Genomic DNA, 65123 nt, shown 5'->3' with positions numbered 1-65123 from the left:
TTTTCATTACTCTTGTTTTCATTGTTACTATGTTCTTACTGTGCTCTGCTGGTTAAATGTGCTTTCAAATGCTAGCTCTTGATCGTCATAACAAGCCTGTGAACTGGGTAGAGTGGGCATATTCCCATTTTATAGGTGAGGAAAGTAACCTCAACCAACACACTATTAAACTGCAGAGAAGAGACTGGAACCCCAGGCTTCTGATTTGCGTATTAGTACACGCACATTCTCCCACTGGGATGACTTCTCAATCCAGTGAATGAGGCATTAGTCCTGGTCATCAACTCACCAAGGTTAATTAATCAGACTTGTGGTCACAGGCTGGGGGAAAGGCCGATGTCTTATTTCCCATCACCGCAATCAGGAACTAGACGGGAGGTCAGCCACGCCTGGTGCCGACAGCTCTCCGGCATGGCTACTGTCTGCCACCCCCCGCCCTTCCGCCCTTACCCCACCCCAGCTTCTCAGGAAAACAACTTCCTGAGGATTAGTCCAGCAGTTAGCTTTTTCATGCAGCGAATGAATTAATATGATTTGAAAGCAGAAGCACAGCAGGTAGAAACCGCTTAGTCTCACTTGAGTTCCCTTCGCAGAGAAGGGGAAGAAGGTAGGGGCACCGTGGGAGAATTATGGTCCTGGGTGAGCGTGTCACGCCTGGTGGGAGCACCTGGCTCTTCATCCTTGGCAACGTAGGAGTCAGTTTCTTGATTATTTACCAAGGAGCTAAAACAGTTGTAGGGAATCTTTTTTTTTTTTTTTTTCTGATCAAGGAATCCACTAAGGACAAGGGCAAGGCAGGGGGAAGGTATGTGAGGGCCACACACATACAAAAAGCCACTCAATTGACTGTGTTTAAGAAGGTGAAATAGAAAACATTCCATTCATACATACATTTTTAATTTTTGATAAGACATTGATACCTTATAAATAAAGAGTCAGGCACATGATCATCTTTCCAATGAATAAAATAAATGATGGAGAATATGCGTTTCGGTTGTTGTATCATAGCCAATGGATGAGAGAGCTGGAAGAGATTTCCACGAGAACTAGAAGGAGGGGTTCTCATGGAAAGAGAGAGACAGGGAGACAGACAGTCAGACAGACCCATGGAGAGTAGCGGAGAGGGGCTCTCCTATGAGGATCCACATGTCCTGTGAAGGACTGGCCCGATGTTGACTTGGCTCCTGGGGCCTCAACACAGGTCACCTTCGCGGTATTGTCTGGGGTGGGGAGGGGTGGATACAGCACCCGTTTCAAATGATTTGCAACACTCTGAGGCACAGCTTTTACTTTAAAATTCAATTTCTTAATTTAATTTTTAATAGGTAACACATTCACATGATTTAAAAACTGAAAAAGGCACAAGGGTTTACAATGAAGAGTACACTGAAAACTATAAAACTTTGCTGAGGGAAAGTACAAAAGACTTTAGCAACTGGAGAGAGATACGTTGTTCACGGATCAGAATACTCGGGGTTGTTGAGATGTCAGTTTTCCCCAAATTGATTTATAGATTCAATGCAATTCCAGTCAAAATCTCAGAAGGCGATTTTTGGTGAAAATTGAGAAGCTGATTTTAAAGTTCATACGGAAGTGCAAAAGCCCTAGAATAGCCCCAAATAACTTACAAAGGAAGAAAAAAGTTTGAGGATTCACGCTCCCTGACTTCAAGATGTATTATAAAGCTACAGAAATCAAAATAGTGTTGTACTGCAGAAAGATAAACAAATCAATCAATGGAACAGACTCCGGAAATAAACCTACCCATATATGGATAACGGATTTTCAGCAAAGGTGCAGAGAGAATTCCCTGGAGAAAAGATAGTCTTTTCAACAAATGATGCTAGAACAATTGACATCCATATGCAAAAGAAAAAAGAACTTTGATCCACACTTTGTATCATATACAAAAGCTAACTCAAAATAGATAATAGATCTAAATGTAAAAACATGGGGGCAAATCTTCGTGACCTTGGTAAGCATAGATTTCTTAGATGAAACACCAAAAGGATGACCCATAAAAGAAAAAATTGATAAATTGGACTTCATTCTTTAAAAATTTAAAACTTCTGCTTATCAAAGAGACCATTAAGAGGATAAAAAGACACACCACAAACTGGGAGAAAATATTTGCAAATCACATAATTGATAAAGGGCTTGTATCCAGAATATATAAAAAACTCTAAAAACACAATACCAAGAAAACAAACAACCTAACTAAGAATTGGGAAAAAGATTTTAATAGACACATCAGATGGCAAATAAGCACATGAAAATATGCTCAATATCATTGGTCATTAGGAAAATGCAAATTAAAACCGTGATAAGAAATCACAACACTCCCCACCAGAATGGCTAAAATTAAAAAGATTGACCTGCCAAGTTTTGGTGAGGATGTGGAGCAACTGGAACTCTCATACGTTGCTGGTGGAAAAGTGAAATGATACAATCAAGTTTGGAAAACAGTTTGGCAGTTCCTTAAAATGTTAAACGTACACCTACTGTATAACCCGGGCATTCCTCTCTTAGGTATTTACTCAAGAGAAATGAAAGTGTGTGTCCACACAAAGGCTTATTCATAGCAGCTCTATCCATATTAGCTCAAAATTGGAAACAACCCAAATAGTCCATGAATAGGTGAATGGATAAACCAGTTTGTTAACTGGTATATTCATGCAATGGAATGCTACTGAGCAAAAAGGAATGAAATATTGATCATGTTGATTAAAAGAAGATAGACCAAGAACAAAAAAAGTACATACCATATGATTCCATTTATATAAAATTCTAGAAATGCAAATGAACCCATGGTGACAGAAAGCAGATCAATGTCTGCATGGGGACTGGTAGGTGTGGGAAGGGTGCAGGGAGGGAAGGAGTGCCAAGAGGAACAAGGAAACTTTTAGGGGTGATTGTATGTTCATCTTCCTAATTGTGGTGGTCGAGTCAAGAGGTATGTATAAAACAACAGTTTTCTAATTGTACCTTTTAAATATGTGCAGTTTATTGTATGTCAGTTATAACTTGATAAACCTGTTAAAATTTTCCATTTCTTAACTAAAAGTTTAAAAGTTAATACAAAAAAAAGGTCATACAGTCCCAGAATTTAAAAGCTAAAATGTACAAAAAGGTTTAGAATGAAAAGTTCCCAGCTGCCCAGTTTCCACCACCCGTCCCCATACCACAGACAAGAGGAATCATTTGCGTTGCTATAGACTTTGCAGAAGTTAATGTTGACTGTCTGGGAAATAGCCTAGTCAATAGTAATTAACAAGGTAAACAACAGTTTACCTACCCTTAGAGAGTCAGTTAATCTCTAGGAGACCCTGCTAGTCAATGTCCAGCATTGAAAGAACACATTGTAATCCTTTTGCCTATTTCCAAATTTCAGATACTTTTTCTTATGTTATCTATCTGTTCACATCCTTTGCCCGTTTTTTTTTCTTTGTGATTCTGAGAGCTCTTTACATACTAAGAGAGGTTAGCTCTTTCTCCATGATGTGAATTGCAAATATTTTTTTTCCGGTTTGTAGTTTTTACTGAACTTTTTTTTTTTTTTGGTAAAGCAGAATTTTTTTCATGAAGGACAATTTATCAATCTTTTATATTATGACTTCCGGATTTTAAGTCATAGTTAAACCAGCCTTTGCCATTCCAAGGTCCTAGGAATTTTATCCTGCTTTCTTCTAGAACTTTCATGGTTTCATTTGTACCTTCAGATGATTGATCCATTTAGAATTCGTTCTGGTGTGTGGTATAAATTGTGGGATGTAGTGTTTCTACTTTTCTTTTAAAACGTTAACACATTCTTTTAAAATTGATGTCATAACAGTTTATAACATTGTGAAATTTCAGTTATACATTATTATTTGTCAGTCACCGTATATATGCACCCCTTTACCCCTTAAACCCACCCTCAAACTCCCTTTCCCTCTGGTAACCACTAATCTGTTCTCTTTGTCCATGTATTTTTTTATCTTCCACGTTATGAGTGAGATCGTACAGTATTTGTCTTTGTCTGGCTTATCTCACTTAACAAAATACCCTCATGTTCCATCCATGTTGTTGCAAATGGGACAATTTTGTCTTTTTTATGGCTGAGTAGTATTCCATTGTATATATACCACATCTTTATACATTCATCAACTGCTGAGCACATGGGTTGCTTCCACATCTTGGCTATTGTGAATAAAGCTGCAATGAACATAGGGGTGCATAAGTCTCTTTGAATTTTTGATTTCAAGTTCTTTGGATAAATATCCAGTAGTGGAATAGCTGGGTCATACAGTATTTCCATTTTTAATATTTGGAGAAATCTCTATGCTGTTTTGCATAGTGGCTGCACCAGTTTGCATTCCCACCAGCAGTATATGAGGGTTCTCTTTTCTCCACATCCTCTCCAACATTTGTTGTTTTTTGTCTTGATAATTATAGACATTCTAACGGGTGTAGGGTGATATCTCATTGTAGTTTTGATTTGCATTTCCCTGCAAATGATTATTAGTGATTTTGAACATCTTTTCATGTGTCTGTTGGCCATCTGTATATCTTCTTTGGAAAAAAGTCTGTTCATATCCTCTGCCCATTTGTTGATCAGGTTGTCTGTTTTTTTATTGTTGAGTTGTATCAGTTCTTTATATATTTTGGAAATTAACCCCTTGTTGGATATATGATTTGCAAATATTTTCTCCCAGTCAGTGGGTTGTCTTTTCGTTTTGTGCCTGGTGTTCTTTGCCTTGCAGGAGCTCTTTAGTTTGACGGAGTCCCACTTGTTAATTTTTTTCTTTTGTTTCCCTTGCCCAAGTAGACATGGCATTTGAAAAGATCCTTCTAAGACCCATGTGAAAGAGTGTATTGCCTGTATTTTCTTCTAGGTTTCTTATGATTTCACGTCTTACCTTCAAGTCTTTAATCCATTTTGAATTAATTTTTTTTTTAAAGATTGACACCTGAGCTAACAACTGTTGCCAATCTTCTTCTTCTCTTTTTTTTTTTTTCTGCTTTATCTCCCCAAACTCCCCTGGTACATAGTTGTATATCTTAGTTGCAGGTCCTTCTAGTTGTGGCATGTGGGACACCACCTCAACGTGGCCTGATGAGTGGTGCCATGTCCGCACCCAGGATCCAAACTGGCGAAACCCTGGGCTGCCGCAGTGGAACACGCGAACTTAACCACTCGGCCACAGGGCTGGCCCCTTTTTTGAGTGAATTTTTGTGTATGGCGAAAGATAATGGTCTACCTTCATCCTTTTGCATGTGGCTGTCCAGTTTTCCCAACACTATTTATTGAAGAGACTTTCCTTTCCCCATTGTATATTCTTAGCTCCTTTGTCGAAGATTAGCTGTCTGAAGATGTGTGGTTTTATTTCTGGGCTTTCAATTCTGTTCCACTGATCTGTGTGTCTGTTTTGGTACCAGTACCATGCTATTTTGATTACTATAGCTTTGTAGTATATGTTGAAGGCAGGGATTGTGATGCCTCCAGCTTTATTCTTTTTTCTCAGGATTGCTTTAGCTATTCTCTTGTTACCCCATATGAATTTTAGGATTCTTTGTTCTATTTCCATGAAGAATGTCATTGAGATTCTGATTGGGATTGCACAGAATCTGAAGATTGCTTTACATAGCATAGGCATTTTAACTATGTTTATTTTTCCCATCCATGTGCATGAAATATCTTTTCATTTCTTTATATCATCATTGATTTCTTTCAATAATGTCTTATAGTTTCCATTGTATAGGTCTTTCACCTCCTTGGTTAAATTTGTTCCTAGATATTTTATTCTTTTTACATTAGCACTTATTTTTGAAATAAAGCTTAGTTTTCTCCCAGTGTTCTAAAAGTATTAGCATTGTGTATGAAACAATGACTAATTTTTAAAAGTTTACTTTGGAACTTAGGGGCATGGGGTGGGACATTTATCACTATTGCTTAAATGTCACTTTGAGAAGCAAAAGCTGCTTACTCTACAGTATGTAAAAGTTACCTTTGAAGCCAACATTTATTTTATTACTCATTGTGTTTCCTGCCAAATCAAAATTTGGTAGATGGGTGGGGGCAATTTCCAGTAGGTTGCCAAAGAAGACGGTTTACAGTGGAGAATGAAAAACACAAAACAACAAAAGTAAATAATACAAAACATAGAAAAAAATTCCTTTATGCATGCATTGCTCTTCAACAGCTCTTATCGAAACTTTGATTGAACCATAGATGAGAGAGAAGAATCGTTCTCTAACTAGAAGCCATCGCTTCTCGGTATTTACCTTGAGGCAGAGAAGTCTTTCCTTTCTATGTCCCGGTTCAAATCTGACTTAGCTTTACCATGTGGCAGTATTAGAGGGTAGCATTTCAGAAACAGCATGGCACCCTGGCCTCAAGGCAACGATAATCAAATCCAGACAGTACGGTTAACTTGTCTTCTTTCACCCAGACAATCATCCATTCTACTAATGGGTTTTGATCTACTGGGTACCAGACACTGTCCCTGCCAGTATTCCACTCAGAGGAAGACTACAGAAAGTGTCTGACAGAGGGAAGACTAGGGAGGTGAGGGGGCGCAGAGGAAGGGCAGCTCAGCGTGCAGAAGATGGGGGAGAATTCTGGAGAAGTTGATGCCTAAAAAGAGTTACGATGAATGGGCATGAATTAGCCAGAAAAGAAGAGGAAGAAGAGTACCCCAGACAGGAACAACATTGGCAAAGACATTGACACATGACGTGTTCCGGGAACTATAAATTCTAGCAACCAGAATGTAGGGGTATGGAAGGAAGCTGTGAGAGACCAGGCTGGAGAGGTAAGCAAGGGCTGGACAGTGGAGGATTGTAAACTGACTTTTCCCTGGAAGGCAATGGGTAACCATTACGAGGTCTCCCTGAGGAACCTGCAATTTTCTGGAAAAGTCAGGCCTGTCCCATGGCCTTGCTAGGAAAGGCAGGAGGTCCAGATTTATGCTGTGTGAAAAGAGCCTCCTTGGGAGGCCACAGGAGAAGCAGAGAGATCTTGCTGAGTGTCCAAGGAGAGAAGTCCTTTTGGGTGGAGGTTGGAGGGAGGCACCCTGCCATGAGATGGGGCCCCCAAACTCAGGCGAGAGGAGGGAGGGTCAGGAGTGCTGAGACAAATGTCACTTGTATCTTTTTTTCCCTAAAAACCTAAAAACAAAGCAGCTGCATTCAGTGGCCTCTCAGGAAGGCCAGTCATTTCCTGAGGAGATATCAGGCTGGCCCAGGCATTGTTCCCAGTTTCCAGCAATGGCCGCCATTACCTGATCAGTGCCACAGCCAGTCTCTCTGCAGCACCCGGAGAAGTTACCAGAGTGGTCTCTCTGCTTTTCACAGCGCGGGTTTCTCATCTGTGGCACGTGGAAAGCATCTTCTGCCCCAGGGGCATGGCCCGAATGCAGAACTAACTGTGTGAAGACGTCTCTCTCAGGATGCATCAGGGGTGGGCCCGAGAGGGCAAGATGTGGCTCAGAGTCCTGCTGACACTTCTGCTCTGTGAGTTTTTATTCCCTTCTCACATTAGTTAAACTTTAGGAGAATTGAAACTAATTAAATCAACATATTCTGTCTTTTCCAGGTTCAAGCCTTGAGGGTCAAGAAAACTGTGAGTTGCGAAGTTTTTACCTAGTTTCATTGTCTTTCTGTGATTCTTGAAACTCATGTAAGATCGCTTGGGTTTAATGTTTATAACAGTTGAGAAAAATATTCCATTTGAGAGCTAAATTTTATTTCTTTCTGGCATTTTTAGGAGGTTTTAGAACAAAACGCTTGTACTGAACCAAGATCTAATTAGCTTGTTCTAGAAGTAGCATACATTTTCTAGATCCTAGTGAACTGCTATCTGTTAGGATTGGGCAAGTGATAAAAAAGTGAATGATTCCATAATTTGTTTTTTGTTGTTCTACCATAAATTTCTCGATTTCGTATTCAACCCCATCCTCAATCGTTTTTTTTTTTTTAAAGATTTTATTTTTTCCTTTTTCTCCCCAAAGCCCCCCGGTACATAGTTGTGTATTCTTCGTTGTGGGTTCTTCTAGTTGTGGCATGTGGGACGCTGCCTCAGCGTGGTCTGATGAGCAGTGCCATGTCCGCGCCCAGGATTCGAACCAACGAAACACTGGGCCGCCTGCAGCGGAGCGCGCGAACTTAACCACTCGGCCACGGGGCCAGCCCCCTCAATCGTTTTTATTCACAAATGAGATATGATCAATTTGTTAGATTCACGAGAACAGAACTCAGTTTAAATTGTGGTGATGACTTTCTCCTAAATGATCCAAAATAGATGTTGGATTTCACTTCCCATCCACCCACGAGGCTGTGGTTACACCCGCAGTACTTGGGGCTTGTGCACAGGAAGGGGCTTCTCCCTATCTTTGATGTCTGGTTTGTCATCCAATTTAGAGCTAATTTTGAATCTTAAGATAAGTGGGCTTTGTTTTGCTTCACCTGGAGCCACGTCAAGGAGGGGGCTCGGCTGAGTCTGGGAGCTGAATGGAATGGGAGCCCACAGAACAGGATCCCTGTGTCAGAGGTCACTTCAGTAGGGAAAGCATGGGGGTGACTGGGTTGCAGACAGTTGTACAGCTCTTTGGAGATGAGGTACATGGGCAATGCTGGTTTGTTGAGCCAAAGCTTAGAGCAATGGTTCCTGATGGGGCGGGCTAGTGTGGCTACTAGCAAAGCCGGTCTGTGGGTCTCCTGCTCGACAGTCCATGTGCTTCGGTGGTCATTTGACCCCCAGGGTAACCCACGGAGGCAGGATATCCATTATCTTCATAATCATCCTAATTGATCAATGATGTTTCTGCACCTCAGAGAAATAACCAACTTGTCCATATGAGAGAGAGTTAGCAGGGCATCGGTACCAGAACCTCCGCTGTCCGAAACCCGACAGTCTGTCTGGAGCCATAGGCCTGACTCAAATCTTTAAAGCCACTTTTACTTTGCCTCTTCGAGCCTTTTTGTCAGTCTGTAAAACGGGGATGATAAGAGAATCGATCACAGAGTCAGTGTGAAGATGAGACTGGATAAAAGGAGGTGACTTACCTGCCCTGTATGCAGTGGTTAATACTATCTGGTCCTAGCCTACCTTTACAGTCAGGGCTCCTGCATCCCACATCCCTGTCCACGAACCCCTTGCTCTTGTCCAGACGGCGCCCTGCCAACACCCGTGCTTCTGGGCTTCTGCGTCTCTTGCTCTGGACATCCTGTTTCCCAGGACCTCCATTCTCTCCCATCTCCTTCCCCACCTCCCTTCCCAGGGTTCCTAGGGAAAGTCCTTCAGACCTTCAGGGGTGACCTCAGGACAGCAGGACTTAGAGCAGGGAGGCTCTCCCACTGCTTCCTCAGGCCTCCATCTTGTTTTACACTTGAGGAGACTGAGGCTGAGAGTCCATAAGGTACTCGTGCCTGGTCAACACTGGTTGTTAGCAGAGTGGAGGCCAGGACCCAGGCCTCCCATTCCTTAGGCCACCCAAGACCACGCTGATGCGTTTGACATGCATGACCTGCCAGCTTCCTCCACGTTGCCTGCTTTCGGTGGCTGAGGTCCTTGGTCATCCTTGGCCCTTTCCCTCCTTTGATCGCAGGCCCCCAACCCCCTCAGCCGGCCTGCCTCAGGAGATGACCTCAGCTCCATCCTCACCTAGAAAACAGTGCTGTCTGGGGGGAACTCCCTCAGCTTCCCGCCCTGCCCTGGCTGCAGGCTTATCTGCCTCCCCACCCATCCTCCCAGCTTCCCTCCCGCTTTCAGAGGAGACGTCTACCCCGTGGCCAACCAGGGCCAGCCTGTCCACCTGGGCTCTGAGCCCATCCCTCACTTCGCCTCCGGGGCGTCTCAGTCTATCATTTATTCAGCTCCCCACTCCACTTTCAGTATCTCTTCCTCCTCCTTCTGGCTCTTTTCCCTCAGTCTATAAACACGATTAGTAGCTCTTATTTTTTTAGGAGAAAGAAAAAGCACAAACAACCCCCTCCCCTCCATTTATCTTGTGTCCTCCTATCTACCCATTTCCTTCCTCAAACTTCTCCCAAGTCTAGTTTATAAGCGCCGTCTCTGCTTCCTCACCTCTCAGTCACCCCTCACTCAGCAATCTGGCCTTGGCCTCCACCCCTCCCTGCCATTGGAATCCTTTCACCAAGGGGTCACCAAAGACCTCCTGATGCCAGCCGTCGCGAAGCCTCCCAGCCCTCAGCTCTCTGGGCCCTTGTGCTGCCTCGGCAGGAAGCCTCCTCCTGACCTCCTAGACCTCTTCCCAGTGTTCTCCGGTCTCTCCGCAAACCCTCCTCCTTCTCCCACAGGGGCGTCTTGGACTCTGGACTTTGACGGGGTCTGACCTCCATCCCCTGGTCTCTGCAGGCTCCGTGATCTTCTCCTCTCTGGAGCTCAACCCCATCTCTATGCCTCCACATGCCCGCTGCCCATCCCCTCCCCTCGGTCCAGTGGAGCCCTGGGCTGTCCTCTGAGCATTATGCAGGGCCAATGGGTGACATCTCCTAGTTGTCCGCCAGGCCACTCAAAGCCAGCTGCACCACCATGGCTTTGAGTCCGCACTGATCTTTTTCTGGAGTTCTCTACTTCAGTTGGCGGCACCCATAGCCTCCTGGGCATGCAATCCAGGAACTTTACCTTCCACTCTTTGCCTCAATCTCCATATCCAGTCAAACAAGTCTTTTTTTTTATTGTAATAAAATACACGTAATATAAAATTTTATTATGAATGGCATTTAGTACATAGTACATAATAAATTCATAGTTGTGAAAATATCACCACTGTCTAGTTCCAGAACATTTTTTTTTTTCCTTTTTCTCCCCAAAGCCCCCCGGTACATAGTTGTATATTCTTCATTGGGGGTCCTTCTAGTTGTGGCATGTGGGACGCTGCCTCAGCGTGGTCTGATGAGCAGTGCCATGTCCGCGCCCAGGATTCGAACCAACGAAACACTGGGCCGCCTGCAGTGGAGTGTGCGAACTTAACCACTCGGCCACGGGGCCAGGCCCTAGTTCCAGAACATTTTGATCACTCCAAAAAATAAATCCTTTTGTGTCCACTAAATATTTCTCGAGTCCACTCCTTCCTTTATTCCCACTGTGCTGGCCTCATCAGCTTCCACCTGAACCCTTGTCCAAGCTGTTGCAGGCCTCTGGTCTCTCCCTCCAGCCCACAGTGATCTTTCTAAAACTCCAGTGTCGTCCTATCACCGCCCCTTGAAGACCCTCCGGACAGGGCCCAGCTTGTCAGCACAGTGGGCAAGGCCCTCTGGCCTGGTACCTTTTGCCTGGCCCACCTGGCCCTCTGGCCCCACACTTTGGTTTCTGTCACTGCCTGGGCCCAGAAGCATTGGTTTCTCACGCCCCTGGGCCCTGGTACGTGCTGTTCTCCTGCCAGAGCACCCCGCCACCTGTTCTTGGCCCGGTCCAAAGCTCGGTTCAGAGGTGACTTCCTTCAGATTTTTCTTGGCCTCTCCTAGGCCACCCTTCCTCTTGGTGCTTACATCAGCATACTCTAGTTATCTGAGTCCCCACCAGCCCACACAGTCTAGGACAACAGAGATGATTTCTTGCTCACCAAGTAAGCCCAGCACAGGTGCTTGATAAATGTCTCATTGAAAGAGGCTCAACTGAACCTGGGCATGCTTGAGATTCAGACGAGACGGGTCAGCACACTCTATGCTGAGCATCAAAACTCAGCAGGGATTCCATGCTTCTTGGCTGCCTGTAACTCTTCCTGACAATGGCAGGTCCTCCCCCACACCCCTTTCTTTCTGAGTCATTTCCAGGTTGAGTGCCAAGTGACCATCTGAATCATGATGCCTCATCTTCCCGGGGAGCACCAGCATCCGCTGACTGGTGGCTTGAGGTAGAGGGAAGCAGGCCCCTTCGTTTTAGGGTTTGAGGATTTGGCACTGTGGTCCCCGGGTGCCACATCTGTGCTGTAGTGACTTTGTGACTTTGGATCCTCCTCCAGCAGGCTTCGTCTCTCCAGGTTGAAAAGATTTGACCTTTTTTTTTAAGTTAGCTTTTTTTTTTTTCTTAAGATTGGCACCTGAGCTAAAAACTGTTGCTAATCCGCTTCCTTTTTTTTTTTTCTGCTTTTTCTCCCCAAAGCCCCCCAGTACATAGTTGTATATTTTTAGTTGTGGGTCCTTCTAGTTGTGGCATGTGGGATGCCGCCTCAGCATGGCCTGATGAGTGGTGCTATGTCCACGCCCAGATTTCGAACCAGCAAAACCTGGGGCCGTCCAAGAGGAGCGCATGAACTTAACCATTCGGCCACGGGGCTGGCCCCAGATTTGACCTTTTTAGGCTGTTCCACAACCCTGTCCTTCCTTCGCAACAGTTCTGCACCTTTTGGGTTCCATAAGGAAAGCTGTGGATTCTTTCTCCAGAAAAACGTACACGTGCATGTAATTGGAGGTGGTTCATAGGCCCCATAACACCCACCTGTGAACCTTTGGGGCCCCAGGTAGCCCAGGTTGTGAACACTCTATTGCGTAAATAGTGAGACCTACACACAGTAATCCAGTTTGGCTGTTCCCAGCAATTTTTTCACAAACAGGATAATGTTTTCCATATTATCTTAATAATCAGGTAGAGATTTTTGAGGACTGATTGCTTGATTGATTTGGGTTACCCTAAAATTTAGTGGCTTAAGAAAACAATTTATTATCTCACACAGTTTCTGGTGGTCAGGAGTCTGGGAGCGGCTTCGTTGGATAGTTCTGGCTCAGGTCTGTTGGGAGATTGCAGATAAAATGTGGGTCAGGATTACGGTTATCTGTAGGCTAGTCTGAGGCTGGGGGTCTGCTTTCAAGCTCATTCATGTGGCTGTTCCTCACCACGTAGACCTCTCTAGCTCACGACCTAGTCCCTGGCTTTGCTCAGAGTAAGTGATCTCAGAACAGGAAAGAGTGACCAAGACGAGGGTTGCAATGTCTTTTATAATCGAATCTTAGAAATGACATACTAGCACTTCTGCAGTATTGTTAGTCACAAGACCAACCCTGGTACGGTGATGAAGAGCCACACGTAGGTGTGAATACTAGAAGGCAAAGCTGATCGGCGGCCATCTCAAAAGCTGGCTACCACAACGATGGTGGTGGAGGTGGTGGAGGCGGTGGGAAAAGCTATGCTGCTGTTTTAGTCGCATCAAGTCAGCGAGGTTTTGGGTTAAGTTGAAGAGCTGGGATTCATATCTTGATCAATTTTCTAAGATGCTTTCCCTTTTTCAGTCCTGCCCTCCTTTCTTCTCCCTTATCTGTTCCAGCTGGCCATGGGAATCCTACCTATGAATTGGTTGAGTTAATTCATTAAGCAGGTGTGTTTTAGAGTTGCTTAGAGAAATAAGATGGCAGAAGTACCCCATGCTAGTGGATATATCCTCTCTAAAAACCACCACCTGATGCTTTCGCCACGTTTGCTTAAAATTGCTAAAAAGCAATACAGCTCCTTAAAAAGGAAATGAACTGGTCAGTAGGAGACCCAGGCAGGGACGGTGCTGAGGCTGGAAGGGCTGGAGTAGGGAAGAATTGTGAAATGCAGACTGAACTCCAGGCGGGCAGAAACTGTGCCTGTCTCACTCTTCTCTGAACCTCCAGTCCTGGGTGAAATGTCTGGCACAGAGAAGACCCCTTAAATGTCTGCTGAATGAATGGTGCTAAGGAAGAGGGAAGGGACTGTCAACCAGGGACAGGCACTGGGCAGTGCATACTCTGTGACTTCAATGCTTTCCGCCATCTTGGTTCGGTTATTGTTCAAGATTAGAATACCAGGGAGGGCAGGTATTTGTGTTGCCATTTTATAGGAGAAGTGGTAGCCCAGAGGAGTTAAATAACCCCCCACCTCCCCTAGCCATTACTGACGGCTGAGGGGTCAGGAGTTTGGCCCCGGGCGTGCCTCACTTGCCTTCTTCCAGACCCAGCTCTGTGTCTCAGCCTGGGGTATAACCACCATGGGTGTGCATTTCATTCAGGATGATGACAGTAAAGCAGCCCAATACAGCGGGATGACCAACACTGGGAGTCCAGAGAAGTCGCAGTACTTAACCTAGAAAATTAAAAAATGGTTTTCTTTGAAAAAATTCACTAGCAATATGGAGTCAAGATAGAGCTTTAGAGACTTCAAGACTCGAGTTAGTTTTATACCTGTGACTGACAGAATTTTGCTAACATTTCGTCTGTGCTAGAAATTGCTCCAATTCCTCAAACTCAGGTTCCCATTTACACTTACCATTATTATGTCCATTGTATGGATAAGCAAACTGAGGCTCAGAGAAGCTCAGTGACTTGCCAAAAGCCACACAGTTTGTGAGCAGAGGCGGGATTTGGTCCAGGCAGTCTGGCTTTGCACTCATCTTGGGCTCTCTGTTGTCTCCCAATAGAATCACTGTACTAAAAGCACGGCTTGAAATGAAGGAGGAGGAACTGAAGGGGCAGCAAGACCTGCCTGTCCCTACCTGGGAATGAGCCGTATGAATCGTTGGGAAACTAATTATGGTCCAAAGAAACTTCTGTTCTGAGAGCTCACCCAGCGGGCTCCTCAGGCCGGGAGCTAATCGAGTACAGAGAAAGACAGAAAAGGGAGTTCTAAAGATTAATGCTGCGGGAAACAACTCAGATTTAAACAGCCCCCTTGTTTCATCTTGTGGAGTGATCAGATGCCATTTTTTGTTAAATTAATTCCTCAGAAGAAAGTAATAGGTGTGGACTATTGTATTCATTTTAACACCTGAGATACGTCACAGAAAAATTAAATTCTAAATTGTTAAAAAAAAAATGCTTAACTTTACTAAAAGAGGGGGAAAGAAAGATAATGTTCGCCAGTATCTCTAGCCAGCTAGCTAGCTATATCTTTTCTTGTTTGAAAAATGATTTGGAATCACTTGTAAAAATTATATTCTTGTTTGAGAGCCTGAGCCACCTGATTTTAAGATGGTGTACTTCACATTTTCCCCAAAATTCCTCACCTACCATCCATTCTTTCTGCCCGTATATTGATCACAAAGATGTTTGAGGTTGTTTTTATGGCAGGAATTTGGAGAGTGAATATTTCCTAGCACTGATTAAGCCCAGATCCATGTGCTTGAATAACAAACCATAGGGAAGGGAAGGCTGAGTGCTCTGAGATATATCAAGAAACGTGACTGGGATCCCAGATAGGATGCAGAAGGACCTATAGGCAGGTCCAAGAGGACCCTCAAAAGACAGACCTGCCCTGGTCTGCTCTGAAGCTTGGTCAAAAGTCCTGACTAATGAGCATAGTTCAGAACCTTCTAGCCTGAAAAATTTTCATAGCAGCGGCCCACCTCCAACCAATCAACAGACAGAGGTACTTATTAAACAGCCAGAGAGCATCCAATTTTTTTGTTTTGTTTTTAAACTTTTCCTTTTTCTCCCCAAAGCCCCCCGGTACATAGTTGTGTATTTTTAGTTGTGGGTCCTTCTAGCTGTGGCATGTGGGATGCCGCCTCAGCGTGGCCTGATGAGCAGTGCCGTGTCCGCGCCCAGGATCCAAACCCATGAAACCCTGGGCTGCCGAAGTGGAGCATGCAAACTTAACCCCTCGGCCACAGGGCCAGCCCCAAGCATCCAGTTTTAAGCAAGTCATCTTCCCATTAGCCCACCACTACAAATAAGTCTCAAAATGTGATCTCTAGGGGCTGGCCCCGTGGCCGAGTGGTTAAGTTCGCGCACTCGGCTGCAGGCGGCCCCGTGTTTCGTTGGTTCGAATCCTGGGCGCGGACATGGCACTGCTCATCAGACCACGCTGAGGCAGCGTCCCACATACCACAACTAGAAGAACCCACAACGAAGAATATACAACTATGTACCGGGGGGCTTTGGGGAGAAAAAGGAAATAATAAAAAAAAAAAAATCTTAAAAAAAAAAAAATGTGATCTCTAGTCAGATAAGCTGAATTCTGTTGATGGCCTATGGTTGCTGGATATAAGCCAATTAAATACTGGAGGACATGGGCCAGAAATGATGCATTTGGTTGGTTGATCTAGGGCCTGGTTTCTGGCAGAGATCAGATAGCTAGTTGGGCATTGTGGCTGCTCTGGGTGCTTGGCCAGAGGTTCCTTTCCCTCATCAGTAGAGTAGAACCACTGCTCTTTGTTTCTCAGTGGCAGATGGTGATGGGAACTGCAAGTGGCTGCCTCAGAAGTGGTTTCAAGTTCTCATCCATCTGGTGAGAATTCTGAGTTTATCAGATAGAAAACACCAGCTGGGGGGCTGGTTCCATAGTTGAATGGTTAAGTTTGTGCACTCGCTTCAGCTGCCCGGGGTTCGCCTGTTGGGATCCTGGACCTACCTGCTGCTCGTCAAGCTATGCTGTGGCGGCATCCCACACAGAGGAACTAGAATGACTTACAACTAGGATATACAACTATGTACTGGGGCTTTGGGGGGAAAAAAAGCACCACCTGGGCCTGTGCTAATTTGGTCGGGCCTGGGTGGGGAAGGAAAGTTCCTGGGCGTGACCATCCAATTTTAGAACAGTGGTAGCCAGAGCCAGCCCAGTGGCTCGCAGCAGTTAAGTGAGCATGTTCTGCTTTGGCAGCTCGGGGTTCACCAGTTTGGATCCCGGGTGCGGACATGGCACCGCTTGGCAAGCCATGCTGTGGCAGGTGTCCCACATATAAAGTAGAGGAAGATGGGCATGGATATTAGCTCAGGGCCAGTCTTCCTCAGCAAAAAGAGGAGGATTGGCAGCAGATGTTAGCTCAGGGCTAATCTTCCTTCAAAAAAAAAAGCCATTATTTATTAAGCAATTACTGTGTGCCAGTCACTATACTGGATGCTTTCCTGCTCCTCTCCTGTAAGTCTTGCAACAATCTACTAAGTGGGTATTATTCCCTATCTTACAGATGAGGAAGCTGAGCTTAGAGGTAATCGCCCAAGGTCACAAAGAAGGTGATGAGCCAGGACTTGAATGCTTGTCTGCCTAAATTCTATGGTTCCTCCAGGGGCTATAATGTGGCAGCTCACAAGCTGCATACATCTTATGTAAATGTTTTATTTGTCACACTCTGAAGGCCTCCACATTTCTTGGTGGGAATATGAACAGCTTAGTACCAACTGCCTCATGCTTGACCCACCATATACACTCATTACCTGCCTGGCCTCTGTAGGCATTTGGGACCCCCAAACACTACACTGCATAGGATGTGATAACACCAATACTAATGAAGGTCACCAGGATGATGTTGTTTCTGAGCTAACAGGTGTGTCTGCCCCCCTTTCCTTGGCATTTAGCTTTCACCATCAACAGCATCTACATGAAGATCCTGCCAAGGGACACGGTGCAAAATGGGGAGAACCTGACCCTGCAGTGCATCGTGGATGTCAGCACCACCTCACGAGTCAAGCCTAAGCACTCGCTGCTGTTCTATAAGGATGATGTGCTATTTTACAACGTCTCCTCCATCGAGAACACAGAGAGTTATGTTATTCCCCAAGCCCGAGTCTATGACGCAGGGATCTACAAATGCAGTGTGATTCTAAACAACAAGCAGAAAACCACTGCAGAGTCCCAAGTGTTGGTAAAAGGTGAGTCCCTGGGATTGAACGTAGCTCCAGCTGAAGATGAAGCGTAACACATGCAGTAGCAAGAATAGTAATTGAATGAGTAGTAACAATGGATCTACCTGCCTGTCCATCTCCCTTCTCATTCATCTGCCTGGCATTTTCCTAACCTGAAAATGTAGGTATTAGCCATGCTCCCAGTATGCCAGACTATTTCTCACGTCATTGCCTTTGCACGTGTTATTCTCTATCCCAGGAATACCCTTCTTCTCATCTCTTTGTGAACTACTACTTTTCCTACAGTACTTGGCTCAGTGATCTCTTCTCTGACACTTTCCCAAACAAAATTAATCCCCTCCAGAGTCTCAGTCCTTACAGCTTGTATGCTGTCTCTACGTTCAGCGGTATTTATGTAAAGGCCATAGGGCTGAGTGTTGACACCGGATTCTGCAGTCACTCTGCCTGGATTCCAATCTGAGCAAGTCCCTAACTTCTCTAAACTTTAAAATTCTCATCAGTGAAATGAAGGTAATAAAAATACCCAGCTCAGGGAGTTACTGAGAGGATTAGACATGTGTAGGGAAAGTGCTTAACATAATTTCCAACTCATAATGAGTTCCCAATAAATGGCAACTATTATTTCACTCAATGTTGCAACTAATTCCCACACATCTGTCTACTCTTCTGGCCTGTGAGATCATGAGGAAAGAGAAGGAGTTTGATCTATTTTTGTATCTTGAACAAAGCATCTGGCTCATAGTAGGCACTCAATAAATGATTGTGGAATAAATTAAATAGATGAAAAGGGCAAGTAGAAATGGATAGGGGTTGAGAAACAGGAGAAAAATCACTGTGGGAAATTTAGGTTCATAGATACAGAGTTCCATTCATTCATTCATTCATTTACTCCCTCAAGAAACCTTTCCCAAGGCTGCAAGTCAGGAAATAATGAGGGCTAGACGTGAAAATGTAGCAGGCAGATCCCAGCACTGGAGGCACTTAAAGTCTGGTGGGGAAGAAAGACATTTAAACAAATCATTACAGCCCCATAGTCATATGATACGGGTGCCTTGGGAGCACAAAGGCGGGAGGAAACAATTCTGCCTAGAGAAGTTAGGGACGGCTTCCTGGAGGAAGGCGCATTGGGTCCAGATACAGAGTTTGCTTGATGGAGAAGTGGGGCAAGGGCAGAGAATGGGAAGTAGCGTAAGAGTGAGAGAGCACAGGCTGAGACAGAGGTTAGTATCCAAGCAGAGAGCCCCGTGGTCAAATTCCCCAACCTCTTGGAGTCTTCATTTCCTGAATCTAAAATAGGGATACCGAGGTAACTACGTGTATCCTTGAATGTTGTCTTGTTTTGAGGATTAAGTTGGATAGTGAATGAAGCATGCCTCAGTAACCAAGTGTTGAATGAAAGAATGGCCCATCATGTGTGAGGTGCTCAACCAGGCCATCCTTAGATGTTTTACACAAACAGGAATCAGGAAGAACCAGTGGGCAAGAGTTCCAGGGCATTTTTCTTTCATAAGTATACCATCTCTGACCACTTTCTTGTCAGTCTTTGAGGCCCACACAGGAGAACATGACTGCATCACCTTCTAGGCCAGTTCCTCCATGGGTGTCCTATGGACAGTCAGGGCACACGGCTGACCGGATATCCCTTTGTGCCATCAGGGGTAACAGCCACAGGGATGCACACCAGCTCTTCTTCATCTCCACTGAGGACACGGGAGGAATCAACAGATCTGGGCATTTACATTAGTGATGAGGAAAGTTTGGCAGGCCAAAAGTTTGGAAAATGTGTATTGAAAAGAAACGTGCTGGCAGGCTTTGGAAACTTAGGGTAATTTTTCTTAAAACTTGGATGATTTAATGGATAGAGTTGGTAAATTCAGCCCTGTGCTTCCCTGACAGCGGCTGCCATAAATGTCATTTCTGCATTTTTGTGCTCACTTGTATGATCAGAACATTCATACTATTATTACTTCCACTAATAAGAACTACCACTTAGTAGGCCCTCATGAGTTGAACGGTTATTAGTGCTGTACACACGTTTCACTTAACCCTTGCAATAGCACTGGGAGGGAAACATGGTTCCTCCCATTTACAGGTGTGGACACTGGGCTCAGAGAGGTTGAGCGGCATGCTCATGTCCTGTAACTCGTCAGAGGCAAAACCAGAGTTAGAACCAAGATCTATTTGACTGCAAAGTTAGCCTCTTTAACTCTTGATATTATGATAGGTCTTTGAGGTAGACAAAAGGCAATTCATTCAACATTTTTTGAGTCCCTTCTCCAATCCAGGCCAACTGGATCCAACAATGAGTAAGAGAGGATCCCTTCCCTTGGAGAGCTCAGCGTAAAGCAGAGCGATACCTTCACAAACATCTGCCGCCACAGGTGAAAATAGTGGTATGAATACACTGTATGTCCATGATCCCATGTGATGACTTCCCAAGATCTCATTCCCAACAGGACAGTCCTCTGCCTCTGAACTGGGTGGGTCAAAAAGAAAAGATTCATAAGTGTCATAAGTGACTGGGTGAGGTGGCACATCCAGAAAGAGGCAGGTTTAGGGTGCAAGCAAGTCTGCCTGACTCTAAGATGGAGGTCACGACCACCAGACCACGGGGCCTGGACAGGACATCTAATCTCACCCAGGCTCTCCCAGCTCCCCATAATTTGACCCTGGCTTACCACCCAGTGTACCGTCCCCTCCACTCCTTTCTCTGACCTAGACAGCCCTCCTGAAAAGCCGCTCATACTCCTTGGCACAAGCAGTTCCCTGTGCCCATGTGCACCCCAAAATGCCTGTCCTTAACTCCCGTCCCACCTCATCTGTCCAAATAACGTCCTTCCTTCAAGATTTCTCTCAGACCCTGTTCCTTTCTAGAAACTTCTCTGATCCTCCAGGCAAAGAGGGCCTCTTCTTTTCCCCACTGCTCCATCACTCATTGTCTCTGTAACACGCTCTGATGCTTAGTTATTTCCAGTTTTGCTTTTTGAACTGGGAGGCCACACGTCCCTCCTCTCTCCCACCCCTCCACCTCCACCCCAACCTCTGGCTTCGGAGCAAGACAGACCAGGAGTCAAATCTCATGAACTATGAACTTTTGGATGGGCTATGAACCTCTCTGAGCTCCACATTCTTCACGTATAAAGTAGGCATAAGTCTATCTTTCATGCGCACCCAGGATGTTTATTATGAGAATTACATGGGGTCATGGATATAAAGTCAATCCTAGCTTGTGGCGGGCATTCAATAAAATATAACAACATGGTAATACTAATAAATGCTGGCTGTTTTGTTTTGCTTTGTTTTTTAACTGGGATTATAAATGTCGAAAGCACCGATCACATCTTAAACATGCTTTATGTTTCTTTAAAATAGCTGATACAGTGCTGGACACATACATACTCAATAATTACCTGGTAGGTAGCACTGGGTGTTCTGGGAACAAAGGACAAGAACCCTCAGATGGGTCAGTCACAACGACTCAGCTGGGGGAGGCTTCTGCTGCTAGATCCAACTGATAGTAATGAACTTTCTCTTTCCCTAAAGGAGTGCCCCGTCCCAGAGTGACACTGGACAAGAAGGAGACCATAGAAGGCGGGACCGTGACGGTCAACTGTTCTGTCCCAGAGGAAAGGGCCCCAATACATTTCACCGTTGAAAAACACGACCTAGACACAAAAGGTTTCCGGCAAAAAAGAGAAAAAACTTCACAGAAGCAGAATTTTGTGACGCTGGAATTTACAGTTGAGGAACAGGACCGACTTTTATCATTCCATTGTCAAGCTAGCATCGTTTCTGGGAACCGTGTGGAGACCTCTGAATCCACCAGGAGTGAACTGGTCACAGTGACAGGTCAGAGGCCTGCTCTTCTCTTTGTCATTCTTTCTGGTTTACTGGTTTGGTATGGGGCGAAAGAGCACAGGGTCGGAGGGGCTGGGGACTTCTGGTGGGGCTGCTGTTCTCAAGACTGTTCTTAATCACTTAATAAGTTTTCAAACTTTTTGACTGTGACACAGTTAAAAATATATGTATATATATATATATGTATATATATACACACGTATTTATAGATTTCCCAAACAAAAGTTTTGCAAACAGTACTTAACCTTAATTTATGATACATTTTGCTATTTTTTTATTCTAGTCTATTTCAGTTTTTGAAAACAGTGGCCACAACTCACAGAAATGATGCATTGTGTGACCTGTGGTTTGGAAACCACAGCTTTATGCCACTGTGCATTGGGTACCAGGAAGCGGGGTCTGGAGGGGATCAAAAGGGAACCGGGGCCCGTTCCTCAGCCTTTGCCCCCAACATTTGATGAGGAACTCTCCTGTTCTGCCCACCTTCCCATCACCAAGACATTGCACAAATAGGAAACAAATGAGATGACCTGAGAAATTCTCTTAGGAAAGAAAGGCAACAGCAGAGGGAAGCCTGAGTGTGAGTGTCCAGGACAAAGAGACCTCCAGGACGGGTGACCAGCAGCTCCCGGTGACCTGTGGGACAAGGACTCGTGAGGCAGGGAAGAGTCAAGGAAAGGCAGACTCTAATGCAGATAGCCTCAAATATTTTCAAAAGAGGAGCCCTAAAGTTTGTCATAAATGATCCTCTGCCTTTGGCACCTTACTTCACCCCTGCTCGTTGTGTATGCACATATGTATACATATATATACATAATATATAATATTATATATCATGCATAATATTATGTATACATAGTAATTTTCTGATTATAATTCATGATGTGGCTTAAATTTTCAGAAAATATGATACGATATAAAGTGACAATCATTTATGGTACCATTACTTGCAGAAAACCACTTGTATGTTCCTCTAGACTTATTCTGCTTATATGTTCATACACACACACAGAGTTTTTGTTTGTTTTTCCAAAAAATAGGACCTATCAAACATACTATTTTATAACTTCTTTTTTTTTTTGAGGAGGATTAGCTCTGAGCTAACATCTGCCAATCCTCCTCTTTTTGCTGAGGAAGACTGGCCCTGAGCTAACATCCATGCCCATCTTCCTCCGCTTTATATGTGGGACGCCTACCACAGCATGGCATGCCAAGCGGTGTCACGTCCACACCCGGAATCCGAACCGGCGAACCCCGGCCGCCAAAGTGGAATGTGCGCACTTAACCGCTGCTCAACTGGGCGGGCCCCAATATAACTTCTTTTTAACTTAACAGTACGTTATGGACTTTTTTTTTTAAAAGGTTGGCACCTGAGCTAACAACTCTTGCCAATCCTCTTTATTTTTTTCTACTTTTTTCTCCCCAAATCCCCCCAGTATATAGTTGTATATTTTAGTTGTGAGTCCTTCTAGTTGTGGCATGTGGGATGCCGCCTCAGCGTGGCCTGATGAGTGGTACCATGTCCTCGCCCAGGTTCCAGACCGGCGAAACCCTGGGCTGCCGAAGCAGAGCGTGCAAACTTAACCACTCGGCCTCGGGGCCAGCCCCTGGACTTTTGTCTGTGTAGAGAAATGTAGATCTACATCATTTTAGTGGCAACTTAGAATTCTGTTATAGGGATGTGCCATAATTTATTTACCTCATTTTCTACTGATCGACCATTAGGTATTTTCCCAGTTTTTGCTACTAAAACAACCTTGCAATGGATATACTTTACCTATAACTTGTGTACTTCTGCGAGTATTTTATTATTATTGTTTATGGGGTTGATTTCCAGCAGTTAAATTGTTGGTTCAAATGTTTTGTGCATTTTCAATATTGATAGATATTGCCGTAGTGCTCCTCAAAATGGCCGAACATTTCCATCAAAAGTGATGCCAGTATTTATTTTCCCATATCCTTACCAACACGGAGTATTATCAGTGTTTTATTATTTTTGTCAACTGAATCAAGGCACAATGATACATCATTGTCACGATTTGTACCTTTTTGGTCTTGAGTGAGGTTGAGAATGTTCTTTATGTTTATTGGCCTATTACATTTTCCCCCCCTGAACTGCCCATATATGCTTTGCCCATTTTTACTGCTTCTCATTGATTTGTGTGAGCCCTTTATAAATTAAAGCATTTAGTTCTTTGTCAGGTACTATGTAGATATTTCTCCCGGTTTCTCATTTGCCTTTATTTTATGATGTTTTCCTTAAAGAAGCTTTTAATCTTTAGTTAATGAAATTTATTCGTCTTCTTTCTTTATGGTATCTCAGTTTTGTGATTCATACGTAAAGTTCCTCTACACGCCAAGATTATTAAAGGAAACAACTCACCCATGTTTTCTCTTACAATTTTTTGTGGTTTAATTTTTTTCTGCCTTTAGGTCTCTGGTGCATCTGGAGTTAATTTGGGTGTAAGAAACAACCCTTCAGTTATTACTAAGCTCCCTAACGGCAGTTGCTCAGAGTCTTAAAAGATGTCCTCTCTTTTATGACTTTTCCTCAGCAAAGTAGACTTTTTTCTTAAATGATAGCTTTTTATAGCGAATAAATATAGTGGGCCTAGCCCTACTTCCCTCACCGTCTCCTGAAGCTCCCATGCCCTGGTATCTGACCCAGATTTTATTAAAACAGTGTTTTTCAAACTACGTGAGTCAGGAAGTCAATTTAATCAGTCATGGCCAGCATTTTTAAAAAAGAAATAGAATAGGGGCTGGCCCCGTGGCCGAGTGGTTAAGTTCGCGCACTCCGCTGCAGGTGGCCCAGTGTTTCGTTGGTTTGAATCCTGGGCGCGGACATGGCACTGCTCATCAGACCACGCTGAGGCAGCGTCCCACATGCCACAACTAGAAGAACCCACAACGAAGAATACACAACTATGTACCGGGGGGCTTTGGGGAGAAAAAGGAAAAAAAAAAAAAAAAAAAAAGAAATAGAATAGAATAGCAATCACTTTATTGGGGCATATGGTTATTTAAATAAGCATTTCCATGAAGTGGCACAGTACACACGGTTGTCACTTTTGAAAGCTATGGAATATTTATGCTGAAATGCCAGAGTTCCAGCCTAGAAAATCCTTGGTGGCCACACGGAAGAGTCTGTCCAACCGCTATAGTTATTTCTGAGGTCATTTGAAGAAGGTTCTGCAGATGAGATCTAGAGAAGGTGGTTTGGCCTTTGGGAAGCTCAAGAAAGTTAAAGAATTGCAGGTAAGAAGACTGAAGATGCAAGAGTGAGTGAGAAGGGAGGAAGCATCAGAGCAGCCAAGGTGAAGGTTTTTGAGAGGAAAGGTTGAATTTTTTTTTTAATTAATAAGGAAAAACAGTGATTAGCCATGAAAAGAGCAGAAGAGGAGAGAAAGTACCTTTTCCCCCCACCCATGTTTAAAGCTGAGTCCAACTGACTTGTCCTCTTCTTGTAGAATCCTTCTCTATGCCCAAATTCAATGTGAGCCCCCAGGGAAAGATCACAGAAGGAGAACAGCTCCGCATTGTGTGCACCATTCAAGTGAGGCACTTGGCCCAATTTCCAGAAATCATAATCCAGAAGGACAAGGTGATTGTGGCACACAGTAATCATGGCAGTGAGGCTGTCTACTCAGTGATGGCCATGATGGAACACAACGGCAACTACACATGCAAAGTGGAAGCCAGTCGGATATCCAAGGTCACCAGCATCATGGTCAACATCACAGGTAGGACTGCTGCTGGAGGCTGTTGGCATATGGCAGGCTCAAGAAACATATGTGCTGGAATCCAGGGTGGCCAATGAGAGCTGCTCTTTCTGCCCCTGCTTGTCTGGGTGAAGGTACTCGGCGGGGACATGGTGCTCATGGGGAAAAGTCAACGCAGAGCAAGTACGCATGTAGCTGTGGTGGTTGAGGGTGAAGGTACAAAATCTCAACCCTGCTACTCGCTACTTCAGGAGCCTCGGGTGAGTTATTAAGCTTCTCGTTGCCGCAACTGTGAGATGGGCATAATGACAGCACTCACCTATAGGACTGTTACAGTGACCAAATGACATGACTCTGCCATAAGCAGCCTCGTATGGAATAAGCACTCAGTGAATCTTAGTGTTTCTATTATTATATCACATTTATCTTTCCTCTGTGCCAACCACTGTGCTAGATCCCAGACGTAAGTCCTATGACAGGGTCAGGAGTGAGAAAGCATTCATAAACTCAAAAATAATAGTAACGATTCCCCTTTGTTGAATGCTGTGTACTGATTTACATACATTTTCATTTCATGCTCGTATCGTGCTATGAGGTAGGTATTATGATCCTGGTTTTATGGATGTGGAAACTGAGGCTGAGAGGTTAGTAACTCACCCAGTGATCACAGGGTTACCACGTGGCAGAGCAAGAGTCACCCCAGGCCCATTTGACTTCCAAACCCCTTCACTTAAAAGTTCCCTTGGACTTCTTCCCCTTTGCCTGGCTTTACTTCTCTCTGTAGCACTCATCACCAAAAAAAACGTACTCTACCTCTTCCTGTTTGTTGTATATATTCAGGCACTAGAATGTAAGCTGATGAGGGCAAGAACAGTACCTATTTTATTCAGTGCTATATCCTGAACACATAGAACTGTGCCTGTGCATAGTAGGAATTCAGTATGTATTTATTGGATGAAGGAATGAGCATTGGATGATAGTGTTTCAGAGATCAGAGAGAGTCAGCACTTCTTGGTTCCCAGGTGAAAGTGTTCATTCATTCACTTATTTACTAAAAGCCTCCTATGTGTCAAGCATTGAGTGTACAGTCACAGGGACAGACCCCAGTGTCATAGGCTGCTAACTACCCAACCGAGAGATTGGCATATGTGTTGGATCCTGCTTGTCTATAGTGTGTGCTAGCAATGTAGTTTATTATTGATAATGACAAATATTTTGATGGCATGTGATTTTTTCACTGATAGGATATATTATCTCATTAAAGAAAAGTATTCAATTCAACATATATTGAGCACCTTCTGTATGCTGGGCAACTTATTGGGGATAGAGAGCCGCCTAAGCCAGGCTTTGCCTTTAAAGAATTCACAGATGTAAATAGACCATTAGAATGCAGTGCAGTGAGCAAGTACAATATAGGGATGGGCATTCTGCTCTAAGAGCAGAAGGGAGCAAGTGGTGAACACATGGACTCTTTCACCAATTAGAGCTTCATCCTTACCCCGTGGGTCAGGCTGCTTTAGGAAAGCATAAAGCATCATTGGACCATAACATGCTATTGTAGCTGATCACCCACATCCAGAAGTCTGTGGCATGCAGGTCGTGCAAGTCACTCAGTAGATCAGTCTCCTCGGCCAAGAAGGCAGTGTTATGCTCAGCCTGCCCTTCTCACCCTCTCGGGCTGGTGCTCTTTGCTCCTGAGCTCTGTCCTTTCTGTGTGGCGCTAACCAAGCCACACCAGGGCTGGCGGGCAAGCACCCTTGTATCCAAGTTCTACCGTGCCTTTGGACATGTCTCCAGGCCCACTGAGGCATCTGCTTTCCCACACCCCTGTTGCTATCAAGCCTCCCTGTAAATGGCTCTTTCTAGTGATGTTGGAGACTCACAATAATTTTGTGAATATTAAAATCATTGAATTAGTCATTTGTCTTTGGATAGAAAAAGGGTTTATTCCACCCCGCACTGTCCACCTTTTCAGATCCAATCTGTTCCCATGTGCTGCCAGGTCTCTCAACGCTGTCCTGTCTCCTCATCTCTATAGTCACACCCTAACACTGGCCCTCGCACCAATGAGGGATCTCCCTGAGCACCTCTGTTCCAAGGCGTCCTTCAGCCAGCTGCAGGAGAAGCCCTCCTAAAATGGCCCCTGCTCAACATCACTATTCATGGGCTTAAATTCCCACACAGTCCTGATCCTTCACCTTGACCTCTCCCCCTGCCAAACATCCCTCCCTACTCTGCCTAGAACACCCTTTCCCCTTGGCCACTGGAAAGCTTCTGTTGTCCTTAAAGACCAAGCCCCAAATCTCCCTTCAGGCTCCCCTAGGTACAGTCCCATGGTCACATCTCAGTTCCCATTGTCCTCTGCTCCTATCTTCACGTCAACAGTCACTGTAAAAACTTAGCATCTGTCTCCATCACTCTGTGTGAGCTCTTGAAGAACCAAGTCTGTAGCTCAATTCACCTTACATTGTTGATTCTTAGCACAGAGCCTGTCACATGGTAGGAGCTCAATAAATATTCATTCAATGAGTGAGTAAGAGACTGATCCTTACTAGTCCATATCATGGTCCTGCCAGTCTGTTTAAATTGCCTCCTTTACAAACAGACCATTCCCCAACATTGCAGTCCTAATTCTAAGCTATCTTGCACCTACCTCAGAAAGATGGTTTCTATTTTTACATCTTTGTTTTACATATTTTTAAATGTAGAGTCATTGTTGTGGGATTTTTTCCTAAGTCATTTATTCACATTCTTTGGTATCTGCCCAATGAGGTTGTAAGACACTTTAGGATGTCAGTTTCTTTGGTTCCTTTTCCCCACTCCCAACCTAGAGCTTTGGATGGTGCTCTAAAAACAGATAAGTCAATACTTACTATATGGAAGGAAGGGTGGGATGGACCTTAATGAAATATAGATTAATTATTGAGATACCACCTTACTTGAAGTTTTATTTTATTCCCTGTCAAAGAAACTAGGAAGACATTGTGGACTGATTATGATGGAAATAACTTCCATAGCTAGGTAACATCAGTGATGACAGTGACAGTGTTGATTTGTATCACCAAACCTGTATGGCGCGTAAATTTAGAGCCAAAGGTAGTATTTGATTCCCTGACTCTTCATTGCGTCCTCAAACCTCTAACCCAAGAATCTTTCCTAAGAGGATTTGAGTCTCCGCCCCTTTCTCAATATGCAGATAGTCTCCAGAGTTACTGACTCCTTCTTCTTTCTGCATTCAGGGCCATAACTGTGAAGTCAGTGTGCATTTGTTTATGTGCAGGATCCAAGCCTTCACATTGGTTAAGTAGTTAAAAAGTAATTTCCCTGTAGCTGAAAATAAAAACACATACCATAACTATGAAATGTCGATATACTTCAAGAAATATTTAAATAAGGAAATGACAAGGTTTCTTAAAAGTCAGCTTCAGTCTTTACTACTGTTGACGTCCAAACTAAATTATGGCACTAAAATGCCATAGGTAGCGTGGAATGCTATGGCTTACAAAGTGCTTGACCTTGGGAGGCTTCAGGGGTCGTCTTCATCCTTCTCCGTGGGCAGCGTTGGAGGATGATGGCCAGCCGCCACTCCCCCTCAACCTCACGCTGTCACTCTGCTTCCAGTCTGGGCCCCTCCAAACTCATCCGTTCTCCTCCCAGAGATCTCCCTACAACACATATCAGATGCCATTCCCCTGACCCAGACTCTCCCTGCTTCCATTGCCCTGAGGATACAGTCCATACTTCTTTGTTGGTTCCCAAGGTCCTTCCAGATCCACAAGCCTTCCTTTGGCCTCTTCTACTCCCAGTGTGTTCCCGGACGACTGCACTTTCAGGTGCTCGAACCTCCTGTGAGGGCTTCCATATGCTGTTCCCTCTGCCTCAAACACTGCTCTTTGCCTGGATAACTTCCTCCAAGAGTCCGTTCCTGATTCCCCAAGCCTGGGTTCAGCGTCTCCTCTATGGGCTCTTCTGAAAACACTGTGTCTGAATCACCCACTGGATGTAAACACTTTGAAGTCAGGGGCTGTTTCTTTTGCTCTGCTATCTCCACAATGCTAAGCAAGATGCCCTGTGCAAAGAGAGCCTGAAATAAATACTTGTGGAATAAAACATGTGAGTGAATGAATAATTGGGTGAATGCATGAATCGTTACTTGCTGCATTATAAATTGCAAAACTTTTCTAATCCATGTCTGTGGAATAAATTGGATTAACAAGGGCGGAAAACCTGTCTTTGGAATCCCAGGCAAAGAATGAGCCCTAGCTCTTTAATTGTGTGATTATCAGGTATATGAGAAGCAAAGGAAAACTTTTTGCAGGAAATTAGCGGTTGGTTCTGCCAAAATCAGCTTGGCCAAGGGCATCTCTGTAAAGGAGCTTTGGGAGTGGTGCCCAGAAATATCTTACCCCATTCCCATTCACTGGTTTTTCAGAGCTATTTTCCAAGCCGAAGCTGGAATCTCCCACCATACGTCTGGACAAGGGTGGAAGCTTGGACTTGTGGTGCTCCATTCCAGGAGCGCCTACAGCCAACTTCACCATCCAGAAGGGACACACGGTTGTGTCTCAGTCTCAAAATTTCACCAAGATAGCCTCAAAGTGGGACAGCGGGACATACACCTGCACCGCAGGCATCGGCAAGGTGGTCAAGAAAAGCAACACGGTCCAGATAGCCGTGTGTGGTGAGTACGTCCCCACTGGCTCAGAGAGTCTTGGGACTGAGTGGGAAAAAGGGAATTTATCACCAGCTGCCACCATCTCCAGTCTGAAGGCAGATCAGATTGAGGCAAGGTAAGAACTCGAGGGAAAGAGAGGAGTGAAACTGAGAGACTCAACAGAAACAGGTGGGTATTCCTGCTCAGAGCGCAGGAGAGGGATAATACAGAGAAGATTTTGTTAGCAACAATCAAGTTCATGGTTTTATGGTGGCTGCACGCTGTTGATGTGGACTCTGAATTGGCAAGATTCTGGTTGCTGGAGCAGGCACTCACCCGAAAGTTCAGCGAGGAAACACCACTTAGTCAATGCTAAAGTTTAAGATGTAAGCTCCAGTTTTAAATCCATATCATGGCTGACCAGAAGGGCTAGAACTTCCGGTGGGCAGAATGTAGGTATTGGGACCACCCAAAGCCATGCTTCTCACACTTGACTGTGCATCCAAAACCTGGTTAGAAGGCAGGTCAGATGGGGCCAGATTCCACATCTCTAAGTAGCACCTTGGGCATGCTGGCCCCCAGACCATATTTTGAGTACCGGGATTCTACATGAATGTGGAACTCTGGTCAAGCTGTCACTATCACTGTTACTGTTCAGTTCTGGTCCTGCAGGCTAACCTGTGACTGTGACTGTGGTTGATCCAGCCAAGACTGTAGTCTCAACTGAACCAGGGTTTTAGTCTATTGTCAACTCTCTAACCAGCTAACTCAAAAGGAAATAACGCAAGAGGCAAATGCGGGTCATTACATGTTGATTCTTAGTGTTGTTATTCTTCGGAAGAGGTCATTTTATTTTACAAGCTTCGTAAATAAGCTAACTTCTAAATAACGACCCGGAAGAATGCTTGTTTATTGAGGCATTCAATTTTCTATCAGGAGAGGCTGAGGCACTGGGAATTGTTTAAAAATACATCCTGGTTGGGCATTTGTTATATTTTTATGCTTTTCTTATGTCTTTTCTCAATACAAAAAGATATGGATGTGTGTACATGTGCATGTGAGATATATGAAAATAAAAACATATATTTAAAGGGATGTAATGTTTTTCTCGATTGTGTCACCCTTTTTTGTTTGCATCATTCTCTTTTCTCTCCCTCCTCACCACAAACACACACATTCCCCGTCAGTCTTAAAGGAGTTCTGTAAACGTAGATAAGGCAGGTAGGCATTTAAAATTACGATAATGACAGAAAAAGCAAAGCCCAGAGTTTGGAGAAGTAGGCCCTTGGAGTGGATGCTCTGCTTCAGCTTGTTTCTCTCTGTCATTCTAGAAATGCTCTCCAAGCCCAAGATTTTTCGTGACTCCAAATCTGAGGTGATAAAAGGACAGGCCATAGAAGTCAGTTGCCAATCCAGTGACGGAACCTCGCCTATTTTTTATCAACTTTTTAAAGCAAATAATGTTTTGAAGAGTCATAACATGAGCTCAAATGAGCCTGCGGTATTCAAAGATAACCCAACAAAGGATGTCGAATACTACTGTATCGTGGATAATTGCCATTCCCACACCAAAATGGTCAGTGAAGTTCTGCGGGTCAAGGTGATAGGTAAGTTGCCGTGCTATGAGAAGAAGTCACGTGGGATTGGGGCTTTAGTTCACATTTTCAAAGGTTTGGGGGTGTCCAGGGATTGTGTGGACGAGAAAAGTGGGTGGTATTTGTACAAAGTCCATAAACATGACATGTGGTAAAGAAGGACCAAGGCTGAGGTAAATGGGGCCAGAAGATATCTGGGGACTATTGGTGTGACCTGTGTCATCTCTTTTCAGAAACATTCAAGCAAACCGCTAAGATATAAGAGCAAAGTGTCCCGGCTTCAGGAAGCACTAAAATTCTGCTTTTGGGGCTTCCTTAGCATTTGCTCCTTTTTAGATGAACTGACAGCCTTCTCTGAGAACTGGCGACCAGAGCTCTTCTCTATAATTGACCTTTGATGGGGCAAACTCTGTCATGTGCACAACCCGCAGCAATCAGAGCTGCTGGCTATAACGTCGTGGGACTTGCTAACGTTCACCGGAGCCTCTCATACTCAAAAGAGATATACCATTGTCCTGGGGAGGCTCTTTTTCCGTGAGCCTCTATCTTGTGCCTCTCAGAAGGCCTTAGGAGTGCCATTGCTTGCATCTCTGAGACAGTCTGTATCCTGTTGTAAAAATCTTAATAAGGCTTCCTCCTCTTTCTTCTTGTTTAATAACTGCTTATCTTCATGTACCATGTGGACATCCTGAGTTGGATAGAGATTCCTGCTTCTGTTAATGTATAGTCTAAGAGTAGCCATGCTTTTCAAATTAACATCATATATATAAAGCACCTAACGCTATAGGGCATACAAAAAAAAAAAAACAGATTCTTTGTTTTCAATGGTATAACAAGAACACAGGATCTCCTGATTAAATAGCTGATTAAAATTAATATATTTGGATAACAGTGCAAACAAGCATAGAAAAAGTGTTACTAGCAACACATGATTAATTGTCACATGAACTATCCTTACAATGATGGTGATAGGAATTTAGGGCATGAAAAACATCATCTAGCTTGAGTGGGAAGAGCTGGGTTAGGAGCCAGGACTTGACAGTGGTGGGCAGAGAGAGCTAGAGATGGCCTACCAGTCTCATCAAATACATGAGCAAAGGCCCCATGGAGCAGTTCAAAAGGCTGGGTAAATCAGATGGCTGGAGACAAAGGTTGGGAATGGAGAATCATTGGATATAAACTGAAAAAGTGACTGAGCCCAACTGCAAAGGGCACCGAATGCCAGTCTTAGGAGTAGGGAATTTGTCCTATGTGCATTGAAGAGCCAGAAGAGGGAAGGAGGGCATGATGAGAATGGTGTCTTGGGAAGATTAACCTGGTGACCCTATCAGTTAGAAGGAGTGGAGACTTCAGACCTCATAATACCTTAAGAAGCTAATGTAGAAACCCATGTGAATCTGTTGGTTTAAAATGGGTCAACATTAGTGGCTAATATTTACTGAGCCCTGGCCATGTGCCCACGCCTGTGTGAAGTATTTTAGTACATTATTCCCATTAATACTTACAATAGCCATGTAAGACCCATAATATTATCCTTGTTTTATGACGAGGCAACTAAGGCTTAAGACAGACAGCTGGTTGTCAGTAGAGCTGAGAATTGAGGGGCAGTTTGGCTCCTGAGCCCAACTTGCTACCACCCGCTTGTGCTTTGCAACAAGAGAGGCTGTGGGGTCAGGCTGCATACTCCAGGAATCTGCCCTTGTGGTTGACTTCCACGATTCCATCCCGGGCCTGGTGTTCCCTCTTGTTGGACCAGCAGCTCCATGGGCTGGCCACCCACTGCACTCATAAGAGGGTGATTCGTAAGTCAGGTGCCAGTCTGCCGACCACTCCATTCTCACACTAATAGGAAGATCATTTAGGGAAGACTATTTAAGATCAGAATTTTGGCAGCTGGACATGGAGCCAGGGAAAGAGGATACAGGAGGAAGATGAGTCCTGCTTGGATCTGCTGGGAGTGAGGGGCTGGCAAGACTTCCAGGTGGAAATGCCCAGGTAAAAATCAAGACTTAGCATTCAAGGAAGTCCTCTGGACTAGAGCTATATATTTAGGCTTTAAGGGCTCTATGTTTATGTGTTAAATGCACAAATAGAAGTTATGATGTACATGAAGTCAGCAAAGAGGAGAATGGAGATGGAAAACTGGGCACTGAATATTCAGAAAGTCCACATTTAAGGAGTGAAAGAAGAAAAGCTATTGAATAAAGAGGGAATGACAGGTGCAGGGTGAAGGGCATCAGGGTTCTCTTCACAGAGGTCCAGACAAAGCTCGAAAGGAAGGGCTGAGGGACAGTGGAGAGCTGTAGGGAAGCCAAGGGTGGGAAGACTGGAAGAACATCCACTATGGGGTGCAATCTGCAGGGGACTCTGGGATGAGTTAGGAGGGGATCAGATGACCTTTCAAGTTTCTTCACAACCATAGGTAGAGTGCAGTTTCAGAAGCAGAGGGACAGAAGTCAGATTTCAGGGGTAACGAGAAGGTGAGGAAAGAGGATGTGAAAGCAATAGGTTTAGACCACTCATAAAGGGAGAAGGAGAAAAACAGGACCAGAGCTAGAGAAGGTAGTGGTCAAGCTTCTTTGTTTGTAAGATCTGGAAGTAGCTATGCATCTTTGTGAGCAGAGGGAGAGAAATACACACACACACATAGCACAATAGACCCCAACATAACATATACGTTAATCTTATAGTGAAGCTGAGTGGTCAGGAATACTTGAGGTGGTAAGTGAAGGGAGGTGCCCCTAGCATCTTGTGTTTAATCAACACTTGAGGACTGGAGGCATCTGTTGCTGCCCTGCTTGGCTAATCAGAGGAGGAACTGTGAAGGATGTGGCATGAGAGGAGTGATTTGAATAAAGAGGACAATCCCTAAAGGGCAAATCTGAGTCACAGCGAAAGGAGGCTGGCCATGAGTGATGGCAGTGTCGTTTTTCTTCTTTTCCCCTTTCCCTTCTTTTCTCAGTGCTAATCTTTTTCCTGCTTTTCAGCCCCGGTGGAGGAGGTTAAGCTCTCTATCCTGTTGACCGAGGTGGTGGAGACGGGGAAGCCCATTGTGCTTCGATGCTCCGTGAACAATGCGTCTGGTCCAATCACCTACACGTTTTACAGAGAAAAGGAGGGCAAGCCCTTCTACCAAATCATATCGAATGAGACCCAAGCCATTTGGCATGAGTCGCAGGCGAGTAAGGAGCAGGAGGGACAGTATTATTGCACAGCCTCCAACAGAGCCAACCTTGCCAAAAAGGTCCCCCAAAGCAACGCGCTCACAGTTAGAGGTAAGTCAAGGTCTCAGTGGTGAGATACAGTGTAGCCATCAAGGGCGAAGCCACAAAGCTCACCACTTGTAAGAGGAAGTGGGTCTGAATTAAGCACATCTTACTGAGGATTAAGAGACCAGTGTCCTCCAGGCTCTTTGGTCACAAGTGACGGAAACCCACTCAAATTGGTTATTATAAGGAAATGGAAGTATTTCACACAGTAGTAATTCCAAATTCTTGGCAGAGAGGTACCAATTGGCCCATCTTGAGTCAAATGTCCACTCAAGAACCACCCGTGGCCAAGGAGATTGGGTCATGCAGAAAGGACATGGTTAGAGGAACCCACCTTTGTGGGTAGAGGGTGATTTCTAGAGAAGGGGTAGGCTGAACAGACCCCAGAAAGGAGTCTACTTCAGACCTGTGGTTCTTTAAGACCACAGCTGACTCTGCTTCTACCAAAAGCAGCTACTTCCACACCAGCTATGAACAAGAGTCCCTCAGAGGTAGATGCTCAGTGCAAGATGTGGTTACAAAGACTGTCAAAATCAGTCTTATTTGTTGCTTAAGACTGATAGTATTTCTTCCTGGCAGAGGAAAAACCTGTTTAAATTTTTAGTCTAAATTTTTAATTTTGTATTTAAATTTTTGTTATTTCTAGTCTTTCTTTCCCCGTGGAAGAAAGGACTTATTGCAGTGGTCATCATTGGAGTGATAATTGCTCTCTTGATACTCGGGGCCAGATGCTATTTTCTGAAGAAAGCCAAGGGTGAGCACAGTTCTTTCATTCCATTCTGATCGGTTGCCCTTGCTAGAAACCAGCCGTGGATGTGTGGGGCTTCAGCTCCGTGGGGGGCTGGCGCTCTGCCCCAGCGGGAGCTGAGGAGATGTAACTGAGGACAGTGTTTTTCTCCTTCGAGTGTCACTTCAATAACCAAAGATTTTTGGCTCTGGTGGGAGTGGAGCTTTTCTGGTCCCTGGTTTTAGCTAGGCAAAAATGAAAATAATTGCTCTCCAAGTTGGGCACCTCAGAAAAGATGAATTTGGGGGGGAAATTGCTACTACATGTGGTCAGATGAAGCTGATTCTGTGGATTTGGCTACACCTGGTCCAGCAGTTAGTAGAGTGGGTGTGAGTGTTATGGACGTGCTCACACACACGCTAAATGCCTTCCAATGAGTCCAACAGTTTTACCGTGATCTCTACCCGGTGCTTGGGATTGGCCATGCACAGATAGGAAGCCAGGATCACCCGCCGACACTCAGGAATCAGTCAGTTAGCCTGGACTCAAGGAAAAGGGCACAGCATCAGTATATTCCGCAAACAATTTTGTGGGATAGGGTGGGCTCTGTGGGAGCCCCTGGGGCTGCCGGGCACAGGTGGGGGCAGATGGGATGAAGAGGGGCCCTGGGCTTTTTCTGGAGCAAGAAAGCTACAACCCCTCTGGTAAGACAGGCTCCAGAACGAACCCCTTCCTAAGGCTGACCCTGACCTTTGTCTCAGGCCAGCGAGGAATTGAAAGTACAAGGACTGATTTAGCCTTACTTTTTGGAATGGTCCTGAATCAAAGAAATAGTTGCTTGTTTATGTGGCTAATCTAGTTCATGTACTATTGTCTTCATCTCTATCACATTCCACTAAGAAAATCGCTCCTGGCTGAAACAGTCAAAATGTCATATTTCGGGGGGAAATGATGCAAAATCTCTCAGCGTAACACCAAGAGAAGACCTACTTTGTTTGTTTGTTCTTAATTTTCTTTCTCTTTCCTTTCTTTTCTTTTCTGTTTTTTTTTTTTTTTTGAGGAAGATTAGCCCTGAGCTAACATCTGCCGCCAATCCTCCATTTTTTGCTGAGGAAGACTGGCCCTGAGCTAACATCCATGCCCATCTTCCTCTATTTTATATGTGGGGCGCCTGCCACATCATGGCTTGACGAGCAGTGTGCAGGTCTCCACCCAGGATCCAAACCAGCAAACCCCAAGCCGCCAAAGTGGAACATGCAAACTTAACCGATGCACCACGGAGCTGGCCCCTTTTCTTTTTTTTTTTAAGTGGAAATATATTTGGCTTTCTTTTCTTTTCTTTTTTGAGGAAGATTAGCCCTGAGCTAACATCTGCTGCTAATTCTCCTCTTTTTGCTGAGGAAGATGGGCCCTAAGCTGACATCTGTACCCATCTTCCTCTACTTTATATGTGAGATGCCTGCCACAGAGTGGTTTGATAAGGGGTGGACAGGTCCACACCTGGGATCTGAACCAGTGAACCCCAGGTTGCTGAGGCGGAGTGCGTGAACTTAACAGCTGCACCACTGGGCTGGCCCCTCTTTTCTTTTTTTTTATGGGTATTGAATCTTCAAGAAAGTCAAATATGGTTGAAGTGAGTATTCTTATCTGGTATGGACATGGGTACTTTATACTGACTTTGGTTTTTCTCTTTCTCTTTTAAAGCCAAGCAGAATCCAGTGGCGATGTCCAGGTCAGTGTGTGTACCTGACAGAGAGGTGGCTGCTCTCTGGGCATGGATAGACTTATGTGTAGGGACATTCTGGTCATTAGAAAGTTTTCAATGGTTTTTGGAAAGCTCAGAAAAATAAGGGCCTTGGGTGTGGGTAGTGTACGGTTATGTGTGTGTGTGTGTTTATGTATTTGTCTCAGCGGAAGATTGCCAAGTGTCCTTTCATGGGATGGAATAGCTTTATTCCAAGATCCTGTCCTTCCTACACAGTTCCTTGTGAAATCCTCTTTTCCATGTGAAATTTTAATGGTAGTAGATGGAATTTTAAAATTTTACTTACTTGGCAAAATAGAGTTGGTCTAAAAAAATCGTTGTACCATTTTTACTGTTCTAGAAATCCAAAATCCAAAAGTATGGAAATGATAGCTCTGTTTCTGGAAGAAACTGTAGCACAGGATGAGGAATTCAAGGGGTTGAGATCCATCTGATAAAGGGCTCCTGGTATTCATGTGCCCTTTGGCCCTAGCACTTATTTTAACAGCAGAAAGTTTTTATCAAATAATCTTAGAGCTGAAAAAAAATGTTAGTCTTCCAAATGAGAGAGTAAAGTTTTCCCAACTTCAGAAAACTCTTCCTGATTTTCTCATGATCTTTCCTTGATTAATTTGTTGGTTTGGAGTTAGAGCCAAAAAATTGATATATTTTTTTCCTTTTCAAATTTGATTTCAAGGCCGGGAGCACCACTTCTGAACTCCAACAACGAGAAGATGTTGTCAGATCCCAATACTGAAGCCAACAGACATTACGGTACAGTCATGGTTTCCTGAAGTTGCTAAGAGTTTTTCCCAACTTGCTAAACTTTCCCCTTACCCCCTCCTAGAAGCAGAATCTGTAGGTGAGGGGGTTAAACTTGGAAGGGAAAAACCATCTTCTAGCAGGTGCTCTTAATGTAATCAGTTGCTGGATGGTGAGCTGATAAGCAAAACAAAAACTAAAGAGGAAAGGCAGAACATTTTCCTCTAATGTCGCCACCTTCTAAATATCCCAAAGAATGAAAGGCGGGGAGTAATCATAATGTTGTGGATACCCGTCCTGGGTTATCTTCAAAGACTTTGAACATTGCCCAAGTGGAAACATTCTCCGTTTGTAAGACAGAGACCAGAGACCAGATTAAGGCATGGATGAAACATCTTCTCGGATGGAATTATTTATTACAAGCACAAGATAGTTCCATTTCAAACTCGCCACAACGGGAAACCAATCTAAATATTTCTCTGTTAGAAGAGGCATTTTGTTTTTCAAGGAGGTGCAGGAGAGGAATATCTTTATTCCTTTATGAGGAATATTCTGTTACAAGGCATATGCAAGCCTGAGAGTCAGCTGGGTAGGATGGGCAGCCAGTCCCAGGAGCTCCTAATCCCAATAGGTCTCAGAAAATTGTTTAAGGCTTTTAGCAGGATGCTAGCAGCTTCCCAGAGGGGGGCTCTAGTTACATCACACAAAAAGTCCTGTCTCAGACCAGATTTGGGGCAGTTTTCTTTCTTTATCAGCAAGTTTGGGAATAGAATGTCCATGCTCTTTTCTAATTCTGTATCAGTGCTCCACAAAATAAGAAAATTTTAGCATATGCCTTTTACAGAGCATACTTGAGAAACATGTTTTAAGAATTGAGCAATTCTTATTATACTGAATCATAAACTTTTAAAAAGTGAAATAAAACATTCGTAGTAGCAAACTAATATGCCAATAAAGAGAAAAGAGCAAATGTATCATTTAAGAAACTACATTCAGAAAAATTTGGTGAATATTTAGCAAAAAGTAATCCAGTACTATAGAGAAAATATTTTTTCATGGTATAAGGTGTGTTCAGTTGGTTATTTGTATGATTTATACACAAAAGCAGAGACACTTTAAATTAAATGCTGATATAGACTTACCTTAAAATAGAGTTTTCCCAAATTTCCAAAGTGCAAGAAATGTTCCAATTCTCATGTTATCTCTCCATGGATTATTTTAGTTTATAAATATATTTTAGTAATCACAATAGTAATCAGTTCAAATACATGATGGAGAGGAAGATTGGCCCTGAACTAACATCTGTTGCCAATTTTCCATTTTTTTTTCTCCCCAAAGCCCCAGTACATAGTTGTATATCCTTCTAGTTCTTCTATGTGGGATGCCTCCACAGCCTGGCTTGATGAGTGGTGTGTAGGTCCATGCCCAGGATCCGAACCTGCAGATCCTGGGCTGCCAAAGTGGAGTGTGAGAACTTAACCACTACGCCACCAGGACGTCCCGCTGCACGTTCTTCAGGAATAGTATTTATAACATTTGTAAGAATTCTTTTTAATAAAGAACAGATTGATAAAAAAGATTTAAAAATTTTTGCCCACTGAGGTGGCAGCCCGGAGGTACTGCAATTTCTTTAAACCATGTTCTCATGGATCCAATTCTCCAGCTAGAGAAGATTAATGTCTACTAATATTCTTCATGTTTCTGGTTCCTGGCCCACCCCTTCCAGAATTAAGCTTAACTTCTAATGAACTTGCTCAAATTGAACAGTTCTGAATCTTGAAGAATTCGTACGTAGAAGTATCCCTCCCATGGGATGGTGGACATCCCACTGGTGTTAGAAAGAGACCACACAGTGCGTCAGATGGGAATGCATGGGACCAGGAGGGAATCCAGAACCCAGATACACTGCTGGTTGCCAACTTCACTGAAGAAATTAGGCTTGACTTCCCTTATTAGCGTCACTGAATTTTTTAAAAGTTATATAGAAAACTGCAATTTCCATGGCCTTTCATCTTGCATTATTTTTCAACTAGGTTATAGTGAAGATGTTGGAAACCATGCGATGAAACCAATCAATGAAAATAAAGGTAATTATCTAATTAAGTTTTGTAAAATTAGGAACCCTTATATTAAAAAAAGTCCCCTAGGAAAAGAACTAAAACTGTTAAGACCTGTGGATATTTCCCCACCTCTCTCAAAGACCCTGTCACTGACGGCCATGTAAAATGGAGATGGCTGCTTGCTTTCTCCAAAGACGCTATCCAGTGTCTCTAATGGGAAAGTAACCTAAACTCCAGTAGGAAGGAACTGGGCAGCACCTAAAAGGGAGCTTCTGATTCAGAATGGGCTGCTGAATGAGGCAGGAGGCCCTCCCTTCTCTTGGACAGTAGAGGCAGAGGTGCTTTTTAAAATAGCAGGGTGGCAGATCATCAGGTTGTACACCTTAAATTTACACAATGTGTATTGTCAATTACATCTCAATAAAGCTGGGAAAAAAGTATTGAGGGGCTGGGATGGAAGAAGTACACAGAGGCCTTCAAAGATAATGAAAACGTTCTTTTTCTTAAAAACCGTGACGGGTACACTGTTATTTATTGAATTGTTATGTTTTATACATAACTTACAAATATTATGTTGTATCTACTAAGTATTTAATAAAAATGAAAACTACACTGTAAAAAATAAAACAGCATTGCTGCTAATTTTTTAAGACAATTAACAATAAATTGCTCTCTTCTGCCTAAAGCTCAGCAGGATTGAGCTAAATCATTTTTCAAAATTCCCTTCCCCTCGGATCTGCGATCGTGGGACTAAAACTCCAAAAAAGCAAAAGGGTTCTGTAAATACCGCTGTGTCCTTGACTGCAAAATCACTGTTTTAGTTGCTAGTGAGAAACCCTGATTCTTTGAGGCTTCAGAAAGAAAACGATAATGTTACTTTGAGTTGAAGACAAGTTAATTTACTAGATTTCACTGTAGCACCCCGACAGCTCTCATTCGCTTGTTTTTCTCCACATACGCCTCACACTCTCAGAGCATGTTTAGGCCAGGGACCCGGTTCCCCATTTCCGGAGATTCCTTCTATCTTGGACGTAGCTTTCCGTGCCTGTGGCTGTGGAAAAGACTCTTAGAGTTCACTGCTGGGGCTGATACTGGCTGTTTTCTGTACCTACCGAGCTTTTACAAGTCCTCCCACTGGGGAAACAACAGGAACCTGGGCAGCAGAGTCACTCCACAACCCGGCAAGTACAGGCCTCATCACTACCCTCCCCAGCCCGAGCTTTCTTGCCCACTTAGAACGGAGTTAAGCCTGTGTCCAGCTTCCCCCTCAAAATACAGGATCCTGTAATCACTTGAATGGAAGTCTCCAAGGTGGTCTGAGGCCTCGCAAGGAGATTCTATCTAACCAGAGGGCGCTATGGTTCTTTTGAGCAGAGCCTCTGACCTCGGACGTGGAGTACACGGAAGTGGAAGTGACCTCATCTGAACCTCATCAAGGTAAACACCATCACTCGAGTGCTTCCTCGTGCTTGGCTCTGCTCTCTACTTGAGTGTAGATGCTGGGGTGGGGTGTGTTGTGACCCAGGGACAAGAAGGGAGGTAGTCAGCAGACAGACCTGCTGGACATGCCTGAGGTGGGAGCGCCCAGGCTTTGAGGTGTAAAATTTCATTAGTTATTATTTATCATACTGCTAATAATGGATATATTTTATTAAGCAATTACTAAGTGCTAAGAAATGTTTGTTGAGTGTTGAGGGCAGCCTCACTCCTGGGTGTTGGGGCTTTCTTCTAGAGGTAACCCTCTTGCCCAAACCCAGCATCATCTTAAAAAGTTGCTTGCAGACTAAGCTTGTGTAAATGAAATGCATGCTTAAAAGTAGCAAGCGCTTGGCTATTTAAAGGACACTTGGATAAAGGCTTTTGAAAGCAAAGAATCTCTTTCTCTGTAAACAGTGGCAATGGTTTTATGCTTCAGGTTTTGTTTTTATGTGGTTCTTTCTGGCAGGCTGACCTAGAGGTCCCTAGCTCTGGTTCTGTGCTAGGGAGACTGACTCAGAGTGGGCTGGTCCACAGCAAATGCTAGAACATCAATCTCAGTTGCTTTTGGCACCACAAAAAACCACGCCTATCTTCCTAACCCTCCTCCACCTTAGCTCTTCCAGAGGCCACTGCACTCTCAAAGGAAGTGGCCACCCAGAGCCTTCCTGCCCTGCTGGGAAGCTCCTTGGGGCTATTGCTGTGCATCCGCCTTCCTGCTGAGGCTAAGGTTACGCTGGGTGCACTAAGCCAGACAGGCCTAGGGCAGTTTTCCAGACCATGCCTGTGTAGCTTTAACCAGAGCCATATGGCAATGACGCCCTCTTGTCACCTCTTCTCTATGTTCTGGGAGGAGTTTGGGGTTCCTTCCTTCTTCCCTCACTTAGGTTCTGGGTACCATGTTAGCAGGTATGTGTACAGAACCTTCAGGCAGAGCCCCCAGGAAGTGTGCTGCACAATGGGGACACCATTCCCATAGTGTGCAGTCAGAATGGCCCCTAGAATTGGTACTGCCTATTTCACGTGACTACACAGGACATCCTGCTCCCAAGTCTAGACTGGACCTGGGAGGGGTGGGGGCCATGGCAGGCCTAAAGTTCTCTTCCTTTTTGTTTCATTGTAAAGTGATTTGCTTATTGAGTTAACAAATTAAGGGCCCATGATGGACCAGCCCCGTGCAGGCAGGAAAGGTATAGATGTGGTCCTCCTCATGGAGGTATAGCCTATGAAGGAGCCAGAAAAACAAGGAACCAAAGCGTAAACAGATAATATCAGGTTATAATAAGTGCTTGGAAGAAGAAGAATGGATGCAATGAGAAAGCATGAAAAGTGACAACTTCTCTGGCTTGGGTGATCCTAGGAGGCCTATTCAAGAGGTGGCATTTAAGCTTTGTGTCTGAAGAGCACAAAGAAGGTGGCCTCACTAAGAGGAGGGAGGGTTGGGAGGACCCAGGAATTGGTACCCAGAGCTTGGCTCGTTTAAGGATCTGGAAGGAGACTTGTGTGTTTGCAGAGAGAGGGAGAGGAGGCAGAAGCAGGGGGGGATGGGGCCAGGGCCGGGGCTTGTAGGGCCTCTCAGGTTCTCTTTGCATTCTAGCCTCAGTGGATTAGGGGCCTTTGGAAGCCTTCAAGCAGGGAAGTAACAGGTTCCAACTTCCTTCTTTAAAAAGGATCCTTGTGGCTGGTGTGGAGGATGCATTGACAGGGGGACAAGTATGGAAGCAGAGAGATGAATATGTTCTCACCAGGCAAGAGGGAGGGAGGGTGTTGCCAAAGTACTGGCAATGGGTGGATTCTAGACATATTCTGGAGACATCACAGCACTGAGTGAAAAATTTCCTGGCCAGGATGGGGAAGACAGAATTACCCCATGTTTCTGGACCAAACGACCGCATGGATGGTCTTGATGTCTGAGATTGGGAAGAACAGGCTCAGGGGAGATCTGGTCCAGCTGGGTTAAATTTGAGATGCTCACGAGGAGACAGCACAGGGTCTGGTGCTCAGAACTGAATCTGAGTGGGATGTGGCCAGTGGGGCTGTAAGGAGCTCCCTGCCAACCTTACCTGGTCCAGTCTGAACCCCTCCATCACTGTACATTGTGGGCTCAGTCTTGTGGGCAACAGCTTACTTTCTCTTAAGGGGCTTCAAGCCTGAAAGGAAACGAGAACCATAACAAGAGGGCAGAGCTGCCCAAAGACTTTGAATGTGTGTGGAAAAACCCCACTGTCGTCCACACCCGACTGAGCGCTCAAGCAGACAGTGATTGCCCTGGGCTCTGGCCTTGAGGTTCTGATACTCTCCGCAGAGGGCCGGACCCTGCCCTTCCCCTGCTGCCAGCTGGGCCAGGGCGAGGTGGAATTGTGAGGGCTGTGCATGATGGCTAGAAGGCTTGGGATTGAAGGAAACTGAAGCAGGATGAAGGAAGCAGGGTTTTGTCCTTGGAAAAGGGTCTGTTTTCTCCTCCTTTGGGAATTGTCCCTTGCTGGTAGCATCTGATTTTCTTTTTCCAGCTCGAAGATGGGGAGGGGTTGAAGGGAAAAGAACGGCCCCTAGGACCCTGTGAAGCAGAGGTCCTTTCCTTGCCAAGTTGCACGGGTGCAGGGTTGCAACCACCAAATAGGTCACCTTTCCCCAATTTGCACAAAGGTGCTCTGTGGGCTTCGGGGCCTTGGTAGAGCTAGAGTAAGTGTCACTTGCATAGAAATGGAGAGTTTCTAGAGGATTCAAGTTGAGTTTTCTGGACCCAACCTCCCTGGCAGCTAAGGGACAGTGGGGCAGGCCTGGCCTGGCCTATGATGCTGTCCCTTTGCTCTCTCATGGGTGGGGAGTGGGACATTACCAGGTGAGGAAAAGCCTTGTGGGTTCAAGGCCAGTGGTGAGTAAACTTGACCTGGTCTTGTCCAGCCCAGTTCCCTGTCCTCAGGGCCCCCTTCCTCTACATTTCTGATGGAGAAGGGGATGGGGCCCATGTCCAGCTCTAACCCTGGCTGGCAGCTGACCAAGTGGTTGCTTGGGGGTGGAGGAGGGGTGGGAAGGAACTCGTTAAACCCCGGTTTGCTCTGAGGCTAATTGCTGGGAAAACCCCATGACGTTGAAGCCATCTCTTTCTCTGTTAACAGAGGAAAAACAGAAGCCAAAATAAAGCCCCATCAGGAAACATCCCTGACAGCAGAGACAAACAGCCTGTTGGCCTGGGTTAGTCATTAGCAGGCAGCTGCTGCCACGGAGAAGCGAGAGGAGGGGAAGATAGTCATGAGTTGCGACCCCCCCCCCCCGCCGCTACCCCCCATCACTGAGCTCGGCAGAACCAGGAAGGCAACAGGAGAAACCACTGGGGCAGCTACAAATCTAGCAGCTCAACCAAGAAGTAGAAACCACCCTGCTGCCCTAGCTGATGTGCAGAGCTATGAGATGAAAGGGAGTCAAGAGGGGCTTCTCAGGTCCAGAGGGTGTTAGAGCATCCCCAAGGTGAACAGAGAGGTCCACCAGCCACCCCTTATGTGCCTTGGGGCAGTGGAGTTCACAAGGGTGTCCAGGCCCCCAGGCTTGGTTACCCAGCCCCGGCACTCCATTCCTTCCTGTGTGGGGTTGGGTCAGAGGATGAGCGGGCAGGGACTCCAGCACGCCTGATATGCAGTGCCCTATAACGTTTATCATAGTGTTGTCTGTACACCCTGTGCCCCACAGCCTGGAGCTCCTGAGAGCTGGGACCAGGTCTGGTTCACCTTTTCCTCTTCCATGGTGCCCGGCACACAGATGGTATTGGGACCATGAGGAATGAGTGACTTGCCCAGGCCTGGTGTTGTGCAGAGCCCCTTGGGGATGAGGTAGATCTCTCAGCAGAAACAGGGATTGCTGGAGCTTCCCTCTACACCCCCAAATCTGGTGCCCTGGAGGGAGGGTGGAGAACGGTGTGAGCATTTTTGCTGTTCTGTTAGAGACAGGCAAGTGTCCCGGCAGGGGCGTGCCTGGTACCTCAGCCACTCTCTTGAGTACCAGCTCCTGTTCAGTGCCCTGGGGAATCACTACAATGCCTTCTGCAAGGCCCTGGCACCCCAAATGCCCCAAGTTCAGCTGTTGGGATCTGAGCCACCGCTCTTTCTTCTGGCTTTCAGGTCCTGACACAGGAACCACCATTATTTATTGTAATGAATGACCGTGATTTTAATTCTAAGACATAAAGTCTCAGGGATCGGGCTGATTATGCAACACCTTCCTGAAGGTCAGGGGGTCTGAGATAGAGACACCTACAGGGACACTGACTGGTGCCTTCGCTGTCACATCAAACCTTTACAGGTGCCTCCAGGTAGCTGTGCACGTCCTGGGATTGGGAGATGTGCAAGACCTCGGGGGCTGCCCTGGAGAAGCTCAGGGTCCACCAGGGGAGACAGTCGTGGGGACAAATAATGTCAGTTTGTCATGGGCAAGTGTCCCTAACGTGCTATGGGAGTACAGGGGGTCCATGTAACCTCCTAGGGCACAGGAAAGGGGTGAGTGTGTGAGGCAGTGTGTAGGTGTGTGAGGGTGTGTACACCTAGCGCAGGAGCAAAATTGTCCTGGGGCTTGGAGGACAAGGGGGATGGGGCAAAGAACAAGTGTGGTGCAGGCAGTGAGAGGAGTGTGTGCAAGGTTAGGGGGTGAGAAAGAGGGACGTCCCTGGAACGTGGTGAGTGGAGGGAATCTCGCTACAGTTAGAGCCCGTGAACATGCCCCGGCCATCTGCCGCTGGGGAAAGAAACGTGCACATGGCACTGACCGTGGTGCCAGGAAGTGTCTTACTCAGTCTGGGGTTCCGTTTTCTGATCTTTCGAAGGAGAATGCTGGCCGCAAGGATCAGGCGCCTTTCCGCAATGAGGCTTCCTGGTCCTTTTTGCAGGTGAGAGGAGCCGGGGAAGTGGCGAGCTCCATCCTGTTTCCTGAGGGTGTGTGGGTATGTGTGTCTGTGTGTGCATACTGTGAGTGTGTGTGTACACAACCTGTGTGTATACATCAGTTTAAAATAAAAAGATGGCCATATGGGCTCTCTTTGCCCCTAAAACACTCGAGTCTCCCCTGCGTGTAATCCACACTCCGGATCGGTCATCTTGTCTGCTGTTCAGAAAGGGTCCAGACCAGAGGATCTCAACTCTGTCTGCATATTACAATCACCTGGGAAGCTCTTAAAAAACACCAACGCCAGGGCCCACCCCAGACCATTGCAATCAGGATCTGAAGTGGCCCCAGGTACGGCATTTGAAATCAACTGGCTCAGCTGTCTAGATCTGCAAGTGGTTCTCAGTCCCAGCTGATGCCAGGCTCTCACTCAGGACTCAGGTGATTGGGAAGCATAGCGCAGTATCCTAGGAGAGGCTGGCTGAGCAGCTGGACACAGGGACACAGTGGCAGGGAAAGAGGGATGGGGCCACTGAGCTGGAGGCTGCAGGCCTGTGCTGGGGACTCCTCCACCTGCAGCCCCTTAGGTCCAGGGTTCCCACAGTAGCCTGTTGACCTTGTACTTCCAGGCTGAGAGTGACGCTGATTAGATCTTTTAAAGCCGGGAATTGGCCCGGGCTTCATGGTGGCAAGGTCTCCAGGCACTCATGGAGACAGGCACCAGTGGGGGTTCGTGGGGGTGTGGGGTGCAGCCTTACGCAGAGAGCCTCTGACATTTTTCTGCTTCAGCAGTGGGCTGACCTGGTGCCCAGAGACAGCTATTGACCTGGGCCTGGTCCCTTTTGCAGGTCTGGGAACAAAGGGCACGGAGACGGTGTACAGTGAAATCCGGAAAGCTGACCCTGGTGAGTGAGGGCCCCCTAACTCCCCCAGCCTGGGGAGACAGTTCCCCTAGAATCATCTATGGGGCCTTGGAGTGGGCATGGAAAAGAAGGGGCAAAGGAGGCCAAAAGGGGTGACACCTCTTACACCAGAGCTGTTGTCTGTCTCCCAACACCCTTACAAAGTAGCCACAGGTTACAGGCACTGTTTATTTAGTCACCAAACACACTGAGTGCCTGCGACAAGCCAGGCAAACGGAACCTCAGATGTTTGCAATACACAACGGATGGGTGAGTTGGACAGGAGTGTGTCCTGGCACCGCTGTCTGTTCACAGGATGCCTGGCAGGGTTAGGGGCACTGTCTCCTGACCCTGAGAGAAGCTGAGTGGCTCTGCCTATTTTCAGGTACCAGCCGGTGAGCCTCACCGCACCTGGGCCCTGGGGCCCCAGGGCTCCCGAAGGGCTTAGACAGGCAGTGCTTTGCTCTGGAAACGTCAGCAGCTTCAGCCTTTCTGAGAGTACACGGACTTTGGGGAGGGGGTGCAGAGCTGTTCCCATCTCCTTTGATTTCTGCCTAGACCCCACTTCAGTTCCCATCTCCACTGCTTCCTCGTGCCAAGCTTCCCCCACGACTGAGCATGGTGCCCAAGCAGATGGGGAACTGGGGAAGCTCCTGACAATCTCATTTTTTGCGTGATTGTTCTATTCCATTCTGTTGAAATGAAATCCATAAAGACTACTTTTGAATTCGGAAAATAAGTCGCAACCCAAAAGGCACAAACATTCTGGGGGGAAACAGTTAATATGTGGATATCTTGCTTTCTACAACAGACCTCTTTTTCAGTGGATTCTTTGAAAGAGAATCATTCAAAGGGCTGGGAGACTTCAGTAAAGCTCGGCTACACCGAGTGTGGTCCACACACCGGCAGCCGTGACAGCCTCAGGCCCAACCCAGACCCGCAGAATCAGCATCTCCAGAATCTGAGCTCTACGAAGCTCCCAGATGTTTCTGATGCTGCCAACGTTTGAGAAGCACTGTCTTACCTGAAGAGCCTACTTTTCATCTGAAATATAGGAATCACCCCTTAATTAACCTCTTTTTTAAAAATGGTATTTTCATGCATACAGCAGAAACCCAGCCCCTGTGGAACTTGACACTGACTGAATGATTTTTCTTTTTTAAAGAGAATGGGGTTTTTTGGGTTTTTTTCTTAAAGATTGGCACCTGAGCTAACATCTATTGCCTTGATAATCTTGTTTTTTGCCTCTTCTCCCCAAAGCCCCCCAGTAGATAGTTGTACATTCTAGTTGTAGGTCCTTCTGGTTGTGCTCTGTGGGATGCTGCCTCAGCATCATCAGTATCAGGCCTGATGAGCAGTGCTAGGTCCACGCCCAGGATCTGAACCTGCGAATCCCTGGGCCGCCCAAGTGAAGTGCATGAACTTAACCACTTGGCCACAGGGCTGGCACCTGACTGAACAATTTTTGAAAACCATTTCCTGAGGAATTTTTGGCTTCAGTGTCTCCTTTTGCATTCTCAATATATTCAGAGCTAGCAAAACACAAATTCAGAAATAGGCTTTCTCTCTTCTTTCAATGTAACAGAAAGCTAAAGGTCAAGTAGGGTTCCGGGTTGGTCCTCTTAGGTAATCGTACAAAAATGCCCGTTCTGTTTTCCCTAAAATTGCTCACTTTCATTGCTTTGGTTATGCAAATACTCACATTTATTGAGTGCTGACTGCATGAGCTAAGTGATCTGTGTTACATTGTATCTTTCAATCCTCACAATAACTCCCATTTTACAGATGAGGATACCGAGGCATAGAGAGGTTAAAACACTTGCCCAAGGTCACACAGCAAGCAACTTCCCAAAATCTGGCCCACCCTGGATCCTCACTCCATGCTCCTGATCACTGAGCTGGACTGCCTTTGGTTTGGGGGAAGGGAAACTGGTGGAGCATGGAGGCCACAGGGATCCCCACAGGCCACAGGAGGCCTTGGGGTCTGCGGTCATCTGAGGCCTGATACAGCTGGTGAAGGCCACACCCAGTGTGGATTCCAAAGGGTGGTGTTAGGGGCCCTGAAAATTAGATTAACAAAGGACAGACTAAAGAACAGAAAAACTGAGTGATGAGTAAGTCAGTGGAATGGTTAGAAGTTGGGGCTCATTTAGCATGTTAACCAAGAACAATAAGCTCGTAGAGAAGTGACAAAGGAAAAGGAGTTTCAAGGATGGCAAGCAGTGGGAAAGTAAATATGTGGGGGCACTAACAGAGTGAGGTTTGTTTGTGCAGGCCCATCTCGGCACCAGCTTCCAGCATCTTCGTGGCCATAAAGCTTCCCTGGGAGAGGGGATTTATGGCAGTCCCCATTTCTCAGAAGTTTCTGGTTTTAGTCAGTTAGGGGAAGCTCCCAAAAGGTTTCTTACTGCATCCGCTGGTTCTCATTTGCCTCCAGCTCAAAATAATCTCTATGCCAAAGTGGTATATTTGGTGGTGGTGTATTCTGACTTAGGGCAGCTGTTTAAGTGGGTTCTCTCAGCATCCCCAGCCTGGTTCCAGATGCCCCAGTCCTCAGTCCTGAGCTGTTGGAACCTGACTGGAATGGACCATAGGCACCTAGAACCTAACCCAATAGTGATTCCAGGCAGTGAAGGACCCTGTTTTGCTGGGAGACATCCGAGCCCCTGTCCTAGTGCTGCCGCGTATCAGCTGTGTGACTTTGACCAAGATGCCTAACCCCTCTGAGACTCAATTTCTTCTACTGTTAAATGGAGATGGGATTAAACGAGAACAAGAGATGAGACAGCGTCAGGGGAGATGGTGCTAATTACCCTAATCTCTTGGTCAGTGTATCACCCCTACAGCATAGTGAGCATTCAATCCATTTTAGCTGAAAAACACAAGAAAACTTGAGCCCTGGAGTCCAGTGCCTGGCGCAAGGCGAGACTAGAGCCATCTCCCACTCCCAGGCCGGGGAGCTCCCGCTGCACCATCTGGACCATCGGGGTCAGCTGGGGCTTGGGTCCCTCTGTAATCTGGTCTCTAACCTGGCAGCTGGCTCCTGCGCAGGGGTTGAGGGTAGAGCGAGCTGTGGGTCTTGTAGCCAAAACCACAATGCTGCTGCAAAAGCCAGGGCCCCCCTCGCCTTGGAGGCGCCCATCCTGGAAGCCAAGGGAGTTGCTGTTTCTGAGCATCTCCAGCTCAGCTGCTGCTCAAGGGGAAGAGGCTGCAGGCTTTGGTCAATTTCTCTTCCCTTTTCTTTCTTTCTTTTCCTCTTACTCTCAGATGCTGCTCGGATGCTCACTTAATTCTCAAAATCATTACAGGGTTGCTGGATGCCCTGTTATTATTCCTGCTCTACAGATGAGGAAATGGGCCCAGAGGTTAAATAACTTGTCCTGGTCCCAAGGCCGGCAGTGGTGGAGCTGGGATTTGAACGCAGGGAGCCTGGCAGCAGAACCACACTCTTCACGAGCCTTCACATTTCCCTGTCTGTGTTGCCAGACCAATTGACTGTGTGCCTCTGCACCTTCCAGCTTTCTTTGTTTGGTTTCCACATTATCATCAATTTAATTAGAGGATTCAACTCTGTCTACTTTAGAAGCTAAGAGTAACCGCCTGGTATGGCCCAGGTGGCCCTGGGCGAGTCATGATCGTGGACCTCAGTCACCTCTGTGAAATGAGGGGGATGGGCTGGACTCTAGATCAAAGGTTCTCCAGGTTTGTTAAAACACAGATGGCTTGGCATTAGCTCCTGAGTTTCTTTTTTTTTTTTTTAATTTTTATTTTTTTCGGATGTATATCATATTTCGAATTCTGGATACATTACATCATGTTCACCACCCGAACACTAATTATAGTGCATCCCCTCACATGTGACCCTAATCACCCCTTTTGCCCTCCCCCCTCCCCCCTTCCCCAATGGTAACCACCAGTCCAATCTCCAATGCTATGTTTGTTTTTTTTTTGTCGTTTTTATCTTCTACTTATGAGTGAAATCATATGGTATTTGACTTTCTCCCTCTGACTTATTTCACTCAGCATAATACCCTCAAGGTCCATCCATGTTGTCACAAATGGCTGGATTTCGTCATTTCTTATGGCTGAGTAGTAGTCCTTCGTGTATAAATACCACATCTTCTTTATCCATTCGTCCCTTGATGGGCACCTAGGTTGCTTCCAAGTCTTGGCTATTGTGTATAATGCCGCAATGAACATAGGGGTGCAAGTATCTTTATGCCTTTGTGTTTTCAAGTTCTTTGGATAAATACCCAGCAGTGGCATAGCTGTATCATATGGTAGATCTATCCTTAATTTTCTGAGGATACTCCAAACGGCTTTCCATAGTGGCTGCACCAGTTTGCACTGCCACCAGCAGTGAACAAGGGTTCCCTTCTCTCCACACCCTCTCCAACATTTGTTGTTTCCTGTCTTGTTAATTATAGCTATTCTGACCGGAGTGAGCTGATACCTCATTGTAGTTTTGATTTGCATTTCCCTGATAGCTAATGATGTTGAGCATCTTTTCATATGCCTGTTGGCCATCTGTATTTCTTCTTTGGAGAAATCTCTGTTCAGATTTTTTGCCCATTTTCTAATTGGATTGTTGGTTTTGTTGTTGTTGAGCTGTATGAGTTCTTTGTATATTTTGGATATTAACCCCTTATCTGATATGTGCTTTGCAAATATCTTCTCCCAATTGTTAGGTTGTCTTTTCGTTTTGCTGATGGTTTCCTTTGCTGTGCAGAAACTTTTTAGTTTGATGTAGTCCCATTTGTTCATTTTTTCTTTTGTTTCCCTTGCCCGGTCAGACATGGGACTTGAAAATATGCTGCTCAGACCAATGTCATAGAGCATACTGCCTATGTTTTCTTCTAGAAGTCTCATGGTTTCGGGTCTTCCATTCAAGTCTTTAATCCATTTTGAGTTGATTTTTGTGCATGGTGTAAGGGAATGGTCTACTTTCATTCTTTTGCATGTGGCTGTCCAGTTTTCCCAACACCATTTATTGAAGAGACTCTCCTTTCTCCATCGTATGCTCTTGGCTCCCTTGTCGAATATTAGCTGTCCATAAACATGTGGGTTTACTTCTGGGCTCTCAATTTTGTTCCATTGATCTGTGTGTCTGTTTTTGTGCCAGTACCATGCTGTTTTGGTTACTATGGCTTTGTAGTATAATTTGAAATGGGGGAGTGTGATACCTGCAGCTTTGTTCCTTTTTCTCAGGAATCCTTTGGCTATTCGGGGTCTTTTGTTGTTCCAGCTCCTGAGTTTCTGATTCAGTAGGTCTGGAGGGGGGCTGAGAATTTGCCTTTCTAACAAATTCCCACGTTCTGCTGCTGCAGGTCCAGCGTCCACACTTTTAGAACCATCTTCTAGATACTCTAAATTCCTTCTGATTGCACTACTCTAGGTTCTGCTCTGTCTTTCATTTGAAGGGTGGATTCTCTTTTAATCCCTAGCAATCCTGGGGATTGCTCAGCCTTGGCCAGCGGAGATAACCCAGAAACACTGTGTGTGTGTGCGTGTTTGTGTGTGTGTGTTGGCAGAGGGAGTGACCCACAATTAAATTAAGGCCCTGGTGGGGAGTGGGCCTGTGGAAAGGTCAGGGAGCAGGCTGAGTGCAGAGTCTTTCTAGCCTTTTCCTTCTTAATTTTCTATTCTTCCCTATGCGAATTTCTTAGTTCCCCGTCATCTCCCAGTCTTCCAACCGGCAGCACTTCAGGGCTGGCTATTTTGGGAAATGGCTCACAGGGCGTAGTTCTGGCTCTTAAACCCCCTTTTCCCCTGAGTGATACAAAGGAAAACTGCTCCTCTAGATAAGCAAAAAGGCATTGGGCAGGCCTGCCTCCAAGGGGCAGCCCCGGGGCAGAGCTCAAAGTAGGACCAGGGCCCTGCAGAGAGGGTTGGGGGCTGCCAGCTGAGGAGAGTCGAAGATCTCGTGGGAGGCAATAGATCTTTGCAATTTTGGCTTTAAGCTCTAAGCTCAGCTGGATTTTTTTATTTTTTTTTTAAACTTTAATAACACTTTTTTTTTAACTTTAATAACATTTGCTGTTTTAATCATTTTTAAGTATACATTTCAGTGGCACTAAGTTTGTTCACATTGTTGTACAACCATCACCATCATCATCTCCAGCACTTTTTCATCTTTCCAGACTGATACTCCACACCCATTAAACAACAACTCCTCATTCTCCCCACAGCCCCTGGCAATGACCATTCTGCTTTGTGTCTCTGTGAATTTGACTATGCTCAGCTTATCTGTCAAAGGAGGTGGTTGAATGAATGATCTTAAGTTGCCTTCCAATCATAACATTCAAAGAGTTTCAATGTCCTGGCATCTGGAAATGATGGTCATTTGTCTATGTCTTGGTCACTCCAGACCAATGCCCCTGAACATGGTGGGGAGTCACTCCTTGGGTCCCTTGGAGCCAATAATCCTGATCCTGCACCCGCTCTTGACTCTCAAGTTTTCCCTTCAAATCTGAGTTAAGTCATGGATCTCAGGGGCTGACTTACTGGGTTTCTGCTGCATTCATGTCAGCTGGAGTCGGGCCTGGGTGGTTTTTGTTCTGCGAACCTAAGGGAAAACATCCTAAGTAGGGGTTTGATCAATCAAGTTATATGATTGGGCCTCACCTCTCACTTCTCCCCTGCGCATTAGCTTTCTCATTAATTCTCAATAAGATGCCCCTGACCTGTGTGGAATTGCTACAGAGTGAACATCTCAGTGTGTGTGTGGCCCTTGGGTGGACAAAGGCCGTGGTAGGCAGGTGGGTTCTATAAAATGAGAAAGAGGGAGCATCTCTTTCAACTCAGCATCTCCCACTGGGTCATGGCCAGGGTCATGCAAGTCTGCTGTGCCATTGGAGCCTACTATTTTGTTGACATATAGCCAAACTAACTTCTTCTTGTCCCAGCAATGAACTCCTAGCCTAAGGCAAGGAAGCCTCTTGATCTTTGAGCTTTTCCCCTTTCCAGCTGTTAGATGATCCCTTGCTTTATTTTCCCTGCCTGTTAAGGAGGGAAGGAGAGGGGTTCCCAGAACTAGAAAAATTATATCAGAAACAGACCAAATTGAGAGAGGCCTAAGGAGAAGGAAAGGCATGCCCTGGGACGTAGCCAGAGCAGGCTGAGAAAGAGTTTTTGCCTCTCAGTAAGCTTCAGCCTCCTTAGGGGAATGGAGAAATTGATAATTTCCTTATAACATATCTGCAAGCTTGGCACTTGAGGGGTTTTTTTGGGGAGGAAGATTGGCAACAGATGTTAGCTCAAGCACAATCTTCCTCTTTTTGTTTGAGAAGGATTATCCCTGAGCTAACATCTGTTGCCAATCTTCTTCTATTTTGTATGTGGGATACCGCCACAGCATGGCTTGATGAGCAGTGTGTAGGTCCACACCCAGGATCCAAACCCACAAACCCCAGGCTGCCAAAGCAGAGCGTGTGAACTCAACCACTACGCCACCGGGCCAGCCCCGCACTTGAGGTTTTTTAAGTTCTTATTCTCTTTTCTCTTATTCTCTTTTCAATTATTGCCTAAGGTTAGGATTTGCAAATCCCAGTCAGCAATAGTAGCTCTTGTTATGGCTTATCAGAAATGGGAAAGTTAGTCTGTTTTTTGGTCTCTTACTGAACAGTAACGTATGTGGTCCAAAGAAGGGAACGTTTAAAGTAAGTAGACCAGATTACAGTTTGGTAACTTTTTCTCTTAACACTTAACTAGAACCAATTTACTCCCATCCCCTTTAGCTTTGGACTTGCTGCAGGATAATTTGGTACCCACCTGAGTTCTCCTGGTTTAGACAGTGGTGTCCTCCCAGGCTGTTCATAGCTTTGCTGCTCTGGGTTGCAGGGTGACCTGGGGTCAAAGCCCTCCCACCTCTCTTCTGTCTACGGTCAACTTCCTCTTTCTCTGACTGGTGCCAATTAATCCAAGGAAAGGTTTGATTTTTGTTTCCTCTGCCTTGTTCTCCTAGTGACAAGAACTAAAAGAGAGACATCATGGCTGGCTAGGGAGTCTCTGCGTAGCTGCAGGGCTGTCCGTGGCTTGCCCAGCAACTTCACTCAACCAGGTTGAGCCTTGTGTGAACTGCAATTTCTGGCTAGCCAGGAAAGTTTGTATCTTTACTCCAATGAACTTTCCTCAGTGCTTGATAGTTTTACAGTGCTCCAGCTTATTCTGAAAGTACTTTGTAAAACAGCTTGCAGTTCATCTAAAGCAAAACCTATTAACATATATTAATACCAGTTTTTAAGACAGAAGACTAACGTGGTTTATCACAATTGGCAACACAGTCAAGTTCTTACCTATGAAAGAACTCAGGTTTAGGATGAGATTTCCACAGCTGTGGTTCTCAAAGCAGGAGACATCCTGGCAATGTCTGGAGACATTTTTGGTTGTCGTAATTTGGGAGGGAGCAGGGACGCTACTGCATCTAACAGATGGAGGCCAGGGATGCTGCTAAACTTCTTCCAATGTGCAGGACGACTCCCGCAACAAAGAATTATGCAGTCCAGAATGTCAATAGTGCCATTGGCTAGAAACCCTGGTTTAGGGGCCTCCCCTGTGGCATAGTGGTTAAGTTCGATGTGTTCCACTTTGGCGGCCCCGGTTCACAGGTTCAGATCTCGGGCGCGAGCCCACACCACTCATCAGCCACATTGTGGCAGCGACCCACATATAAAGTAGAGGAAGACTGGCACAGATGTTAGGGCTAATCTTCCTCAGCGAAAAAAAAAAAAAAGAAACCCTGGTTTAGAGGAATTCACCTCCTACAATTCCTCCAACAAGCGAGCTGGTTTTTCTCTTTACGTGTCCTCTGCCCACCTTGGGAGGTGTTCTAGGCACATCCCACCTGACAACTTATGGCCCTGGGAAGAGATGCCAAGTCCTGCTCTAGACACCAGCCTACGTTTTTTGGGTCAGACCGGGCCCACCTTCCTGTCTGACCCAAAAAACAAAAGGATCTACTCACTCAGCCTCCATCTTCTGCTTTCTCTTTGCCTGGAATTCAGACTTCCAGGATGCTTCTCAAGGGGGCAGAAATCCAACATACCAAGAGTGGCTGGTCATCGAGACAGGACCAAAGAGCAGAAGGCCGCTCTGCCACGTCCCCTCTGGGAGGGAGGGAAGAGCACTTGAGGGTCCCCACCCTTCCTGAGAGGCCCAGAGCCAGCCAGGCTGGCGGGCACTGCCAACCCTGCCCCCAAGGCGCTGTTTCCTGCTTCGGAATGGAAGAGGGTAAAAAGTATTCCATGTAAAAAATGGATGCTACCCACCAGATTCTATTTTTGTGGTCGTTGCTCCATTATCAAGAAGAAACAAATCTATGAATGTGCATAAACTGGTGTTCCATCAGTATTATCAGCATACTTGAATTTTAGTATTTCGTATTCATGTTGCTTTAGGAAACACAGCCTGGGGCTCTTTCCCTCTTACGTCTGATTCCAGAGCCCTTGGGGCTCTGGAGGAGCAGGAAGCATGGGGTCCTTTGGGTCCTCCCAGGTCAGATTTGGGTTGGGGGTGGGGTGCTGCCCACAGCCTCACTCAATGTGTGGAAGTTTACACAATGGCCTGACTTCGTGGTTGGGCTGATTCATCCATTTGGCCTTTGACGCAGCCTCTGGCCCAGCCAGGACTGAGGGGGGCCCCTTAGGAACTTCTGGCCCTATTCCCTCTAGAGGGGACATACAATGGAGCTGTGATAAGACAGGGTTCAAGGGGGAAGTGGACTTGTGGAAACAGGATATTTTTAAGTTAAAGAAAGAAACAGAAGAGTTTTGAGTCCCGTTGTGACAGATGGGGCCTGAGACTGCCCAAGAGTCAGAAGGCACCAGGTTTGAGCTTGGGCAGCTGGATAGAAACCGAGGCCCCTTGGAGCACTTCCCTAGAAAGACCGAGGCGTTGGGGAGAGGTTATGGCCCTCCCACCACCACCATTACCTCCACCATCTTTAAGAATGGCAACCACTCCCAGTACCCACATCAATCTCCTCTGGGGCCTCCCCCAGGCAGCAAGAGGTCCCTGAGCCTTCTCTGTTTTCACGACTATATCATAGTGAACTGTTAGGGGAATCGGCCCCAATGTGTGGGCCACTACCCATTCAGAAACTCTGCTATTAGTGGGGGTCTGGTCCAGTCCAAAAGGGCAAGCCACACCCCTCTCTTGCTTCTTGTAGTAAAACCACCTCTAACTAACACAGGCAGGGATCACTCACCTTCAACCAATGTCTCCTGTTCTCCTTGGCCTATCTCACCCTCACTGACATCTTCCTGACATTTGGCCAGGGTCATTTCACCATTACAGGCTGGCAGGGCCAGTCAGTCCCAGCATGCTCTCTGGCCAGAAGACGGTGTGGCCTCTGGACAGTTGAGATGCGGATTCCCAGGGGAAGGAGATGTGGTGGTCCCGCCCTTCAGACAGCACTTGGGCCATATATGCCAAGAGCATTGACGAGGTTTATACCTTCTGCTCCGTTGATCCCACTCCTGGGGATGGAAAACTAGTATGAAATATGGAAATAGCTTTGTTCCCAAAAAGGATACTGGCAGCATTATTTAAAATAGCAAAAATTTGGAAAGAACCTAAATTTTTAAAATAAGGAAGTGGTTAAGTAAACAATTGCACATCTTTTTAATGATTATTATGCAGCTACTAACAATTATGTTTAAGAAGGTACCAGAAAATGTTTAGAAAATCATGTTCCGTGAAAAGAATCTGCTGTAAAATGGCATATACTGTATAATTATAACTCAAAAAAAAAACCTTCTCATAGTAGAAAATGAAGCCAAAAGCATCAAGAGGGTTTGAAGAGAGAATTTTTATCTACTATTTTCTACTTTTCTGTAGTTTTCAGTTTTTTCCAAAAATAACATGTGTTGGTATTTTTTTTAACTGTTTAAAATGTCACATGAGCTGCCAGGGACTTTATATGCTCGTCACATGGAGCTACAGGGCCCAGGAGAAGCTGTCTGTGGGCAGAGGAGCCATAAACCTGGGCACCCAGCGAGCTTGCGGCTTTGGAGTCTCCTCCTGTACCCCCACTCCCATGCCCCCTGCAGTCCCCCCGACTCCCCCCGCCGCCAGCCCCTGAGATGCTGGGGGTGGGGAGCCTAACCCGTGCTCTGTGCGTTGCTCACCTCCATGTTATCCTTTGTTTTGCAGATTTCGTGGAAAACAGATATTCTGTAAGTACACGTTTCATAAACATTATTTTTTTAAACTAGTCCATTGAACAGTGAAACATTTCCAGACTCACCCAGGTTCTGCATTCTCACTAATTACTCACCTGTGCTGGCCTCCTCTGTGTTAGCCCAGGGTCCCTGGGCTCCTCTGATTAGCCTGGGCTCTTGGAGGTTTGGTCATCAGGCTTAGCCGGGTTTTCTGGGCCAGCTGTGATTTTGAATATTCTCTCCCACTGTTTCCATCATTACATCTCAGCCCTCATCTGAAGGGAGACCCTGGAAATCCCCCCATAGGAGTGGGAATCTCGGTCACTCAACTCCAGATGAACAAAGTACGCATTTCCTCCTAGTCCAGGGTGCAGTCTTGGGAAGTGAGGCGGATTCCGGGGGTATGCTTGGAGGAGCGAAGCATCTGACAGCTCATGTCAACTTCGAGAACATATACCAGTCTCCTTTACATACCAGGCCCTCTGCAGCAGGGGACACTCAAGGTCCTTGACCCAATGAGGGAATCAGATGAGTTATCACTGATGAGAAAGCAAGGCGATGAGAGGTCCACCAGAGACTGTGGGAATACAGAAGAGAGGCGCCTCATTCCGCCTGGTTAGCGGTCTCTTCACCAGGGAGGGGTCATCTGGATAGGCTGTGAAGAGTGAGTGGGATTACAGCAGCATCCAGGTAGAAATATCAGCAAAAGTAAAAATGTGAGTGACGGAGCAGTTTAAGGCAGCTCAGAATGGGAGGAGAAGAGGGTGACAGTAACAAGTGATAGAGAAAGGTAAGTTAGAGCTTGCATGTGAAAGACTCCAACACTTTCATTCTGTAGGAAGTAGAGGATTTAGGAAGCTGCTACTTGGCAGATGGGGATGTTTAAAAGAAATGCAGAGGTTCATGTTCAAATCTTTGCAAAGACCCCCGCTTCCTACTCCCAACCTCATTATGAGCTACCCAGCAGTCTAGGAGTTAACTAACTGGGAGCTTGTATCTTAAGAAATGAGGAATTTGTCTCATAAACTACTTCTTTAAGATCTGGGAAGAATTTTGAGCAAGATTGCTGTTACCCCTTCCAATGGGCCCCTGGCTTCCTTTGTTTTGCCCAAGTCTGAATTCTTGTAAAACAGGGAACTCATTATGCCTCTGACGGACAGGAAGCCACTGACATTCTTTTTATAGAGGAAAGCTATCAATTTAAGGAAAAGAAGAATGAATTGAATGTCTTTTTCTAGCCTAAATCCACTCAGACTCCTGAAATCAGAGACTGTTGCATTGGAAGGGCAGGGAGCCCAATTTATGGGTGAGAAAATCAAGGCCTGAATTGGCAGAAGCTTGTCCAGGGTCACCCAGCTAGTTAATAGCAGAGCCAGGACTAGAACCCAGGTCTCCAGACTCCCTGGCCAGTCCACGATACAATCCTCCCTCCAAGAAGTGAAGTCACTGCCGCAGCTGTCATGGCCTTGTGAGTAGAAAGTGAGTACTTTGCTCCATGAGCAGAGTGAGACCCAGGTAAAGAGATGTTCTGCCACTGCAGTCAATATGGCTGTATCCACCCGAGGCGGGTCTGCTGGACCTGTAGGACTGACTTATTTACTTTGTCTTCAATCCAATGGTCTCTCTGGACAAAGGCTCCAAGCTCTAGGACAGACAGACCTTTCCCTTTCCCCAGCAGCTGGCCTATGAGCCCAGAAGTCTGCTCCCAGGATGCTCCTGAGAGCTCACCCACGGCTAGTCCTGCCCCACAAAATAATATAGCCTTTTGACAGGAGCACAGGGGTTCCCAACCATTGGGAAAGAGATTTTGAATCTTTAAGCAAATGCATTTTGTTTATAAAATAAGCAGGTATAGTTTGCCTAATAATCAGCTGGTGAGGGTCAGGAGAAAATTAATTGAATTGCCCAGCAGGGAAATGGGAGGGGATTTCCTTCCTGAAATCAAACCTGGCGATCATTCCCAGTTGTTTAATGGCCGTTGCTTCTGAAAACATATTGGAGGAAATATCTTAACAATGAGATAGCCACTTCGCCAAATACTAATTTAGTATTGTTTGACTTGCTTCAATGGCACATTCTGACTTCATTTTTCCTCTGCCATTTTTGCCTTGTTTATAAATCGTGTTTGTGGCCCAGGCAGACAGATAACGTGAAAGAGAACACCCTGTACTTAAGTGAAAGAGGTGAATCTGGACCTGCGTGGGCCTCAGGATCTTGGAAAGAACCTTGCCTTCTTACTAAAAAAAAGGCAATTCCCAGTTACATCTCACCTCCCCCGCTCCTGGGAGCCAGCAGGCAGCTGGGCTGCAATGGGAACTGCTCAGGAGTTGGGATCAAGAGACTAGAGGGTGAATTCCAGCTGTCTAGCCATTTTTTGGGTGAGCCTGCCTTCCTCAAGCCTAAGCTTCCCAATCTGTAAAGTGGAGATGATGATGACAACAACAAAAACAGTAATAGCTATCCATTAGGAGTTTCTTAAGGGTTAAACAAGAAACACATATGCAGAGTACTTTGCAAACTTCAAACTACCATATAAAACCTAGTTGATTATCTATTCTAAAGTTCTTTTCATCAAACACTCTGGCAGTATGGGGTATGGATGGGGAATTTACCTTAGTTGGCCCTAAAATGCCCCTGTCACATGGGGGGGGGGGGATGTAGCAGTTGCTTATCCAAGGCACAGGATTCAACCAAAGCCGGGCTTTGACTTAGGAATCAGAGATCCACATTAACACTTGACTTCTCCCTAACTAGACATTTACTAGCCATGTCACTTTGGGCAGATCTCCTAACCCTTCAGGGCCTCAGTTTCCTCATTTGAGGAAATAAAACCCCCTCCTCTGATTATCGCAAGGATTAAATGAGCACTTAGCACAGACTTGACTTATTCAAAGTGCTCATAAGGGGCACATTCTAGAAGCCAGAAGCAGAGATCCCACGAGTGTAAGAAGCAAAATGACCTTTCAGAGCGTCCACACCATGTTCTGGCCAGAGGTGGAGCGATTTCATGGCTGTACTTGGGTGGCTGACTGCTGGCCTCTGAGTCAAGCACAAGCAAGCGCAGGCCTTGGATGTGAGCATGTTAACCTTTACTTCAAAATCCCCAAGGCCCAGTTGACAGTGGCCCAGCCCTTCCCATCTGTGAGGCTGGTCCTGCAGCAGCTACCCAAGCACTCATTTCCCCTAGAAAAGGAGAGACTTGGTCTGGGGCCTGCAGAAAAGCTGGACACCAGGGTCACCCCTCCAGGTGGAGCAAAAAAACTGGGGACAAGTGTAGCTGCCAGGGTTGGCAGGCCTCCAGCCCTCTGGGGCCAACACAGCTCTCTTGGTCAGCTTGCCCAAGTCTCCCTGGCAGAGCCAGAAGAAACAGGGGCTCTATCTCAGCCCAACCTCAGGGAGCCAACCAGCCCGGCCATCAGGTTCCCAAGATCCTGGCTAATCCCCACAACTTCTGCCACTCCTGCCTCCCTAAGTTCCACCTGCAGCAGGGTGCCCTGTGCTCACGGAAGGTCCAGAGTCATGGACTCAGATGCTGCCTGCCCCTTGGGGCTCACCATTGCCCAGGGCCCCTCTATTCCAGTATTTCCCAGCATGCTCCACTCTTGCCCCTTGCTCCATCCATTTGTCAAAATCTGCCCCACCTTGGAGGCTGCTCCAGAGTCACTTCCCTCAAGCCTTCTGTGATTCCCTTGCTGCCCAGCTCTGGTCCTCTTCCCGCCCTGAACTCCTGCTGCAGTTTGTTAGGACTTCTTCCACCTTCTACTTCATGGTAGCATTGTTTGTCAATAATTGGGAGGATATAAAATTTTGGGGGGCAGGTTCTTGCATCCCCAGCGTAGAGAACAGTGCCTGGGTCAGATGGGGGTCTGGTCACTGATGGTAGGTGACACAGATACCTTATGAAGCATTTAGAAAACACTATGAGACAGCATATGGAATCTTTTTTTAAAATTTTTTTATTGTGCTGAAACATATACAACATAAAATTTACCACTTTAACCATTTTTAAGTGTACACTTCGGTGACATTAAGTACACTGCCATTGTTGCACAACCATCACCACCATCTACCCGCAGAACTTTTTCACCATTCCAAACCAAAACTCTGTCCCCATTAAACACTAACTTCCCCTTACCCCCAGGCCCCAGCAGCCACTATTCTGCTTTCTGTCTCTACAAATTTGACTACTCTGGGTACCTCATATAAGTGGAATCATACAGAATTTGTTTCTTTTGTGTCTGGCTTATTTTGCTTAGCGTGACATTTTCAAGGTTTATGCATGTTGAAATGTCTCAGAATTTCAATCCTTTTTAAGGCAGAATCACATAATTTTAAAACATTTAAGTTTTATCATTTGACTTCATTCCTTCATGTTTAAAATTAAAAAACAGACCTAGAGAAGGTTCCTCTCATTTTAGAGGCAGAGCTGGAACAAGAAGCCAGGTCTTTCTTAACTTTACTAGTCTTCCTCTGTGGGTAAGTGTAGAGCCCATGGGACGTGGTGCTGGGTGCACAGTGCGTGCTTAATGGAGTTGGTTGATAGCCTGATGTACAACGTGTGTATGGGGAGTGGAGCAGAGTAAGCACGGAGCGAAGGGAGAAATGAGTGTGGCAGGAGCTGTCCCAGCAGGGTAGGGGTACCAGTGGATGACAGCACTGCTTTGGAGTTCCTTTGAGAAGAGCTGTCTGCAATTTTGCGTATTTATCCATCAGGCCAGTCTTGAGTCCTGAAGTATGTGACCATGGCTTGTCTTGTCTCTTGTCACTACAGAGAACGGAAGGCTCCCTTGATGGAACTTAGGACTGCAAGAGCAGATGCTCCTCCCTGGGAAGACATCCATATTCCAAGAAGAGCAGATGATTCCTGTGTTCCAAGAGCTCTGTGCACTTATTTATGAACCTGCCCTGCTCCCACTGAACAAAGCAATTCCTCAGACCAAGTCACCAGTTTGTAAATCCATCTTACTACAGTTATGCTGGATATAAAGAGATGCATAGGGGCTGGTTAATTTCCAACACGGCCCACCTCTCACCAAGTTGGAGCATCCTCAGGAGTGAAGAGCAGCAGAAGGAGGTTCAGAGTAAACAGGCCATTGGGATATTTCGAAACTTGAATATTTTGTCTTGTACAGAGATAAAGAACTTTTCCAAGCACCCTCATACACAGAAACCTGTTTTTGTTTTGTAGTCAACCACTTCTAGCAAATGGCCTGGCTTAGAGGCTAGTTTTTCTCTTTGCCTTTGGTCCTTCAAAGGCCTGTGGTTCTGGGTAGTCTTTGTTTCTGGAAGTGCACAGCACTGACCAGACGGCTGCACCCTGTCCCCTCTATGACCTCACCCACCACAAATGGAAAAACAAAGCTGCTTGAGAGTGACCCCTTTAGATGCCGACTTGAAGACACGGTTCATTCCGGGCAATGCACAAAATAGAAAATGAAGTTGGACAAAGCACAGATGTTCTTAAGCTGTTTTTCTATACCCTCTCTTTCTTTTCCTCTACCTTACTGAAGGCTGAAAGACAGGAATATGGTGGCCTACAGCAAATATTGTTTTTAATAGAAAAATGAAATGCCTATTTTTCTTACTAATTTTTTTTTATTTATTCTTTGCTAAAGAAATGGTCTCCTGAGGTCTTAAGATGTTTCTGATCGTGTCTTGAGTGGGTGGACGAGGGGCTGTGGCCATTTTGTGGTGGAATTTCACTAGTGAGCACACCTAAGCGAAACCACTTCCCCTGTCCACCTCAGAGACACGGCTGCAGGGACCCTGTGGGGTGTTGTATTAAATAAATTTGATCTTTACTCTTCACAGACCTGTGAAATGTCATCTTCTGAGAGGCCATGTGCATGTAGAATATTTGTAGTGCTTGAGGACTCCTCAGGCCTTCTGAAGTCACGGAGAACACCACACAGGTGTCATCAGTGGGCTGAGACTCACAGGCCAAGGGCCTATGAGTGGCCTTCATTATCCATTCAACATCCACTGACTGGTCTTCAGTGTTTGTTTCCCAGCTGAAGTCCTCTAGGCTGTCCCTGGCAGAGAGGGTTGTCAGACTGAGCAAAAAAACCAACAAAACGCCCCAAAAGCCAGGATGCCCAATTAAGTTTGAATTTCAGATAAACGAATAATTTTTGAGTCTAAGTATGCCCCCAGGTAATGTTTGGGACATACTTATACTACACAAGTACTCATCTGAAATTCAGATTTAACTAGGCATCCTATATTTTATCTGGCAACCCTACGGCAAAGCACCCTCCCCCTGCCCCAAGCCACAGGAGCCACCCTCCCCAGTGGCCTCAGACCAGATCTCACTGCCCTACAGGCTGGGTCCCCATCAGAGCACCCTCTGCACTGGGCCTGAAGGCAGAGCGAGGTGTGAGTGTGTGTCCTGGCTCTGCCAGATTCCAGCTGCAGAAACGCAAAGGAGCATCTTAACCTCTGAGCTTCAGATTCTTCACCGCTGAAATGAGGAGATTAGACTAATGGTTCTTAACATTTGGAGGGTTTAGATTCCTTTGAAAATATGGTGAAAGCGATGGACTCACATACACAAAGTTGTGTCATACAATTTCCTTGTTTTCAGGGCCACAGACTCAGGTTGGAAGCAAAGGATTAGATGATCTCTAATGACCTTCAAGACTGATAGTCGAGGTGTTGATGATTTGACGAAGAGCCCAGAGCCCAGTGTCAACCCCTCAGTCCCTTGCAGCTTCCAGAGCAGGGCCATTGCTGTGGAAGCTGGGAAGACCTTGTTCCTACTTCTTATGATTTAATTATCAAGC

At 45.7% G+C, this 65123-nt stretch overlaps 1 protein-coding gene across 5 annotated transcripts; it reads left to right on the top strand.

Annotated features, from left to right (window-relative positions):
• Positions 1 to 6520: 6520 nt before the first annotated feature.
• PECAM1 (platelet and endothelial cell adhesion molecule 1) lies at positions 6521 to 64149 on the top strand. Of its 5 annotated transcripts, XM_070482054.1 has the most exons (17): positions 6521 to 6794; positions 7336 to 7494; positions 7577 to 7603; positions 17254 to 17547; positions 21085 to 21390; positions 24870 to 25142; positions 29554 to 29802; positions 31107 to 31382; positions 34358 to 34645; positions 35286 to 35393; positions 37071 to 37098; positions 37808 to 37884; positions 39906 to 39959; positions 41307 to 41369; positions 47129 to 47185; positions 58334 to 58356; positions 63113 to 64149. In XM_070482054.1, exons 2-17 carry the CDS (start codon positions 7431 to 7433, stop codon positions 63140 to 63142), a joined length of 2217 nt encoding a protein of 738 aa, XP_070338155.1. In that variant the 5' UTR covers positions 6521 to 6794; positions 7336 to 7430; the 3' UTR covers positions 63143 to 64149. The 5 variants fall into 5 exon arrangements, with proteins under 5 accessions (XP_070338155.1, XP_070338157.1, XP_070338156.1 ...); XM_070482056.1 differs by lacking the exon at positions 47129 to 47185; XM_070482055.1 differs by lacking the exon at positions 58334 to 58356.
• The last annotated feature ends 974 nt before the right edge of the window (positions 64150 to 65123 follow it).

Source organism: Equus asinus, chromosome 13, assembly GCF_041296235.1.
Source record: "Equus asinus isolate D_3611 breed Donkey chromosome 13, EquAss-T2T_v2, whole genome shotgun sequence".
Lineage (NCBI taxonomy): Eukaryota > Metazoa > Chordata > Mammalia > Perissodactyla > Equidae > Equus > Equus asinus.
This window is presented reverse-complemented; position numbering and strand designations above follow the sequence as displayed.

Coding starts and splice junctions, on each gene's coding strand:
- PECAM1 (XM_070482054.1), top strand. CDS start 7,431: ATGCATCAGGGGTGGGCCCGAGAGGGCAAGATGTGGCTCAGAGTCCTG. Junction 21,391..24,869: donor TGAACTGGTCACAGTGACAG/GTCAGAGGCCTG, acceptor CTCTTCTTGTAG/AATCCTTCTCTATGCCCAAA. Junction 39,960..41,306: donor ACCAATCAATGAAAATAAAG/GTAATTATCTAA, acceptor TCTTTTGAGCAG/AGCCTCTGACCTCGGACGTG.